The 72,089-nt window shown below is 38.5% G+C and overlaps 1 protein-coding gene across 1 annotated transcript; it reads left to right on the top strand.

Moving 5' to 3' along the window:
• The first annotated feature begins 39,278 nt into the window (after positions 1 to 39,278).
• LOC149221841 (putative pectinesterase 53) lies at positions 39,279 to 43,591 on the top strand. The gene is made up of 5 exons (XM_089385250.1): positions 39,279 to 40,082; positions 40,495 to 40,684; positions 40,891 to 41,097; positions 42,607 to 42,842; positions 43,076 to 43,591. Exons 1-5 carry the CDS (start codon positions 39,703 to 39,705, stop codon positions 43,221 to 43,223), a joined length of 1,161 nt encoding a protein of 386 aa, XP_089241376.1. The 5' UTR covers positions 39,279 to 39,702; the 3' UTR covers positions 43,224 to 43,591.
• Positions 43,592 to 72,089: the final 28,498 nt, after the last annotated feature.

Raw genomic sequence — 72,089 nt, forward strand, 5'->3', positions numbered from 1 at the left:
TAGAATCATACATGTGTTTATCCCTTTTCCTCTCTGAAGTGTCTGACAATCTTCCATCTCTAACTATATCATATCTATCTAATTGACGACCACCATGTGTTCTACTACCATATGCCCCATTAGTTTTATCTTCCTTCTCATGATTGATCCTTAGTGGTCCTTATCACTGCAAATCCAACAAGCTCTGAAGTATTACTGAATTCACCTCTACTAACTTTTCTTGTGACTGTATGATTCTATCATTATCTTCCTTAAAACTCCTTATCTCCTCATTTAGGCTTCTCAGTGTCACTTCCAAGTTGGAAGAGTTCCCAACATCATACTACTCTTCAGATTCGTAGGGAGAATCTCTGTAGTTAACCATCTTGCTAGCCATTTGATATTTCTTCCTGCGAGGCATTATATGTCAAATAAACCAAATCATAATAAACCAACGTACCTTAGTATAGCTTGGGGAGGATACCTTGTCTATAAGATCACCAAATTAGCATGATACATGTATAACATAATCATAACAACATATAGACACACACCAATAAATGTATCAACACATAAACATCACTCTAAATAGGATCCAGTCATCAATGCAAGGCCATATCAACAATGCATTCTATGACCTCATGCATGAAAACAACCATTACTCCATTGTACCCATTTCTACATGCAACCAACAATATACATAAGAAATTCCAAATCAACTACAACTATGCATAAACGCATGTAGACGAACATAAGCGATAAAAACTTGTAGTCAACCTACAAGACTAATACATGTAGTCCAATTATTCATGAATGCAGCCTAACATACAAGGATATAAGTAGGCACCATAAAATCAACATGTAAGTGACATACAATTCATACACAGTTAGTCATATACTTATGACAATGTATTTAGGTCCCACTATTGTTTTAGGTCCCTTGGGCCATAGTCTCTCTCATGCTATGGGCAAGGGAGTGACCAACAACCTAAAGTCGCTCTCACAGTCCTGTCTGTCAGTGACTGTGGACCAAAATTGTCAGTGTTTTTCCAGTGACTCTGGGATTTATCCACTTTTTCAAGCCTAGATCCTAGGTCACTACCCAGAACTTATCCATCTCTTCAAATAAATAAAGTAACATGGAAATGACAGTATTAAAGAAAATACTTTTTCAAGACCTTGACTGGACCCCTACTAGCCATGACAAGAATTTCATCAAACATATCATCGACATGTAATCTACAGGTGTGAATAACAGAGTTAAGTGTAGGGATCTCATACTTATCTAAGGATCGCTATGAACCATTTTTCCCTCGTGCCATTTGTTGCATTATCATATATTAGGTCATAGGCACATTATCCATTCACATGCAAATAAAAACATGATGAAAGCCATACATAATTGTTGTCATAAAATGTGCATATAACCAGCATAATAGGAATAGAAATACAATAAACATATCATCCATCAAATCCATAAATACATCAGTACATTTACACGTGAAAATCAAGGGAATGGATTTCTCATTAATGAATGCAATGAACCAACTGGATATGGGACTACCACGTTCCACCCGACCGTAGAATGGCTGAGCCAAATCTCTCTTCATCCATTCAACCTCATGCCATGTGGGATCTCATAAAACACATCAATCAAAACTCATCCAGGGTTTCCAGAGGTCATCCAACTCAAACCATCAAACAATGATTCCACATCACGGTCATACATCACCAAAACCATCATCAGATTTGTCTCCATCCAAGCCTCCCAAGGCATCCAGAGCATTTTTCCAGCCAAGGCTTCCAGAACTAGTAACTCAACCCATAGATTATACATGGCTTCCAGATTTTTTGTCCAACCAAGGATTCCAGGACTAGTAACTCAAAACACCAAGGGCTTCCAAATCCTTTGTCCAACCAGGGCTTCCAAGACTAGTAACTAACCCAAGTTGTTATAGGGCTTCCAAAGAGTTTTTTCAACAAAGGATTCCAGGACTGATAACTCAACCCAAGCTAAGGAAATGTGAGAACCAACCAAAACAAAACAATTAAAGTAAAGCCACAATCACCATGGCTATCCAGGAAATGACAAGGCTAGGAAATCCATTGTCGATAGTATAAATCCTCCATTCTAGTGAAAGATCACAACCAAGAAACCACATGCATATGATATGCATGCCAAAACTAGTGAAGAAATCATACATGCAACTTAGTACCTATAAGAAAATCTTATGTAGTTGTTGATGCCGATGCCTTCTTGCACTTTCTTGCTCTTCCTTTGCCTTCTTGCTCCAAGAATCCAAGTATGCCACACCCTCTAAGAGTGCTCCAATAAAATATCTAAGTATCCAAGAGTATGAGAGAGAGAGAGAGAGAGAATAATCAGAGAGCTCCAACACTAAACTGAAAAAAGGTTACCAATTGATACTCAGAAGCCTTTTTATGAATGAGGCCTCTATTTTCTTCATTTTCCATTATTTTCCTTGATTTTCCTCCTCACACCTATGACCTTTCACCTCCCTTTTCTCCTAATTTCCATTATTTTCATAAACAAGTGTGCCAAAAATGCCTTTTTTCCTTTTAATTCCTTATCCATTTCCTTTTCCAATTTCCTTAGCCATAAATAACCAAAGGAACACCCCCTAGGATGTCTTGCCCAACATTTAGCTTGGAATAACTATCCCATTCATCCATGGTTATTGTTCTTTACTGTATTACATGGAATTTTAACCAGGGTTGTTACATCATGATACCCTGATGGAAAATACGTTCCTTTCAGTGAGTCATGGTGACGTCACAACGCTTTCACTTTTAACGTAGTATCACCTACTCTAATCAGTTTTCTATTTTCAATTAACCCTTGTCAACTTATTCAAGTAGAGCAAGGTGAGGGGGAAAACCTTAATAAGTATTTCAGAGGTATATATAAACATCCTTCTATGAAGGGACAACCTCTTCTACTCTCAATAATTCGAGATCCCTCTTCCATCTCATGAAATAAATAAGTGCCTATGCATAGTTCTTTGAAAAATGAAACATGAAAAATACAATAAAGGTGAAAGAAGAGAAAGGCTTCCTGTGCAGGGGAGGTGAAGAAAGTAACTATTTCGGGGTACTATCCAAGCTCGCCGGCATCGAAGCAATGCTTATGTTCCTGAACTGAATCCACCGAGGTGTTGTCCAGGCCTGCTGGAAGAAAAGCAACACCAGAGATGAAACTAAAACTCTAACAATCTATATTAATTGTGCATCAATATACCCCTCATCCCCAATCGAAATAACTCAGTTGACTTGGCTTGGTATGTGTGATGACTGATCAAGAGAATGGTAGGGACTATATCTTTAACTCAAGCTAGTGAAAAATCCATGACGATCAAAGAAATGAACAATACTTCCAGAAGAGTTAGACTTGCTTTACACAAGACAATGTCCATATGGAGAGCTAGATTTATACCAGTGTGTCGCCAATGTTGTAGCGGCTACAACCACCCTCCAAAATTTTTCCTACGCTTCATTTTGGTGCCTCCCTCATAAAATCCCAGCTACTTATCTTGCACTAACCCATGTACTTATGCTTTCATTGAGTTTTATCTTTTGATTTATAACTTGTGTTTTCTTACTTGCTTTGTTGTTTAACCACAAGAAGACCTCTTGAATTGGTTGCAATCCAATTCTAGGCTTGCCTTAGTGAGCTAGGCAATCCTTGAGGGAAACCAACCTTTCTCTCAAGAAATGCGCAGTTCAAACCAACAGTGAGCTTCGGCTCCAGAATTGTGTAGACCCAGTTGGCAACCTGCCTTCAACTAGGAAACTACACAGAGCATGAGAGGCAGCCTGAGCCACTCAGCCAAGGATTTGTACAGAGGCATTCCCTCAGCAACTACCCGATGCATGTGCTAGTGAGATGCCTAATTCTCATCGGAACTGTGCAATCACATGCATGGTAGTATTTCCTAAAAATAAAAAAGAGAAAAAGAAAAAAAACATCCTTAAACAGTAGGGACCCATTTTTAGTAGTCAAAGTTACACTTGAGTTATATTTGGAAACTACCGCGAGATGTCACTTTTTCCCAGATTTTTGGCCTTCATGTCATAAATCCTAAATCAACCAAATTTATTTAATGGATGCCGCCATAGCTCATTTTCACATTTGATCTTGGAGCTCTGGCATTCTCGAGGAGATCTAGGAACCTTTGGCACAGTTGTCGCAACTTTTCAGGTTAAGTCTTGCTTTTCTAGTCTTTTGCTGCTTTTTATGTCGCTTTTGTTTCCTTGGGTTGTGAGAGTGTTGTTTTACCCATTTTATTGAATGAATGCTGGCGTTTTTATTTTTTTAGCTTGTAGAAGTGTTGTTTTAAGTTTTTCATTTCATTTCCCCCAAGTGTCGCATGCATAACCCAATTTTTTCATTAATGGTCGTCGTTGCAGTGACCCTCTCCATAAGCTTCATTGTTCTTCAGTTTGATCAATTACTGCACTTGTCTTGATTGCATGCATTATCATTCACTCAAATCTACACCAACCATCACTTACACTTTCAGATCTATTTGTTTTCATGTTTCCCTTGGGCAGACCTTGGGTTCCTTGGCCCGGATCTAGCTCTTCCCAGCATGCACTGCGCATTTCTAGATCTCAAGGCTCTGCCTTTGCTCCAGGAATTGCGCAGAGGTTCCAAGGGATTGGCTCCAACTACACACTACATAGTTCCATGAGCCAGTCTCGGAGACTTGGCCATTAGGATTGCACAATGCACAGTCCCAACTAGCACAAGCTAGACTGAACTGCTCATTGCGTAATTCCAGTCAACATCACCTCCACACTGGAAGATAGGACTACGCAATGTGCAATTCTAGCTGATAGTCACTCACCTCTAAGAGCCAAAATTGTGCAATCCTTCCTAGTTGTTGCCCATATTTTTTCTTGGTATGTCCTTGAAGTGCTTTTAATTTCGAGCTAAAATTTGCATGCCATGAGTGTCCTCTCTATCTCTAGGTGCAACAGTTGTTGAGCAGCTCTTTAGCAGTACACGTAAGATGGTTTCCAAGAGAGATGCATCAAATGATACTATTGAGAGAATCCATGGGGATGTACTTGAACATGTGTGAATGAACTTGCCAGTTTAGACACACAATTGTTCATAGAGAAGGACATGAAGATAACATGGCAGGAAATCAAGCATATCTTTGTAGGAAGATTCAAGGAAGATCTAGAAGATTGACAAGTCTATGTCAACATCCAAAATTCAGGCTTATATAAGGTTGCATGTATGTACCACACCTTCCCATGTGCAGACATCATTCACTGGATTGTCTCACATACCGATCCTGAGACAATGACATTAAGCAGTGCTAGTGGAACACAACCTGATACCTCCAAGATGGAAAACTATCATCAGATGTATCACTTACCAGAACCAGTGAACCACATGGATGCACTTTTCTATGCCCCCAACAATAATGTGAACACTAGATATATCATAAAATGTTGGGTAAAAGAGTCATTGGATTTCATATTGACACCCAATCATGTTTACAAGACTAAGTCACTCAAAAAGGCCTACCAACTCTTCATCATCTTTGCATGCCGATTGTATGGTCAAGAGAGCACGAAGACCTTTTCGTAGAATTGGGTGATTGTGTTGGACCAGTTGGCGAATGATGGAAGGCCATTCAACTGGTCAGATCTGTTGGCTCTTTAGCTAAAAGTTCATGTGACTAATGCCCAAAATCTACCCCAAGGATGAGCAAGCGAGATTCTATATGTTTGCGTACCTACTTGATGCAATTTTTGCCCAAAATCCATTTTCATTTAAAGACTGTTGTGAGCATTTATTGCAAGTTGTTTTCTGAGTGCAGCTACCAAGGAGTCATGGCAAGGCTATCTGATCATTTCATCATCCTGATTTACAAGTTGATCTTTGATCAGGATCCAACTTACATGTCCCAAGAAGCGATGGAGGCATTACTTAAAAATGCATATTGTTATGCCTCACCTAGTGGCACCTTGTTGGTATCCTAAATTACCCTATTTTCTACCCCATTTCCATCAAAATCAACCTCTATTTTATCTCAATAAAAGACCCTTCTTCCCTGCACTAGTACAAGATAGTTACCCATTCCTGCACATTCTCATATTTTATATTAGGATTTATTACAACACTTTATTAATATTTTTATAAAAATTTCATACCTATTTACGTACTTCTTGTAACTCATATTGATTTCCTAGAGTAATCGTGGAACTTAGTGTTAATGATGAATGAGTTTACTAGTGCAGGTAGATTCCTGCACTGCCACAAAGACTCTCTGAGATTTCCTAGAAGCTAAATATTCCACAAGAACGGGTCTCGATCCTCGACTCCGAGTCTAATTGCTGATGAACTGAGGCAAGATAATAGGTGGCATGCATTAAGGGATTATTCTCCAAAGTTATGTTATGGCCAAGCGAGGTTCATGTGTATTATAACTACTCGCCAAGTTTGTAATTTCAGTTTTCTAAGTCTGTTCGACCGAAAGGCCTGAACAAGAAATATCTGTAATTAGTGTAAACGGCCTAGAGCCGAAAGGATATATATGATATAGATAATAGGTAGGAAGCTAGCGAACCATCGACTGTCATTGTTTTATGTAATCTGGTTATTGCCTCATCTCTGGGGCTGGACTGCTCTATAATGTATATTTGCCAAATCGAATAATACAAGAGAACCACCATGATTTGCATACGCAGCATTTAGTTTATCTTTGATGTCCATTTGAAGTGTTGAGCTTTTTCATTCCTTAGAAGGGGAATGAGCTGGTTGGCTAGGGCCCAGCCAACCCAGCTCATTTACCCCTCTCGCTTTCGCTATTCAGTAAGACGGTGTGGTTATTTCTTTTTTAGTTGTGTGATGTTATAGTTTTAATCATTAATCTTTAACTTCTAAATTAAAATATCTTTTCTAGCTAATGTGTGAAACGGATCAGTGGTTTGAGAGTAGCTATGTTTATTTTGCTTATGAAATATCTTTCTCGCATTTCCTTTATTCTCATTCTCTGTTTTAATTCATTTTCAATCGGATCATGCAAGGAACTCTTTCCTGCACCAGTGCATGCTCTTGTGTGCACTTTGGTCTAGTCATTCATTGCAGCAAACAGTGAATCACTTGCCTGCATATTATTTTTAGTTATTTCGCAAGTGAATGAACCATTAATTGAGTAACTATCTTCAATATTAAAAGTTCATCTTTAAAAGATCTGGAAGCAGTTGTATCAAATTATCATATTATACTTGCAAAGAACATAAGAATTTTGGGTGAAGTACCAAAGTTGATTAACACATGCAAAATACTTAGGCTACTGTTTGATTCTTTTAAAGTGCTTTTATTTCATGAAGTTTATTTCCTTTGCAAATTTTAATGAATTGAAGCATTTCCTTTTTCATAGATAATTTACTTCAAAATTTCATTTACAGTTGCAATTCTTTTTCAGCACATCTTTCAGTTCTTTCGAAAGTAACTTGGAAACAAAGTGAAGGGAACTCTGCCTCGGTGCAAGAGTGAGTATCTTGTCATAGAAACAGAGTGCTCTAAGTGCTGAGGCTTAGAACACCTTCACTCAGACATAAGTCTTCAGTAAGGAAGGTCAAATATACTCTTACACTGAAATATTGTACCTTCACTAGTGCAAGCAAATTGCAACAGTGCAAGGATAGGTTGCTTGTGTGATAGGAATATCAGAAGGAAGACAGAATTCTGCAAGGGCCCACTTGTCAGACTATTTATCATCCATCTGAAGATGAACATAGCATTTCATTCTAGCATTTAAGATTGTTTCTATCGTGTGGAATTTCTTTACTTGATTTACTTGCAAATTTTCTTTTACATTCGAGCACTAGAGTTGCTTTGGTGTTAATTACCTTTGTAATTTTTTTCTGTCTAATTCTGCAAAGAATTTCCTTTAAGGAATAGGATTATAGATAGGAAAAGTTCATACCATTTCTAGCATTTCCTGTGCTTCGTCTCTAATTTTACAAACCCCTCGGGTTGACAATTAAGTGTTGAGGAGTTTGCTCAAGCGCAATTCCTGCACCCAACATTTTGGCATCGTTGTCTAGGAGGCAATTCGAAAATGTAAGAATTTTCCATTTTTTCGATAGGGGTAAGTCTACTATGATTTTTTTTGCAGTCTGCTTTTTGCAGTCTGCTTCTATTGTTTGAAGGAATTTATAGGTGCCGATTTATTTTTGGAAACTTGCAGTTTTTATTTGAATTTTGTTTTGTCATTTTTTTAAATGAATGCCTAAAAGAGGTAGGGGTTTGAAGCCCTCTAGGGGCCAAAGAAGCACTGACAAATCTGAAACCAAAACTCATATTGAGCCTTCTTTTGCAGGCATAAAGTCCAAACAAACTCAGACTCATCACGCGGTACAATCCACCTAGGCACTAGTAGCAATGGTTCAGGTGTGACACAACCCATAAAGGGGAAGAAGGGGACTGTTGGAATCCATAGTCAGCCTTCTCAGCCTATTAAGAGTGGTTTGGGTGGAAGAACAACAATGGCATATATGGAAGACCATGTAGAAGGAAGTGGTGAAAATCATGTAAATGAGGAACAATCCACTTTTGGATTCCCGATTGTGGATCCTGATACACAAGTACAAATGAAAAACATTTCACCATCAACTCTTCCTCATTTTTACGATAAGGTGCATGAAGACCCAAACTCTTTCTTATTTGAGTTTGATATTTTGCGTAGGAGTTATGATTATTCATTTGATGCCCATAAGTTAAAGTTGTTTCCTGTAGCCCTCAAGGACGCAGCACTCCGTTGGTTCATGGGACTAGGAGGAAACACTATATCTTCTTGGGAGCAAATGAAGAGAGTGTTCTTGTCAAAATATCAGGAATATTGTAAAACTAGAGATATTCAAGATGAAATCTTTACTATTGTGCAAAATAATGATGAGACTTTAGAGGACTACTTGGAGAGATTCTTGTATATCCTTCAAAGGTCAAAGCACAAATTTGATCTAAGTACCATTAGAACCTTGTACTTACGTGGGCTCACTGATGATGCTAGAAATAATTTAAATATATTAGGACAAGGGAATATTGCTCAAAAGACTTTTGATCAGATCTGTGACTTGTGTAGGAAATTCTCGAGGAATCAATATAGATTCGATAAAGGAATTCAAAATAAAAACAGAAAAACTGAATCTACTGATGCTATGATTATTGGATTAGAAAACAAAATGGACAATATGAAAATTGAAATAATGAATATTGTTAGTAAACAAATAGATTCTTTGAAGTTTCATCAGAAACTTGTAGAAGAGCAAGAAATATTGTCTATTTTCTGTCCTAAATGTAGAGGAAATCATCCTTTAAGAGAATGTCCTCTAGATATTAAAGAAACTAATAAATGTGCTATTTGTGCAAATAACCACGCTACAGATAAATGTCCCTCTATACTTGGGCTGAAAGTTGTATTGGAGGGGGGACAACCTAAAGCTGAATCATTGCATGCTATGGGAGAAAGAATGAATTGGCATCATGTAAGTGCAGGTATGGTTCCTGAACCTCCACCACATTTTTTTGGTTATAATGCACACTCATATTCCTATCCTAACACTAGTCACTCTCAGCATTGGAAACATGGGAATCACTATCAATATGGAAAACCCTCCCAATCTTGGCAACAAGGATGGGGAGGGCCAAACCATTCACATCATTCACATAATTCCTATCATGTACCTATGCAATCATACCCTCCTAAATATGCACCTTACCCAATGCCTCAACCATCACTTCCTCAACTAAGTCAACCTATGCCACCATTACCGTTACCTCCACTGTTTCGACCTTCTTAGCTGCCTGCTCAACCTTTACCCAACCCCAGTAATAAAGTGGTACAAATGATACATTTTATGACCCCCCTTTGTTCATCCAGATTTCAGACTATGCCAGTTGGATTCAATGATCTCCAATTGAGATCAGGGAAAGTGGTAACCTCAAAAAATAAAAAGTAGCCCATGGTGATTATCGATGAGAGAGGAGAGGAGGAAACTCCTGATCATTCTAAAAAAGATGACACCATTTAGCCTATCCCTATACATTCTGAGCCCCTGTCATCTTCTCCCAACTGACCTCCCTATCTAGAGAGGTTAGTTGTGGAGAAGAAAGACCCCATTCCTGAGTCTAGCCTGGCTTCTGAGCTTAGGAACCTTTTCATCAGGGTACCTTTTCTCCAAGCTATTAAAGAGATCCCCATCTATACAAAAATCATTAGGGAACTCTGTCTCAAGAAGCTAGGAAGGAGAATATTGGAACCCCAAACCATTCAATTTGTTGGTAGAGCAGTAGAGTTAATGACGGGATGTATGCACATGGAAAAATATACCGACCCTGGAAACCTTGTTGTCTTTGTTCAGATAGGTGATGTTCTTGTCTCCAATGTACTTATAGACCTAGGGGCAGCCATTAATGTTATGACCAAGCAAACCATGGATCAACTTGGATTGGTCCATATTCGTCCTACTCCCACTGTGCTTGAATTGGCAGATAGATCTAAAATCAAGTCAGAAGGAGTATTGGATGATGTGGTCATTTCCCTAGATTCTTGGGAATATCCCACAGATTTCATTATGCTTCAGCCAAAGAACACTATGGTAGGGTATCCCTTGATCTTGGGACAACCATGGCTTGCTACGGTCGATTCTTATATCGGATGTCATTCTAGTGATATGTATATTTCCCATGGAGATTCCAGAAAGAAAGTCACCCTATATCCACCTTTTAGATCTATTCAGGAGCTCCGAGACACTTTATGGTTAGCCTATAGTAGTGATGAGGAGACCCAGCCTATTTCCTTGATACATCAGAATGCTAAGTCCTCACAGGAGGGTGAAATTCAAGACTTCCTAAACAATCTAGACACCATGCCTAATTTCGAGTCATTGAGTCAGATTTTTAGTCTAGATTTTCAAGAAGGATATGACTCTCTACCTCCGTCATCACCATCTCTAGTGACACCTTTATGTACTCTTGAGCCTGACACTACTCTTGTTGAGATTAGTCTAGGTAAATCCTTGTATACCAGTTCAGACTTGGATCCCTCTCAACGAGAGCAACTTGCGAATTTGTTGTGGAACCATCTTGATGCCTTTGCATGGGAATATGAAGATATGAAATTCACCCCTCCTGAAACTTGTACACACCATATCTATATTCAGGATGGATCCCAGCCTATCTGACAACCTCAAAGGCAAATGAACCCAGCTCTAAGAGATGTTGTAAAGGAAGAATTGAAAAAGCTCTTAGATGTGGATTTTATCTATCCCATTTCTGATAGCTAGTGCGTCTCTCCATTAGTGTTAGTCCCAAATAAATATGGGAGATGGCACATTTGTATTGATTACAGAGAATTGAATAAAGCCACTCTCAAAGATTACTTCCCCCTTCCTTTCATCGACCAGGTACTTGATACCCTTGCTAGTAAGAAGTACTTTTCTTTTCTAGACGGCTTTAGCGGATATAACCAGATATAGATAGCACCCAAGGATTAAGAAAAAATCACTTTTACGTGTCCATGGGGTACATTTTCTTATCGAGTTCTTCCCTTTGGGCTATGCAATGCTCTGGCTACCTTTCAAAGGGCAGTCTTAGCTATTTTTGCTGACCTTGAATGCATAGAAATCTATATGGATGATTTCTCTGTGTTTGGTGATTCATTTCAGGAAGCCCTCAAGAATCTAGAAAAAGTGCTTCTTTGCTGCCAAGAAGCTCATCTCACCTTGAGTGGCAAGAAATGCATATTAATGTGCAAGGCGAGGGTAGTTATTGGCCATATTATTTCCGACAAAGGTATTGTTTCAGGTGAAAGCACCCTAGGGCTTTGGGTTATAACCCCAACAGAGCAAAAGCAAACTACAACAAGAAATACTCAACTAGCTCAGGCAAGATGCTTATATTATAAAACTACATAAGAGTGACCGTACCCAAATTTCCTTCGTTCAAGTAGGTCCTGCAGGGTTCAGATCCTCTGCAACTCCCGATGTTCTTCAAACTTGAAAATCGTTCAATTTGAACATTCATAGCAGTATAGAAGTAAAGCATATTCACAAAATTGACTTTATATCATATAAACAAATGATTGATCATACATCAAAACGACATTCATATATGAATTAAAACATAATTTTATGCATAGACATAGTTATTTTCAATAACAAGACATCATTTCTTTTATTGCATTAAGCTATGAATAACATGGAGAGAATTCACCTGAGTCTTTCTCTAGCTCCAAGCAGAACCATCCTCCAGATTCTTCCTATCCCGGCCTTCAACAATCTTCTTCCATCACCAACACCATGATATCTCAAGCAAAAGGAAGCATATCTATAATCAAGGAAACAAGGGTTTCCTGAATCTTGGGAAGTGCATGAGGCACAGGGATTCATCAGACTCAGTCAAGGATAATCTCAGTACAATAACTCTATCTCTTCTCCTCTCCTTTAAGGCCTTCCCATAGAGGTCTATTTATACCTGTCCCAATTAGTTTTTTAGTTGGGAAACAGTTGGGAAATAGTTGGGAAATAGTTGGGCCACGGGCAATAGGAGGTAATCAAAAGGTAAAACCCATGAACTCCACCCAAAATTAAGGAAATTTAATTTTTTAAGTGTTTTAATACATATACATGGGTTGGGTATCGACTGACCTGCGTGTACACGGTTTTAGCTCAGGGAAAAGTAGCATAAAGGGAATAAAACATTGTTTTTTATATATTTGGACCAAGTCTAGAAGGAGGGGTTGCCCTAGGCCATAAACAAAGCATCATATATACCAAGAGTTGTAAATGGTTCTATAACAGGTATCCAGGTTGACCCTGCAAAAATAGAAGTCATTTCGAGTCTTCCTATACCCAAAACTAAAAGGGAAGTGAGAGGTTTTCTAGGACATGTGGGCTACTATAGGAGATTCATTGAGAATTTCTCAAGTATAGCTACCCCACTTTTCTGACTTTTGGCTAAAGATAGTGAGTTTTCTTAGTCTGCAGCTTGCCAACAGTTCTTTGAGACATTGAAGGAAAAATTAGTTCAGGCACTAGTGTTGAGAGGACCAAACTAGTCGCTGCCATTTCATATTTCCTCTTATGCCTCAGATACTGTTATAGGCGCAGCTTTAGGACAAGAAGAAGACAAACAATCTTATGCTATTTATTTCATTAGTAAAAACTTGTCACCCACTGAACTCAATTATACAGTTACTGAGAAAGAGTTTTTAGCTGTAATTTTTTCCATTAATAAATTCAAACATTATATTACAGGATATGAAGTTTTTGTACATACTGACCATTCTGCTATAAGATATTTGATGAATAAACCATTAACTAGCAGTAGAGTGACTAGGTGGTTGCTATTATTACAGGAATTTAATATTACCATTGTTGATAGACCAAGAAAGTCAAATGTAGTTGCAGATTATCTTTCAAGATTAAATAATCCTGGTGAAGCAATTCCTGTTGATGATGATTTTCCTGATGAACATCTTTTTGTTGTGTCAACAAAATATCCATGGTTTGTTGACATAGCTAACTATTTAGTCACCGAAAAATTACCACCTCACTTATCCGCTCATGAAAAGTGGAATATCATTCAGAAAAATGTTGCATATCCCTGGATGCAAGGAGGCCTCTTTTACATCGGAGTAGATCTCATTATCCGTAGATGTGTAAGAGAGGAAGAAGTTTTTGATATCTTAAAATATGCCCATGATGAACCTTGTGGAGGTCACTGCGCCGATAAGTAGACTACATACAAAGTATTACGAGCTGGCTATTTTTGGCCTTCCTTGTTCAAGGATGCCAAACAGTATATTAAGTGTGTGATAGCTGTTAGCGAATTGGCTAGCCTAATCAAAACAATGAAATTCCTTTATGTCCTCAAGTTATGATTGAGCCTTTTGAAAAATGGGCCATTGATTTCGTAGGACCAATAAATCCTGCATCATCAAATAAAAATCATATTTTGGTTTGTACAGATTTTGTTACAAAATGGGTAGAAGCTAAAGTTGTTTCTTTTGCTACTAAAAGAGTTGTTGTTGATTTTCTTTTTACTAAAATATTTACTAGATTTGGTGTGCCTAGAGAAATTGTTTCTAACAATGGATTGCAATTTATTTCTAATCAGGTACAGAGTGTGATGGAGCAGTACAAAATATGGCATAGGAAATCTACACCGTATCATCCACAAGAAAATGGTTAGGTGGAGTCCACGAATAAGGTAATTGAGTCCATCCTCACAAAGACGGTAAACATGCACAAAAAGGATTGGGATGAAAAATTACTAGAATCATTATGGGCCTACCAAACCACTTGGAGAAACAACACTAGAGACACACCATATGAGCTGGTGTATGGGAAACAAGTCCTCTTGCCGATACAATTCCATATCAAGACTTTTATGATAGCAGTCCAATTGGGATTAGATCTCTCCAAAGCACAGTGGCAACACCTTCTACAATTAAATGAGTTAGATGAAATCCGAAGGGATGTTGTTCAGCAAAACAGCTTGGTTCAACAACAGCACAAGAAGTGGCATGACAATTCCATTCAGAAGAAGTAGTTCCAACCAGGTGATTGGGTACTCCTTTACGAATCAAGATTCAAAAATTTTAAAGGAAAATTCCATACATGCTAAATGGGACCCTATGACATGGTCAAAGTGTTCGAAAATAGAGTGGTAGAAATCAAAAATATTGATGGATGGAATTTTGTGTTCCTAGTAAACGGGCATAGACTGAAGGTATATTTTCAGCCCCTTACTAAAGGAGATTTTATGCAGTAATTCCAACAACCATTTGACAAGGAATTGATAGGTGGCAACACCAACCTGTTGAAGAATTGATTCCTTCTTGTCCTTATTAATTAAAAAAATAATCAAAGAAAATAAAAAGAAAAAAATGACAAAAATAAAAAGTATAAAAAGAAAAAAAATCCTATAATTATGAAAATTAGTTGACTGACATGATTGTAGAAGGATCGACCTGAAAACCAGCATGATGGCAGGAAGATCGAAATTATAATAAAAAGGGAATGTTACTTGATTTTTAGATATGCTGGCTGCCACCAAGAAGAAGCAGGTTCACGAAACCGAGCACTTACCCAAGTTTGGGGTAACTAGCATGGACATTTTTATCCAAGTAAACACTTACTTCCCACTGCAATTATTTTTCTTGCACTAGTGTAGGCAGATTTCAAGGTAAAAATATTGTCCTTCTTCTATTTCCCATTTCGAAATTTCCCACTAAGTTTCTTTTCTAAATTTCCCAATGAATTACCTTCCTCTTCTTCCAAGAAATTACCCTTACCCGATTTCGTAAAATCCCTCTTTTCCCTTAAATCTTTTCCCACATCCCATTTCGTTTATCCCTCTTGGTGATATTGTTTCTGAAATACCTGCTATAATATTCCTTCCCATTCTAAATTTTTTTTACCCCTTTCCCACTTCTTTATTCCCTCTTAAATTGATTGCAGAATTTGATGCAGTCAATCCAGAAGGCATGTTTGAGAAACACCAAAGGATGGCGAATAATTTTTTCTTGTATAATGAGGCAAAAAATTTTAAAGTCCAGCTATAGAAGTATGACCTATCAGATTCTCTGTTGGGTAAAAATCTCTAGTGCAAGCACAACGTAGTGCAAGCAGGTCTGGTGCAGAAATATAGTTTACTGTGAAAGAAAATTACACAGCCTTGAAATGGTTTATCAAGGGTTTATGGGCCTGCATTTTTCTACACATGTGCTGATATGTTCTCCCATTCCATGTTTTAATTAATACTTTGTTTCATTAATTACTAATCTAGGAACAAATCTTTAAAGTGCAAGATGTGTAAGGTTTGAAATCTAATCTTTTTTGATAAATTTTGAAATATGTTTGATTGAATTATGATGCTGACTATGGAAGGGTACTGTTGTCTAATAACCTTAACTCACCCTCCTTGCAATAATTCCACATTGCCTGGCCATAATTAACTTACACGTAACCCAATCATTGTAGTTGTTGCATCACCGTCGCCTATACCACCACTGCATCCAATTATTACGATTCACCTGTAACGAGCTGACACGAATCTACACCCGATATGGGGGGGTTGTTCCATCATAACCGAGTGAGTGGGTCTGAAAAGACGGAGGGCGAGGAACCTCTGGCATAAAACTCTTGGCGAATGTTGGAGTCACTCAGAAATTCCTTCGAGGGTGTGATCAGTGAAGTGGAGGAGGTTTGAAATGGCACCTGTGAGGAGTGAATCGTTGTCACTACAGGAGATTGAACAAACCGTTGAGTACAGGAACAATCTTGCACTATTGCAAGAATCTGGATTCCTGCCATTCATACAAAAGTTTGACGGGCTCAACATGGTTGTAGTGTTATAGTTTGTAAGGACGTTCAAAGAAGAATGAGTCAAGGTCAGGTCCTTAAAGTTCGAAATTACAGAAGAGTTCATTACATAAGCCACATGCCTGCCACTCATAGGGGAGCCATGGTTTAAAAAGGAACAGCTTGCAAAGAAGCATTGGCACCGGTTCGTGGTTGATAAGAAAATTAAAGTTGATTGGAGAAAGGGACTTCCATAGACCGCCATGGTCGGGAAGTGGCGACATTTACTGTTTATATTACAAAAGTTTGTCACAGGGGCATGATGCTATACCTTGGCGTTCATAAACCACCTTTGATCGTTGTTGCATTTCGAGGCAATAAAATTGATTAATTTTCCTCACTTCTTACTCAGAAGCCTTGAAAAGATGGTGAAAAACGTGCAGAGCGGAAGTGAAAGCCAGGTTGCAAACAAACTCTACCATCATGGACTCATTACGATGTTGGTCAAGAAGAAGTTAGAAAAAAAGGGAATAATGTGGGGGGAATTTCTGAAAGAATTCCGAGCAAGGGGTGTAGAAGAGTCTGCTAGCACCAGTACAGGTAAGAAGAGAAAGGTGGGGACATTGTCTCCTGCCAAGTGGCAAGGTAAGAGTTCACCAATGCAAGCAGAGAAGAGGGCTGTTGAGAACACTCCACCCGCAGCAAAGAAGAGGAAGACTAGAGCCTCGATGAGGAGGAAAATTGTCACCCAAGGGACGAACTAGTCGAGTTCTCCAATCGTAATCGATGAAACACCCCAAAGTTCCCTCATAGTTCATAATCTCTCGGTGATTGCAGATGCAGTGGCACACACTATGGAGGATGAGGAGAATGAAGAAGATGATGTCCTATTGTCAACATTTGTTAGCAGGCTAAAGAGCAGAAAGACGACGTCGACACTGCATACTGGTGAAGTGCAAGCAGAAGAGAATGAAGAGGAACATCATGTAGAGGGTCTTGATAATTTCAGCGAACCAGATGTGGAGACCCTCAATGATTTCGAGGAAAGGGGTATTGATGGCCCTGTGATTTCTAAAGATTAGGGCATTGAAGACCCTGTGATCTTAAAATGCCAGAGTATTGAAGACCCTGCGGTGTTATAAGGTCAGGGTATTGAAGTCCCTGTAGTGGTAGAAGAACGGGGAATCGAAACCCCTACTAATTTAGAAGGACAAGGTATTGAATTCCCCTGAAAATCCAGGAGAACAAGGTGTTAAGAGCCCCGGGGAATTGAGTGCACAAGGCATGGAGATTGGTGAGCGCATCAAAACCCTCAATAATGCGAAAACCCTGAGTATAGAAACCCTTGGCAATGTCATAAAGCAGGCTTTCGACAGCCTTGACCTTGATGATTATGGGACTTGTTTCGAGTCTGTGGCAGAAAAGACGTTCACACCCAAATATCTTAGCACAACACCCTCCACTCCTTTCCTCAATAGCAGAATAGTAGACCTGGAGCAACAAGTCCATGACCTAGAAGCTTTGAACTAGGTCATGATATAGCAAAGTTAGCAAATATAGAGTGAGGTGGAGTTACTAGCAGAAGTAAAGAGGCAGAAGCAGCAAGTAAATTTATGGAAATATTGGTCTTCCAGATGCTATAGACACCTCAAGAAGGTGACTAAGTAGATATGAAAAGCCCGAGACAAGAAGCCAAAGATAGTAAAGACAGGAATAAACATTGAAGTGTAGAACTGAGGAGTTGGCTATTCATTTTTGGAGGTCTTTTGCAGAGGTAAAACATTGTGTGAGGACACGCAACAACTTAGGGACGAGAGGATGTTGGTATCCTAAATTTCCCTATTTTCTACCCCATTTCCATCAATATCAACCTCTATTTTATCTCAATAAAAGACCCTTCTTTCCTGCACTAGTACAAGATAGTTACCCATTCCTACACATGCTCATATTTTATATTAAGATTTATTACAACACTTTATTAATCTTTTTATACAGATTTCATGCCTATTTACATACTTCTTGTAACTCATATTGATTTCCTAGAGTAATCGTGGAACTTAGTGTTAATGATGAATGAGTTGACTAGTGCAGGTAGATTCCTGCACCGCCACGAAGACTGTCTGAGATTTCTGAGAAGCTAAATCTTCCATGAGGACGGGTCTCGATCCTCGACTCTGAGTCTAACTGTTGATGAACTGAAGCAGGATAATAGGTGGCATGCATTCAGGGATTATTCTCCAAAGTTAGGTTACGGCCAAGCGAAGTTCATGTGTATTATAACTGCTGGCCAAGTTTGTAATTTCGGTTTTCTAAGTCTGTTCGGCCGAAAGGCCTGAACAAGAAATATTTGTAATTAGTGTAAACAACCTAGAGCCGAAAGGATATATATGATATAGATCATAGGTAGGAAGCTAACGAACCATCGATTGTCATTTTGTTTTATGTAATCTAGTTATTGCCTTAGCTCTGGGGTTGGACTGCTCTGTAATGTATATTTGCCAAATTGAGTAATACAAGAGAACCACCATGATTTGCATACACAACATTTAGTTTATCTTTTATGTCCATTTGAAGTGCTGAGCTTTTTCGTTCCTTGGAAGGGGAATGAGCTGGTTGGCTAGGGCCCAACCTACCCAGCTCATTTACCCCTCTCGCTTTCACTATTCAGTAAGATAGTGCGGTTATTTCTTTTGCAGCTATGTGATGTTATAGTTTTAATCATTAATATTTAAGTTTTGAATTAAAATACCTTTTGTAGCTAACGTGTGAAACAGATCCGTGGTTTGAGAGTAGTTGTGTTTATTTTGCTTATGAAATATCTTTCTCGCATTTCCTTTACTCCCATTCTCTGTTTTAATTCGTTTTCAATCGGATCGTGCAAGGAAATCTTTCCTGCACTAGTGCATGATGTTGCCTGCACTTCGGTGTAGTCATTTGTTGCAGCAAATAGTGAATCACTTACCTGCATATTATTTTCAATTATTTCACGAGTGAATGAACAATTAATTGAGTAAATGTCTTCAGTATTAAAAGTTCATCTTTAAAAGATCTGGAAGTAGTTGTATCAAATTATCATATTATACTTGCAAATACCATAAGAATTTTGGGTGAAGTACCAAAGTTGATTAACACATGCAAAATACTTAGCCTATTGTTTGATTCTTTTAAAGTGCTTTTATTTCATGAAGTTTATTTCCTTTTCAAAGTTTAATGAGTTGAATCATTTCCTTTTTCATAGATAATTTACTTCAGAATTTCATTTACAGTTGCAATTCTTTTTCAGCACATCTTTCAGTTCTTTCGAAAGTAACTTGGAAACTAAGTGAAGGGAACTCTGCCTCGGTGCAAGAGCTAGTCTCTTGTCATAGAATCAGAGTTCTCTAAGTCCTGAGGCTTAGAGTACCTTCACTCAGACATAAGTCTTCAGTAAGGAAGGTCAAATATACTCTTACACAGAAATATTTTACGTGCACTAGTGCAAGCAAATTGCAACAATGCAAGGACAGGGTATTTGTGTGAGAGGAAGACCAGAAGGAAGGCAGAATTCTGCAAGGGCCCACTTTTCAGACTGTTGACCATCCATCTGAAGATGAACATAACATTTCATTCCAGCATTTAAGATTGTTTCCATTGTGTGGAATTTATTTACTTGATTTACTTGCAAATTGTCTTTTACATTCCAGCACTAGAGTTGCTTTGGTGTTAATTACCTTTCCGATTTTTTTCTGTCTGATTCTGCAAAGAATTTACTTTAAGAAATAGGATTAGAGATAAGAAAAGTTCATACCATTTCTGGCATTTCTTATGCTTCATCTCTAAGTTTACGAAACCCTCGGGTTGAAAATTAAGTGTTGAGGAGTTTGCTCAAGCGCAATTCCTGCACCCAGCACACCTTCATCAGGATATTAGTAGAGAGAAGCCTCTACATGTGCTACCAATTTTTTCTATGGATAAGTTGGTCATGCAAGAGGTTGCATATCACATCTCCATAGGGTTATCAGCAGGGCTGCATAGGAGGAAGAAGGCACCATGGGCTACTCTTCCTTTGCAGATTGGATTGTACGAGATCAGAAGCTTGAAGGACGTGGATGCCGAGGTAGAGGACTTAGAAAAGTTTGAGTTTGACACCAAGGACTAGAATCTGTACGATCCCCACTGTATTTGCAAGAACCACTGTGGAAAGGTGTATTACCCATGGATCCACATGACATTTCATTGGGCAGAGGAAGATCCTTAGAGGTATTGTTACAACTCCTCTAAGCTCAATGAACCATGCAACATGGCTATAGAATGGAAAGTTACTCTGCAGGCAGCAACACCATAGGAAGCAACAACAACAACAACAATGAGCAGCAAACTGATGCAGGACAAAGGCAAGAGGAAGATTGTTGAGAACCCAGAGGTTGAGAAAAGCTACAAGTTCAAAGAAGATCCTCTCATTGAGAAAGTAGCTTTGGTAGTGGAGGCAAAGAGGCAACAACACATAAAGAGAGTAGAATAGAGGAAGAGAGAGAAGAAAAGGTTGGAGGAAGCAGAAAGGAAGTTACAGGAAATAGAGAAGAAGTTGAAAGAAGAGCAGGAACTAAGAAGGAGAGAGAGGGAAGAGAAGAATAACTAGGAACAAGAAGAAGGGTAAGGCGTGATCATAGAGAAAACTATGCCAATATAGGTTGAAGAATCATAACAGACAAAAGATGAAGAAGAGGGTGAGCAGTTGCATGATCAAGAAATTACTCAACAGATTGAGAAAATGGTTGAAGAGATGGACACGGAGTTGGCATAGGACCGCAGGACAAAGACACCAACCTCATGTCAAGAGCATCAGAGGTCACCCTGAAATCTCCACCAACTCCAGTATCAGAACCAGTCCTAACCGAGAAAGGAGAGATTTTTCTCCTTGATGATGATCTGGTGATGGATGTGTACAATCTATCATTTGATGAGTTGCAGTAGTGGATTGTACAAGCGCAGAGAAAGAATTTCCCAGATGATCACACGTCATCTACACATATGAAGGAAAGGGTGATTGTGTCAGATGTTACGAAACATCCAGCCGCCATGGTCAATGACTCTAAGGCTTATGCAGAAGCCAAAAGCTCAAATTTCAATTTCTTGTTAGTAGAGAATGATCAGATGGAAAAGGAATTGCAAGAGGCTAGGGAGAGGGCAAAACAATCCGCAGGATCCGCTATGGTAGAGATGAGGAAAGTGATACTTGTTGAAGTATAGACTCTTGAGACCACCATGCGGAAACTTTATGATAGATTTCCTTCATATGATTTTTATATATTTAGTAATTAGGGTGTTACAAAGTAAATTATTTTAAACAATTCCTTGTTAAACACAATCTGTTTCTTTTTAATAAATAAATTAACAAGATTTCATACATAAATGGTTTTTTCAATAGTTACCTTGGTTTTGTAACTCAAAAGTAACATTTCATGATATCAAGTTTGTTATGTTTTGATTTTTTTGTTAGGTAAAAGTAACTATTGTTGCAACTAGGCTCTACTACAATTCTATAACATGTTGATCTTGTACTTATGAAGATTTGGTAGCTTTTTGAGATACAAAGTTGAAATAACATTTCATATCATCACTTCCTAGTTTCTTTTCTATATTTTTTATCCCTATATCCATCAAGAGGATGGAGAGAAAAAAAATGAAAGATTATAGGAGACTATGTTTTCCTATTCATCCTAGTGAGAAATGGATGCAAATGATAAAAGATGTAAAAAAAAAGAAATAAGTTGGAATATCATCACCTTCTACTTTAAAATTATCCTCATTTATAATTGTGGAGAAACAAATTCATTTGGGATAAAAGGAGCCAATAGGGATAATAATTACCTATTCCTTATAACTAATAGAGTCACACAATTTTGGTATTCCAGGAAATTATTTGTAACATGTTTATCTAAAAATAAATTTTGGACTATATCTCTATTTAGGGTTCCCAATAGTCTTGAACGGAGTTTAGGCAACAATATGTAGTATTGATTCACATTTACTCCAAGAATACTTTTTTCCTGTCAACCAATATATAGTTCCAACAATACATAAATAAATTTATAAAAGACCATTTATACATCATGGTAAAGAACAAAAGTACACTTATTTATAGAAAGAGTAGTTAATGTGGAAAATGAATATATAGGAGTTGTTCACCATTCAACCATAGGTATTTGTTGAAGATACCACATTCAAGCTAGGCTATGAAACAACAAGTGTGAAGATTGCTATCAAATATCCACCTATCGTCAACCCACCACAACCCTGTAGAGATTCACTACAACTATACGTCTATTATTAATCATCCAATACATATACCAACATTATCTTTGCCACTTATCGACCTTCCTCTTAGCGCCTCTCAATCTTAGTGTTGGAAAATTCATTTTGGTTTTACAAGTCAAGAATTTCTTTTCATTTACTTGATGGACAACACATGAAATTTATAGGATGCATTATAAGGGTTGAAAATGATACCGAATAATGGTGTGATTCCTCGTAATTTTAATATCCAAGGAAAAACATCAATAATTGAGGTGTTTTGGGATCTTCCACATTTCAACATGGATACATTATAGCTTACTTATATTAGCTTAGCACTATATGTTAGTTAAGAAAGATAACATGAGGTATATGGGCATCACTAATTTAAGGATAAATGATGCGGAAGCATCAGGATTAGCCAGCAATATGAAAACTTGTTTAGATGTTGTGGCTAAACAGGTTGAAATTCATTGACTGTTGGGTCAAAACCAGTTTTTACTGAGAGGGTTGGATCTCTCAAGCAATTTGTTATAATTCATTATTGTAATAAGTTAGAGACTATCTTATTTTAGATTTAAAGATATAGTTGTTCGCATAGGTGTGAAGGAGAGCTAAGAAATAGAGGATTTGTTGTTAGATCTCTTGAGAATAGACAATCGCTGTTAGATATTGTTAGAGGAATTATTTGAGTGATAAAAGATAAGAAAATGTAATGAGTGAGATAGGAGAGAGGACTGCTGAGTGGAGTGAGAGCTCAGAGAGCGTGTGTGGATTGTATTTTGTGTAAACAGAGGTCATTTTCCTGTGTAATCTGGCCAAGGCCGAGATCCTGTGTTATTGTTGTGAATAAAATCCGTATTCTGTGTAGAATTCTTTAGTCGCCCCATGGAGGCCCTGTATGTTTGATTTTTCCTCTAAAACCTTATCACATTGATGATGGCCTGTGTTTTCATGTTTTTTTAATGGGATTGTTATGTTAAAATATCAGTTAGCGAGAGCCTTTCATTGTTCTGGTTTCGCAAGGAAAAAATACCCGAATATGCTAAGTATCAAGCTAAAACACAGTTTAAACAGAGATCCGGACTTCAACTGTCATAGGCGGAAGTTTTATTGATAGCGGGTCCATGGAACCCCATCGCGTCGGGCCTATTTGTATTTCCCATATCGCATCACCGAAAGCTATTACAACGGAAATTCCACTAAATACTTAGCGCAATTGAAGAAAGAGGACGTGAAAGATTATAAACGATGCTTTAAGGTGCTATCAAGTTCGGCGGATCACTTAAGGGAAGCAACACCCAACCATTGCAACTTGCGATCACGGATTGGCATCGCATCGAGCCATCAGAGTGAAATATATATATATATATATATATATATAAAAAGGGGGATAGTGATATCGCATCGGGACTATGGAATAGCGCGATAGTTGGAGCCATACACCGGTGATCGCAATTTAGTGATTCAATCTAAGCCAATGGATTGGCCGGATCCAGATATACGGTAAAAAACCCCATATATGTGTTTAAAGGCAGAAAAACACTGTTAAGCGTTTTCCAAAGTTTGTGGGTCCCAAGAAGGAATAAAGCCCAGCTTTAATATTTAAAGGGGTTGTAAAGATCCATTGTGGGTTTTTATTAAACCATTGTTTCCGCTGCATCAACTGTTGGTATCAAAGAAGAAGAGAGAGGTGTTTGCAGTGAAGATGCCACTAAGGAGAGGAATTGGTCAAGGAAGACCAGAACTAAATGCAATTCTGTTGGAAGAAGTGCGTAGTTTGCGTGAAAGAATGGAGACAGCCCAAAGAAGAGCACTTGATGATGGAGCTGAGAGCTCTTCAAAAGAATATGTTGCAGATGTGGGAGAAGTAGAAGAAGACAATGAAACTACCAAAGTCCTCAAGACACTGGAAAAAGTAGAAAGCAAACCCAAGATGGAGATTCCTATGTATGAAGGGAGTCTGAATGCAGAGGAGCTTATAGATTGGATCAGATCCATAGATCAGTCCTTTGACTATGAAGAGATTGAGGAGAATAAGATGGTGAAGTTTGCATTCACTATATTGAAGGGTCATGCAGCCATCTGGTGGGACGAGGTACAGACATCAAGAACAAGGAAAGGAAAATCCAAGATCAAGTAATGGGACAAAATGGTAAGCAAGCTGAAAGCCAAGTTTTTTCCTAAAGACTATCATTTGAATCTTTTTAAACAAGTGCAAAATTTGAAACAGAAAGGAATGTCTGTTAAGGAGTATACAGAAGAATTCTATAGATTAAGTATTAGAGTAGGGCATGTAGAAGATGATGTGGAAAAGATGGCTAGATATATAAATGGGTTAAGGTATGAGATACAATATGAGATTAGCTTGTTAAGTCTGAAAACTATTGAGGATGCCTATCAAGCAAGTCTGAAGGCAGAGGAAAAAATATTGAGGAAACATAATCAAAGGAATAAAGGAAAGAGCTCATTGAGAGGAAGAGGAGCTGCCAAATCCAGAGGAACACAACATCAGCATGAAGCAGGAAGCTCAAGTGGCAGATCACCATAGAAGGGTGAATCTAGTAGAGGAAGATTCGTGCCCAAAGGAAGAGGGCGAGGAAGAGATGTTAGGTGTTATACCTGTGGAGAATGGGGACACATGTCATGGTACTGTCCTCATAATAAATCAACAAGCCAGAGGGGTGCAAATGTGGCTGAGGCAAAGCCAGAACCACCTCGACTTTAGGAGAAAGAAGAACCCCCTGAAGAAGGTGAATCACTGCTATTTAGAAGAACTTTGCTTAGAGCATAGAAGGAAACTGGAGAACCTGTACAAAGGATGAACTTGTTCAGAACCACCTGTAAATCAAAAGGTAAGTGTTGTAAGGTAATCATAGACAGTGGAATCACTGATAACCTTGTGTCCACAGAGATGGTGGATAAGCTTGGGTTAGCAAGGACGTTACATCTGGCACCCTACAGAGTGTCTTGGTTATAGAAGGGCCATCAAGTAATGTGGAAATGTAGATCGGTACATACAAAGACGTGATTCTATGTGACATAATGCCCATGGATGTATGTCATATAATATTGGGGAGACCATGGTAATTTGACTAGAAATCGATTCATGACGAGAGAAGGAACACCTATACCATAGAGAAGGATGGAAACAACCACACATTATTGCCATTGAAGAATGATGTTGATAAAGGATTGCCTGAAAGCAGTATTATGTTGATAAGTGGTAAAGAATTGCTACAGGAGGTCGACAAAAGTGAGGAGTTTCAATTCGCTATTGTAAGGAGGCCCAAGGTAATCTTAACATCCATGAATTTAAATGATTTTCCTGAAGAAATTACCGAATGTATTACCACAGGTTAGAAGTGTTAGCCACCATATTGACTTAATACTAGGGGCAAGTCTACCCAATAAAGCTACATATAGACTAACTCCTCAGGAAAACGCAAAGGTTGCAAGGCAAGTACAGGAACTGATGGACAAGGGGCTGATCAGAGAGAGTCTGAGCCCATGTGCTATGCCAATAGTACTTAGTCCGAAGAAGGGAGGAGAATGGCGCATGTGCACAGATTCCAGAGCTATCAACAAGATAACGATCAGGTACAGATTTCCTTTGCCCATAATGGATGATTTAATGGACTGTTTAAGTGGATCCAGATACTTTACTAAGATAGATTTGAAGAGCGGGTATCATCAGATAAGGATTCGGGAAGGTGATGAATGGAAAACTGCCTTCAAAACAAATAGTGGACTGTATGAGTGGTTAGTGATGCCTTTTGGGCTCACTAATGCACCTAGCACATTCATGAGACTAATGAACGAGGTCTTGAAGGAGTATGCAAGTAAATTTGTCATTTTTTACCTTGATGATATTATGATTTTTAGCAAAAGTAAAGAGGAGCATTTAGAACATCTTAAGTCGGTCCTGAGAACTCTACAGAAGGAGAAACTACTAATCAATTTGAAGAAGTGTAGTTTCATGAAGGAGAAGCTGGTGTACTTAGGATTTGTAGTTTCCAAAGAGAGCTTGAATATGGATCTGGAGAAGGTACAAGCAATCCAGAACTGACCTACTCCTAGAAACATATTTGAGGTAAGAAGCTTCCATGGACTAACTAGTTTTTACAGAAAGTTTATAAGAGGGTTTAGTCAAGTTTGTGCACCAATCCTTGAGACAATCAAGGAGGTCAATCATCCATTTCGATGGATAGAAGCAGCGGACAGAAACTTTAATTTCTTCTTTTGAATGTGTGTGTATGACTAACATCCAAATGCCTTTAGGTATCCAACATATGTATTATTCCTAGTCCATGCCTCTTCTAGAAATGTATCCCCTTATATAGAAGAGGAAGTTTTATTTAGTAAGTAGTTGGTTTAATTGACTTTGCCCCAAATGCCTTGTTAATATTTGTATTAACTACCATGCTTGATGCTCTCTTTAAAATATTTTGATTCGACCTTTCAGTCATGACATTTTGTAGAGGCTCATATGGAGTTGTATTTTTCCTTGCAATTCCATGCATTGGGTAGCAATGGATTTATTTTGAACAACATTGACTTCCATTATCACTTCTTAGGGCCTTTATATTCTTTTTTATATTTCTTTCCATGAGGGCCATGAACCTCTTGATATCCTCTAATACATCATTCTATTTACTTGTGGCACATACTGAGGATTTCTTAGAGTGGCTATCAATAACATAAGTAAAACATTCCACACATCCCTAGCATGCCACCTCTAATGGCCAATATATATTAGAATGAATCAAATAAAAAACTGTTGTGACCATGTATAAATTTTCACAATCTTCTCATGATTCTCATGAAGATTACATCAAGCCTCACATCAATATTTTGGCCAAGTAAGATGATATTCCTCTTGAACATTCTAACAAACCTCACCTTTGGTAGAGTCTTTATTCATCCATCCCTAAAATTGACCATCATTGAGCTAGTACCTAGAACGTCGTAGCTAAAATTATCATCCTATAACACTTTACTGAGATCTCTTTTCGCAATCCATAAATCATTTTCTATGGAACGACACATGGAATGAGGGACTTGATTCCACAAAGTAATGTTATTCTTTAATAACAATATAACAACATGAAGAAGTCCAACAAACACTTGCAACTTCTTCTTCACCTTTTGTAATCATGACGATATACCCTTTTATTCTTGTTTGGAAGCTTTGCACAACATGCATTCCTTTTTAGCGTGTCACCTTTAATGGCACTTCCAACAAATGATATGCTTTTTCCATCCTCTATTGGTAAAACTTCCTTTTGAGTTGGATCTACCACTCCCACTTTATTTCTCATCTTTCTTCTCCTTAGAACAACCTCCTCTAAAGAACAAGGTTTAAATGACATGGGTAAATTAAATATTTCTTTGCATTGTCCCATCCTCCAAAAGTTGGATAGTTGAGTTGATTATCTTTTATTGAAAAATGTAACAAGAAATTCTCAATTTGATTTTGCCTTGATTAAATTGAGAAAAGTCGAATTTCCGCATCAGCAGACAACTTGGATGATGTTAACTTGTGTGACAATGGGCTTGTGTCACCCAGTTTACCTAGTAAATTCGAGTTAGAGGAGTTAGAGTTTAGTTTTGCATGTGTGATTGCTAATTTGTAGCAATCAAGGTGAGTTACCTCAAGTTGTTTTCAATTAAACTAGTTCCAACTTTTGGAGGAACTAGTGGAAGGCTAGTTAAGTAGTGGGACTTCATTCAAATTCAATAATTATCCAATTAACTACATAATCAACCTAAAATAGCTAGTGCATGTAGAGAATTCAAGTTACCTAATTGAGGAGGAGATTCCAAGGCAATGTAACATTAGTTGTAGACTAGTCTTGAGTGTATAGGTGTTGCATGCAGTGAGATGATCAACCTAAAGAAATTGCACAATTAAATTGACGGATTTTCCTAAATAATAGGGGATAATTCCTTAATGAACGACACAAGGAAATAGGATCTCAAGTTGAGGCAAAATTTGACTAAGTCCAGGTCAAAGGCCTTCAATGAGCAGAGAGATAGGGTGTGCACTTATAGGGTGAGCTCAATTGAGCAAAGTAATTGTAACACATCTCTATTCATTTGATTAATGCAAGCAGGGATTGGGGATTTTATTAGATTCCTTTCTCCAAATAAAAATATTTTTTGCATGTGTGTTATTTCTTCTTGCATATATGAGATTTTTGTTCTAAATTGTGAATTAATGTCCACAAAACAGTAGTGTAAGTTTGTGTCTTTTGATTTTGATTAAAAGTTCATGAGAAGTTGTAAATATACAACCTAATTTATACATGGTATTAGAGTTAGATTCACATTAGAGAAGGAAATTTGAAGTTGTTTCTTAGAGGTTCGAATTTGAAGATTAGTGTAGTAGGATTTCTTTAGAGATGAGAAGATGGCCTTCAATGGACTAAGGCTAGAGTATGCCTTGGAAGGCACCTCTAATTTTGTTGCATGGAAGGACCACATGGAAGTAGTATTTGATGAAAATGAATTGCTTTAATACATAAAGACAAATGTTGCAAAACTCAAGCATCTGGTGTCCAAAACCTTTCTCAATTGAAGAAAGATGTAGCCAAGGTGAGAAGACTCACCTTGGAGGGAGTACGGGATCATATTTTCTTGAATCTCCACATAAAAGAAAAAAATTTCACAATGTGGAAAGCATTGATAAAATTGTTCGAGAATAGTGGTGACCACAAGAAGTTGATGCTCAAAGATAAACTTCAAAGTATCAAGATGCAGAAGAATGACACATTTCCGCAATATCTGAGAAAGTTTACATAGTGTTGTGATGAAATTGGTGGGGTTGGTGTTAATGTCCATGAAAAGGCTTGGTAACCTTATCCCTTATGGGCCTTGTCAAGAGTTGGCATAGCTCTCAAGATTCGGGGAATGGGAGGGAAAAACTACCGAGTTGGGAGTGCTTATGATCTGATTTGGTATTGGAGGAAATAAGGTAGAATACCAGAGATGGGACTTCATCCAAGGGTGAGGATGAAGAAAACTTTGCATTGGATGGAAAGGAAAAGAAAGGAAGAAATCCCAATCCAAACCAAAATCCAGTCAAGGGGGAAAGAAGAAAGATTTGTCAAAAATTAAATGCTTCCATTGTCATGAATTCAAGCATGATGCCATGAAGTGTCCACACAATAAGGCAAGCAAGAAGACATCAGGAGGAGAAGCAGGTGAAGCTTTGGCTTCACAGTTCAAGATTGACTTTACCCTCATTGCATGCATGGCCATCACAGTGATGGGGAGCATGTGGTACTTGGACTCAGGTGCATAGTTGCATATGACGGGAAATAGAGATCTATTCAGTGACCTGAAGGAAAAATATTTGCAGATGCACAATAAGATGGGGGATGGAAGAAGGTATAGTACGACCAGGGTTGGTACAGTCACCTTTTAGAGGGAGTCAAGATCCCTGCTTAGGCTCAAGGATGTCATGTTCATTTCGGGCCTAAAGAAAAATCTCATCTCTATTGCAGTTTTGGAAGACCTTGGTTATGATGTGATATTTAGCAAAGGAATTCTTGAGACACATAGCCACAGGACATGTGAAGCAGATAAGGATTTGTGTGAAGAACCTGTACAAGCTAGATGTGGAAGATTGTGTTGCATTGAGCACAAAGTTGGAGAAGGTGTAGAGTCATGATGTCGATGAACTTTGGAATAGAAGACTTAGCCATTTACATCATGGCGTTTTGAAGATCATGCAACAGATAATCATAGGCCTCCCCAAAGGAGCACTTGAGCAGCATGATGTATGCAAAGGATGTACTTTGGGGAAGTATGAAAAATCCACATTCCATGATCGAGACAACAAAGCACATGCAGTCCTTGAAAGGATCCACTTTGATGTCTTTGGACCTTTCTTGACAACCTCCATTTCTAGGCATAATATTTTTTCATTTTTATTGATGATTTCTCAAGGAAGTGTTAGATATTCTTCATGCGGAAGAAGGATGAGACATTCTCCAAGTTTGTAGAATTCAAGGCACTGGTTGAGAAAGAAATGGGCAAGAAGGTGAAGGCTCTCAGGAGTGATAATGGAGATGAGTACGTGTCAAATTAATTTAAAAAATTATGTGCAAAAGAAGGCATTCGATGAGATTTTCCAGCACCCCACAACCCACAGAAAAATGGGGGTGGTTGAGAGGAAGAATCGTAGCATTAGGGGAGCAACGAGGGTGATGTTGCATGATCAAGGCCTACCTTTGAATTTGTGGGCTAAGGCATGAAACATAACAGTCTATTTGCAGAACCAGAGTCCTCATCGGATTTTGGGCATGACACCAAAGGAGTATTTCTTGGGGAGAAAGCTAGATGTGTCACACTTCAGGATTTTTGGAGCCTCTGTTTACTGCCATGTCTCCAAAGAATCAAGGAAGAAGCTAGAATTGACAACAAAATTGGGGTTATTTATGGGTTACATAGAAACTCCCCATAACTACCATGTGTATTTTCCATCCCTTAGAATGACTATTGTGCAAAGGGATGTAAAATTTGATGAATACAAAGCGATGAGGTGCTCCCTTGAGAGCGAGCTTCAGATCCCACTAGAAGAGGAGCATTTAGCTCCAAAGGAGGGACCTAAAGAATTTGTGGAGCAACCACAAGTTGAGGAGTTGAGAGTGGAGACAACCACTCAAGAAGAACCATCCAGAGAAGGCAAGAAAAGGACAAGGGAAGCTGAGAGACTAGTGCAGGATGTGAGGGAGAATGTGGGTGCTCCTTCAAATCAACGCAGGCAAAGAGGGTCACTAGATCGGTACACTAGCTACAATATGGATCTAATGACTTAGCTTGTAGAGACTGATCCACCCTCTTTTGAGGAAGTAGTAGATAAAATTGTGTGGGTTGATGCAACGGTGGAGGAATATGAATCCATTGTAAAGAACAGTGTTTGGGAAGTGGTCCCAAGACTAGCAGAAAAATCAGTTGTGGGTTCGAGATGGATCTTCAAGGTAGAGTATACAACAGATGGAAGCATATAAAAGTAAAAGGCCAAATTTGTGGCCAAGGGGTACAAAATTTGAGGGGATTGACTATGAGGAGACCTTTTCTCCTATAGCAAGGTACTCATCCATAAGATCAATTCTTGCTCTGGCTGCTCAAATAGGGTGGAAGATCCACCAGATGGATGTAAAAAAAAACATTCCTCAATGGAATTATTGAGGAGGAGGTGTATATCGGGCAACCAAAAGGCTTTGAGACTTTTGTTCGGGAGTCTCATGTGTGCAGACTCAAGCAAGCAATGTACGGTCTCAAGCAAGAACCATGTGCTTGCTACACTAGAATCGATAGTTATCTCACCGGTTTGGGCTTCACCAAAAGTGAAGCAGATGAAAACCTCTAACATATCTTGGTAGGTGGTAAATTGTTGATTATTTTCTTATATGTTGGTGACTTGATTTTAACTGGTGATGAGCACCTAATCAAATATTTCAAGGAGGACCTTGCAAGAGAGTTTGAAACGAAGGACATGGGTTTCATGCACTACTTCCTCAGATTGGAAGTATGGTAAGGTGATGGGGAACTGTTTATCTCTCAGGGCAAGTATGTCAACGATATACTTTTGAGGTTCTGCATGGACAATTTAAAACCCATGGAAACACCTCTAGTGACCAACTAGAGGAAAGAGGATACCACTTCAGGTGAGGAAGTGGATGTTATTGTTTACCGACAGTCGGTGTGTTCACTAATGTATCTTATGAACACACGATCAAATATGTGTTATGCAGTCAAACAGCTGAGCCAAGCTATGGTTAGGCCAACCAAGTTATTTTGGAGGGCAATTAAGCATGTTTTGCGATACCTCATAGGCACTACCTAGTTTGCACTATGGTACAGACGAACAGAGGGACTGAAGCTATATGACTTAACATATGCATATTATGCTGGGATTCCATCATATTGAAAGAGTACATTAGGTGGAATTTTCAGCGTTGGGTCCACAATTGTTTCCTACTACAACAGGAAGAAAATATCTATGGCACTCAGCTCGATAGAAGAAAAAAACATGGTTGTCAGTCAAGCAGAAGGTGAGGTGATTTAGATGAGAAAGATGCTTGTTGGATTGTTTGGTCAGATGATGGATCCAACTGTGATCTACTGTGATAGTCATAGTTGCATTAAGCTCTCTAAAAATCATATATTTCACGATCGATCCAAGCATATAGATATCTTGTATCACCATTTACGGGACTGTGTTAAGAGGGGGATAATGTTGTTGCTATATATTCTGAAGGAGGAACAAGATGTTGATATTTTAACAAATTCCTTGTCAAGGGGGAAGTTTGAGTTCCATAATTGTAGGATAGGGATGGCTGATAATCCCTTTCTTGCTGAGAGGAAGCGTTGAAAAATGCAGCAAGAAATTTTCAATTTGATTTTGTCTTGATTAAATTGAGAAAATTTGAATTTCCACATCAACAGACAACTTGGATGATCTTAACTTGTGTGACATGGCTTGTGTCACATATTTTATTCAGTAAATTCGAGTTGGAGGAGTTACAATTGCAACAAGAAATTCTCAATTTGATTTTGCCTTGATTAAATTGAGAAAAATCGAATTTCTACATCAAAAGACAACTTGGATGATGTTAACTTGTGTGGCATGGCTTGTGTCATCTATTTTACTCAATAAATTCGAGTAGGAGGAGTTACAATTCAATTTTTCATGTGTGATTTCTAATTTGTAGCAATCAAGGTTAGTTATCTCAAGTTGTTTTCAATTAAGCTAGTTCCAACTTTTGGACGAACTAGTGGAAGGTCAGTTAATCAATGAATTGATCAATCAACCCAAAATATCTAGTGCATGCAGAGAATTCGAGTTACCTAGTTGAGGTGGAGATTCCAAGGCAGTGTAACATCAGTTGTACACTAGTCTTAAGTGTACAAGTGTTGCATGCAGTCAGATGATCAACCTAAAGGAATTGCGTAATTTAATTGAGGGAATTTCCTAAATAATAGGGGATAATTTGTCAAGGAATAACACAAGGAAATAGGAGCTCAAGCCAAGGAAACAATTGACTAAGTCTAGGTCATAGACCTTCAGTGAGCAGAGAGATAGGTTATGCACTTGCAGGGTGAGCTTAGTTTATAAATGAAATTGTAATACATCTATATTAATTTGATTAATGCAAGCATGCATTGGAGTTTTTAGCAGATTGTTTTCCCTAGATAAAAATACTTGTTGCATGTGTGTTATTTCTTCTTGCATGTATGAGAATTTTGTTCCAAATTGTGAATTAATGTCCACATAGCAGTAGCATAGGCTTGTGTCTTGTGATTTTGATTAAAACTTCATGAGCAGTTGCAAATATAAAGTGTAATTTCTACAACTTTGACTGCCCAATATATCATATTTGTTATGATATTCTCCAATGAATTTATCAGACTATTGAACAAAATCATGCTTTTCTCCTCCTTAATCATTTACTTGCAAAAATGGATTCACATTAGCTTACAACTGACATGAATCTATTAATTTTTTCTTACATCTTAATAACTCCTTCGTCTTAAGCTTGTAAAGTTCCATTCTAAAAAATATCTCATTAATTAGAGATTTTGATGTGAATATAGATTACAACTTGCCCCATAAAGATTTTGTTTATTTTTCATCCTAAAACTTATGGGATTTGAATTGAGAAGACATATTTTTAGACCAACCTTATCCCTCATTGTCTAAACTTGTATATGGTATATCTTGTACTCCAAAGAAAAAGGAAAAAAATAGTGTCCTTAGTCACACTTTTCAACCACCCAACACCTATTTTCATGACCTAAATTACTTGTAGAATAGGGATCAACCAAGGTTTCATTTATAAACCCTGCTCTTTCATTTATAAACCCTGCTCTAATCATTAATCTTCAACTAATGTGTGTGCAAATTCTAAACACCTCCCCTTAGGCCACATGAACACGCTTAACTACCAACGTAGAGTTATACCAATTATTAACTTTAAAAGTTAAAACTTACGTCTTATAAAAAGAAAATAAAATATTCTTACGATTAACAAATAATATGTAAGTCACAATTAGATAACATAAAAATCTTCCTATAAAAAACAAGAAGTAACGAAACTATTCACCAAATAGGCATTTAAGAACTTTACATGTTATATAAAAGATCATAACAAAATTTATATTGCGCAATATATCAATAAAAAGTGTATCACATGTCAATATAATGCTTCTCTAAGTTGTCGTGTCTCTACTGAATATTCATACACATTGCACATCTAATGACATATATGTATATCAATAAAAAGTGTAACACAGGTCAATATAATGCTTCTCTAAGTTCTCATGTCTCTACTGAATATTCACACATTGCACATCTAATGACATATATGTTTCTCATATAGTTGTAATAACAAATGTTTTTTAACTATTTTTTGGATGGTGATGGGAATGGGTATGTAGATACTTGTTAATTTTTTTTTGAATATGATAGTGATGAGATTATTGTATAGATATTATTTAGGGAATGACGATGTGAATGTTTTATTACTTAATTTGATAATCAATATATATATATATATATATATATATATATATATTTTTTTGGAAAAATCACTCATTGAATTATTTTTATTTTTGGAAAAAACACTCATTGAATTATTATCTTGATATCTATTTTATTTTTATTTTTGGAAAAAACACTCACTGAATTTTTTACCTTGATTGTGGAGTCTCTTTCCAACTTTCAGGGGAGAGATCATGTGAACCATTGACCTCTATTATAAAGGCCCTCTCTAACTTTTAGGGGAGATATCTTATATTTGACTCATGATAATTTAGTTTAACCCTAAAAAAAACATGTGATAATTTCAACTACTTTAACACTGGGAAAAAACATATTGCTAAAGGCTTTGAATTCCCATTTGGATTACATACACTAAAATTCAAATTCAAATGTGAGATTAAAGTGAGAAAAGCAATGAAATTATACCTCAGAAAACTATAACAAACATGACCCAGCATAATACTTAAGAACATGTGATTTTCTTTAAGAAATCATCCAATTTAAAAAAAATAGAGTATAGATATCTCTATATTTTTTAATAATTAAATTATTGATTTTTGTCCCATAAAACTGAAAATCTTATATACTAATTTATTTAATATCTAACTTACATGTGAACTTCAAATTAAAATATTAATATTAAAAAAACAGTTGCAAAAGATATATTTTTATTAATTAACAACCACACCAGAATAAAGGGAATATGAATAGAATATAGTATATTGCTTATTGAAAACTTCATATAATAGTGATTACTTTACTATCATAATGGATGACAACTTAGGACAATGTAAATTTTTGAGGGAGTGATAAATGTGCACCTTATGGAGGTGTCAACTTCCCGTGAGAGCATCGATCAAAGTTATAATTTCGCAGTGATACAGTCATGTCAAACTGATCCAGGTCTCACCGAAACCAGGTGAGATGGTTGATATTGACTAATGTGAGGGTGTAGACAGCCTTGTACAGTAACAACCCCGTGAACCCACAAATAGTTGAGGGGTCTGGCGAAGCCATAATACAAAAGAAACAAAAAAAACCAGACACGACGCACATAGAAATAATGAAAACAAGGCTGGCATAACATGAAAAAACTCACGGTAAAGGACGTGGTGCGGCGGCCCCTACGCCTTCCGTGCTCACAAAGTCTCCTGAAAGGAGAATGAAAAAAGGGATCTGTTGAACACCATTGAAGAGTCCGTATGAATGTGTTCACGGGTGCAAAGATGACAATGGTCCCCCCTACCTCACCGGCCGTCATAGCTCATCCTCCCATGGTCCACCGACTCGACGGCCCACTCATAAGTCATCTCAGACATATATACACTCGAGTACAATATATATACAGTGGAATATATAATGTACTGACCTTCAGTAGCAAGATTCTGTCATATTGCTAATTGTTTTCAGCGTTATCCACGGAGGCCACAATTTCAAGTCATATAGTGATTTTTTTTTAAAGAAATTCAATCGCGTTAATGTTTTAATTATTTTTTATGGTGAAAATTTAGCCTTTTCAAGAACTTGAAGTTTAATCACTATAACCTCAGTATTTTTTTCCAAATCTTATTAAATCTGATTAGAGTTTGTAATAGGAAAACGGTCATGTCAAACTCCACCCGTTTTTGAATAATGTATGGCCAATTTATTTTGTGATATGTTTTTTTTATAATATAATTTGAAGTTTAATTGTGTTTCGAGGATGTCTAAAATTGTTTTTGTTTTCCTTTTTATGTGCGTTAAGGAAACAATGTAAAAGCCCAAACCTCAAATTTCGAGGAGTAAAGTAATTTTAGTGGGTGTGGTTTTTCTTAAATTATGGTGACGTGTGAGCTTACAAATAACACTTAATGCAGTTGTCTTTACTACTTGTTTGACAATTAAGTTATAGTAGGTTTTTTCACTAAAAAAGAAAAAGAAAGAAGATAAAATAAAAGATTAGACATAATATATAGTTCATAGTTCAATTGTTCCACATTTTGGAATTTTATGGGCATATTTTTGAGCTAATTTTACTCTAAATTTGCCCGCTATTTGTTATATTTAGGGGATATTTGGGTAGTGAATCCATTTTTGTTGTCCAAGACACATTTTGAACAACAACAAAAAAACAAAAAACCTAGAATAGTCAAAGGAGATCTGTTGTGGGGAAAAATGCCTATGCAGGACGATCCTATCCACCTAAGGTGTGACAGCGCCTTAGCAACAAACGAATACAGCTATTATGGTTTCTTCCTTTATGAAATGTGAAAGAGGGGAGATTGGTAGACTTACCGTTGTCTTCCGGTTGTCCCTCGATCTAGATCCTCTTCTCTTTGGGTGTCCACAGCTACTTGCCTCCTCGCTTGCTCAAGAGAACAGCTACTTGATTCCCGCGAGATCACAAGAGAACAGCTATCTGTGACAAGAGAACAGCTACTTGCGACAAGAGAAGAACACAACACAAAGGCAAATATACATATTCATAAATGATTCAGGATTAGAAGTAAATCAAATACACTAATGCAATCATATAAAATACACCAGCATATAGGAAAGAATCAAGATAGCTTTATTGATTGATAATAGGGTTCAGGAAGAGATACAACCCATAGGGCTCCAATCCAGCATCTCCTTCCCAGTATAATGGAATTCCTTCTTCAGCTCCCTTCAAAGCATTAAACACCCAATGTTTCCAGTCAAAAACCAACAACAATTCTTTGCAATAACAAAATTCCAGCCTCCAGATCCCATGGAGGAGAGATCCATATATAGATGTTTGGAGAGAGGATGAGTCAGCTTGAGATCTGACTAGTGTCCTCTCCCTCTCTTAGTTCTTGAGTCCACTTGGAGGTTCTTGCTTCCACTTGGAGATTTGGAACCTCTTACTCATCACCAGTCGAATTCCTTGATGCAAGTGTCATTTTGGAAGCTTCCTGGGCATTGACATCTTGAGGAATGACCCTGCCACTTGTCCAATTACGCTCAGCGCAGGTAGCCTTTGTTGGAGTTGACATTCAACGCAGGTAGACAGTGGAGCAATTGACATTCAGCGCAAATGCTCAGTGGAGCAGTTGACATGATCCAGAATTGGCTTGTTTTTGAGTGTTTTCAGGTGGAGAACTTCTGTGAATTGCTGTGGGTGGTTTGCTTTGTTCCTCTAGGGGTAGGAACAACATGTTTAGGGACTTTGGATCCCTTAGATTATGGACATTTCATGCTCCATGCTGTAAGGCACAAAAATGTCTATAACAAGATCTCTGTGTATATATACATTTTTTAAAATAGTGGGAAAACTTTTCATAACTCATAATTGCTATTCAAGGAAAACCACCACTGGTTGGTGGTCCTAAGGGCACAGAGTTTCACTCCTACAAGATGCCATAGGGCCTTGGGAGTTAACATGTGTCCACATATCTTTGCCAAACTGAAGTAGTTTTAAGGCATACTCGAGATCCACACTTACATATGAGGATTCAAAAACTTCAAAAGCCTTACCATAATTCTAAAACAACTACCCAATGTATTATAAAGGAATGTATTAAAACTTCAAGAGTGTTAAAGAGATCTCTAATAGAGGTGAGGATTCAGTCATGAGGACCTACTTATTTATTTATTTTTTCAACAAATTTCACAATGGGAGAGGTGAGGATTTTGCATTGAAGATTTCTTTTTTTTTTTTCAACAAATCTTATAGTGAAAGTGTTTAAATTGTTTTTTAATGGTGGAAATGTATTCAACATCATGAAGCACTCTGGGTACCCAAAATTTTGAAGTTTGACAACTATAATCAGAATTTCCAAATTTTTTTTCCAAATTTCATCAAAATTCTACTAGATTTTCCATTATTTTCCTAAAAAAGCTTTTCCTGTTTAGACTACTATTCTAAAACCACTGCGCAGAGGTCAAATTGTAAAGGAATGTATTATCCTTTTAGGAAATTGTACTTGGTACTTTGTATGATCTACAGCCTGACACGCATACATACGCAGTATGATATACAATGTATATACTATGTACCCGCTCAGTCAATTGCATCCAGACAAGGTCATCGTTGGAGACGGACATGTTCACGTGCCACAGAGTGAAGTATATATACACACACGAATATATACAATTGCATCTATTACCGAAGGTTACTTGGGGGGTTCTGGTGTTGCTTGTCTCGTTCTTCTGGTTGGATGTTTGTGTGGTCAATCTGGTTACTTTGTCTGCACCATTTGTCGTGGCTCTCTTAGACGAGTCCCCGTGACTCGCATGAATTTTGATGTTTCTGTGTGAAAAGGCAATTAGTAGAAACTGTGGCGTAATAGCCATATAATACGGGCTTTGTGCCAGCTTTGTCTCTTCACGAGAACGTAGCTGTACCATCGTTTTTATGCAGTCATTTGTCCACATTACTACATAGAGATCGGAGGCTTTCTGCAGTGATGACGCAGGGGTTTGCAGTTCCTCTTTTATTGTTTTTGTCTGCGTTTTTCAATTTCGCATGGACGTGACTCTGTTCATAGCCTGGGGGGTTTTTGAGCTTTCATCTAATCGATTGAACTTATGAGAACGCCTTTATGAACTGCACCTTGACATCGATCACAATGCAGACTTTTTGCATTCTAGTGGCCATCGCAGGGATGATGAATGTTGTGGACATGGCTGAGGGTCATGGGCATCATCATACCAGGAAGATTAGCCCTCCAATGCCATTTGCCATGAATGCCACTGAATCCCGTATGATCGAGCAGGCATTCATGAAATGGGTGAGGCAAATGGGCAGCCTGAAGCATTCCATATTCAGGACAGCCAAGAACAAGTTTCTTCCCACATTCTATGTTACAGTCGACCAGAAACCAGGCGTGGGGGATTACACGTCTGTGCAGAAAGCAGTCAATGCCTTGCCTCTCATCAACTTGCTCCGCGTTGTTATTATCATCAATCCGGGTGTATACACGTGAGTAATTTACTGCAACTTGAATCGTTATGGATCAATGTATATAAATGTAAGACTGTAGATTTTCATAGTTTGGAGAATTTAAAAAAAAAACATGTGTAAAGATTTTTTTATTCCCCTGTAATGTTTTGGGTGGACATTCATTAATCCGTCCAATGTTTTGGGTGAACACATCCAATGTTTTGGGTGAATACTCTTTTTTAGATGGATATTCCATTAATCCAATATTTTGGGTACACACTCCTTTCTGGTCTGGATGATGGGTAGAATATCCTCCCCAAACGTTGTACGAATTATAAATCTTTTACTCAATTGGTTCAGATTAAAAATCTTTACACAGTTTTCTTACAAAATTCTCCAAAATATATAAATGTATTCTCGTTTCTTCAACAGTATAACCTTGTGTCTGCAGGGAAAAAGTGGACATCCCACCAACTAAGGCGTTCATAACATTTCAGGGCGCAGGGGCAGACAAAACGGTGATCCAATGGGGAGACAATGCTGGGACTCCAGGATCCAATGGCCACCCCATGGGCACTTACTTTTCTGCAACGGTTGCAGTCAATTCTAATTATTTCATTGCCAAAAACTTAACTTTCAAGGTTCTAATCTCTCACATCTCTTATACATTTTAATCTTCTAGTTCTGCCATTTCTTTTTACTCTGTTCTGGGCCGCTACTGTGTTTTGTGTGGGTGCAACAATGGTGGAATATGCTTTCCTTGTTGCCTTGTGGTTATGGAATGGTTTTTACTATATAAAATCTTCGCCTATATGCTTTTAGATATATAATGTTTAGAGTATTGCAGAACACAACCCCTTCTCCTCCTTCTGGGGCATCTGGAAAGCAAGCTGTGGCATTCAGAATATCAGGAGATACGGCCTCGTTTCTGGGCTGCAAGTTTCTGGGTGCACAGGATACACTGTATGACCATATAGGACGACATTACTTCAAAGATTGTTACATCGAAGGCTCAATCGATTTCATTTTCGGCAATGGACTTTCACTTTATGAGGTTAGCTAGCTGTGAATTTCATTAATTCCTTCATTATAACTAAATCATTGGATTGCACACATATGAGCTAATCACTGAATCTCGAGAGACGATAACTAGGCAAAGTCACCGTATCAGATTTTGCTGGGAACTTGAAATAATGCAAAAGCAACCTCTTTACAAACTGGTCATTTTTCTATGATGGTTTTCAGGTGCAGAAATGCTCTGGCATTCTTCTTGCAATATCATTCCCCTTTTCTATATTAATTACTTCTTTGGTGTTTGCCTGGGTAGGCTTCGGTCATGATCAATTGTCAGACTTTTCTGCTGTAGCCGAAACTTTTTCTCTCGGTGTTTATTGTCCTACTTTGTTTACAATATTCTTGTGCTTTTTTTGCAATTGTTTATTTGTGGACTCTGGTCATATTTTCCAGTGAATTTTGTACACAGCGGTTTGTTGGAATATGTTCATTCAAAAACCCGTTTATCAAAAACCATTGTCAACTTTTTCAGCTATGGGAATGTTTATTGTCCTGCTTTGTTTACAATATTCTTATGTTTTTATTGGAATTGGTTTATCTGTTGATTTGGGTCAAATTTTTTAAGTTAATTTTAACAAAATTTTGATAGAGATTTGTTCGGATCTACATAACCGAAGGATTTTGGGTTCATTCAAAAATTTATCAAAAATTATAATATTAATAAAAAATAATTTAATTGTTATAAATTTTAGAGTTTTCGGGATATATTTTGTGATCAAATTTGCCAAAAATTTGATGAACCACAAAATTATATGTGAAAATCGTACACATTTTTTATAACACTAAATCCATTTTATTTATTAAAAAACAAATTTCAAACCACGACCAAAAAATCCAATCTAATAAAAAAAATTCAACCAAAAACTCAAGATAAAATAATTAAACAACACCATCTTTACAATGGCATTACCTTAGAATAAAAAAATTGCTTGGCCAAATTCTACCGAATACTCCATCTAAAATAAGTAAATAATACCATCTTAAAAATTGTATTGCCTCATTTATTGTATTACCTAATAATTAAATAACACCATCTTAAAAATGGTATGGCCTAATTCTAACAAAGGGTATGGTCTGATTCTAGCACAGGGAAAAAAAGCAAAGAGAAGAAAAAACCAAAAAGACAAAAGCCTTTAAGTGAAACTGCGCCCATTTATAGAATCATCCTTGCATTTCATTGATCAATGTTAATTTACGGTTTGCTGCATACATATATAAATATTTCAGAGAAAAGCAATGGTATCATTACTATTTCCTGGTTTGCTGCATACATGTACAAATATTTCAGAGAAAAGCAATGGTATCATTACTATTTCCTGGTTTGGTTTGCTGCATACATGTACAAATATTTCAGAGAAAAGCAATGATATCATTACTATTTACTGCTAGATTTCGATTTCGATTCAGAATCTACCAGTCAGCTCAGTCAGCTTGAGTAAATATCGCTTTCTAACCCAGCAATATTTCATTTGATTGACAACACTCTCAGGAATGTCACTTGCATGCCATATCAAGTACATATGGAGCTCTGACAGCGCAGAAGCGGGATAGCTTACTGGAGGCAACGGGGTTCTCTTTCGTGAAATGCAAAGTAACAGGATCGGGGGCGTTTTACCTTGGAAGGGCATGGGGGAGTTTTTCAAGGGTGGTGTTTGCATATACATATATGGACAAAATCATTGCTCCCAAGGGCTGGTACAACTGGGGCGACCGCACCAGAGAACTGTATTTATTCAACAACCCACCCACTATGCAACTTTCCTTTTTCCTTTTTTTCTGCTGCTTTCCTGGAATATAATATTTCTGCAAAATTGCATGCGCATGAAAGCATAACGCCAAATCCCTGTTTTATCTCATTTATCCATTTGCACGCGCACACAACAACTTCACTTTTTTCACAAAAAGTATAGGTAATGCTGGTCTTTTCTGAGGAGTTTGAATAATATTATGGATGTCAGGACTGTGTTCTACGGCCAATACAAGTGCACTGGACCTGGTGCGAACTTTGCAGGGCGAGTTTCATGGTCCAGGGAGCTCACAGACCAGGAAGCCAAGCCCTTCATTGATCTCAGCTTTGTAGATGGAGATGAGTGGATAAGCTTCTGATCAACGTTGCAGGCTCTCTCATGGCTGCTTTTTTAATTTAAATTAATATTCATGCCAATTCTTCCCCTTCACAGAAACAATAACACACAGCCCTGCAGCTTGCAGGTGCTACAGTAGCGATTGGTGTTCTATATCCTCTGTGTTTGCAGAATCGTGCACTTCTCCATTCAAATAATTTCAAGATTTGACTCCTCGCGTCAGTGTGCTCCAGGGATTTGATTTATCTTGTAGTGTCAGGATTTCTTTGCGTTGGTTTTCTCCTACCGAGATATATTGTATTGTACAGATTGTTTGGTTACTACAAAGTTTGACCATTGTAATCTGGATTTCTTAATTTTTTTGGATTTTAACAAAAATTTTAAATCTCATGTGTTTGTAAAATCTTGTATTTTTCCATTTAAATAATTTCAAGATTTGACTCCTCTAGGCAATCTGCTCCAGGGATTTGATTTATCTTATAGTGTCGGGGTTTCTTTGGGTTGGTTTTCCTACGGAGATACATTGTATTGTATGTGTTTGTAAAATCTTGTATTTTTCCATTTAAATAATTTCAAGATTTGACTCCTCTAGTCAATCTGCTCCAGGGATTGGGATTTGATTTATCTTATAGTGTCAGGGTTTCTTTGGGTTGGTTTTCCTACGGAGATATATTGTATTGTACGGATTGTTGGGCTCTCACAAATTTTGATGGTTGTAATTTGGATTTTCCATGAGATTTTAATAAAATTTTATTAAAATTTTCATTATTTTCTAAGAATTTTTTGCATCTTAACAAAATTTTTATTATTTTTAAGAACAAATTATCTTATTTTCTTACGACATTTTAACACAATCCAATATTTCCATCATTTTTAAAACAAATTATGTGATTTTCTTTGATATAAAAATTAAAAATCTGTTTGGCCGATTCCCAGGCCTCTGTTTCACATTGCTAACGTAATGCATGTGATTTTGTGCACCCAGAGAAGTAAGTAGGGTTAGGGTTAAAAATTAATTAATGGGTGTGGCCAGGATGTGGGGCGAAGTGAAAGATGCGTTTGAATGTTTTCATTCATTGGGTTACTGTGTAATTCAAATCATGGAGGAATCATGAACAGTGACTAGGGGCAGGTCCAGTGCAAAATGGTACCATCGCTTTTTGTTATTTCGAGGTGTTTTTTTTGGGAATTGTGAATGATTCGAGGCTGAGATTCGATTTAATGTCTCATCGTTCACTAATTAACAATAGATTTGAATGCTCGTACAATAAATTAAATATAATGTGAGCATTTTCTTTATGTCATTGTTTTAACTTTTTCGATTGCTGTCGAAAGGCTGTGTGCCGAACAACGCAGCGCAAATCTTTTATGTTTTTGCACTCATTTTATGTTTGGATGTTAAGATTAACCATACATTAACAGTTCAAATTCAAATATTTCAATACACATGACCACATAAAAAGAAAATAAAGCATTGCCGTTATATATATAATTTAGATGGTTATATATATATATAAAATATAATATAGTTTTAAGAGTTAATTTAGTTGATCAAAATGAGTGCTTCACGGATCCAAGGGTCACAGGGTCCAGGTTCCATTCTCCCAGAAACCTTTAAAATTAAACTTAACTAATAAACCCCAAAATTAAATACAACCTAAAAAATATAACATTGAAAAAATTATCGCCAAATTTTAATATACATGCAATATAGAATACATAAACCTTTCAACTCTACACACTATCCATATCTCCCAAAGTATCCATAAGACTGGTAAGATTTAATCCATTAGAAAATCATACTTGTTTTATTAAAAATAAAAAGAAACGGTATAAACATACACCAAGTACTTGACACCATTGAATGCATATTTGAAGTTGTATTTAAACGTTATGAACTTTAAATTAAAAAGGGGATTATTTTTCTTATTGTTTAAGATTTTCTCATAATGAACTTGATCATGACCAGAAAGGGGCTTAGGGGCTTTACTATATAGAAAATAACGAACTTGATCATAATAATAAAGGGTTTGATTATATAAAAAGTTAATAAGAAAGGGGCTTCATTATGTAGAAAATAATGAACTTAAATTTATCATAATAAAGGGTTTTATTATATAAAAAGTTTTATCATTAAATGATATGATTAAAAGGTAAGCTTTTTAATATAGCAAGCAGTTTTTATTTTTCTCTTCTAATTTAAAAATTAAGTTTTTTTTTTAATTAGTAAAATGGGATTTAATTAATATTTATTAATTAATTGGTATGAAGTTTAATTTTTATTTAATAATTTTTAAATATATAATTTATTAGATTAAAAATATTTAGATATTTTTATTTTCTTATTAAGTTTAATGTAATTTTTTGAAAGCTATAATTTTCTGTGTTTAAATATTATCGATTTTTAAAATAAATTATAATTATTTTGATTTTTAATTTTATATATATATATATATATATATATATATATATATATTATCACTTAAATTTGCAAAGTGATCCATAGTAGATTGAAAATCAATGGAAAGAAAACAATATTATAGACATAACACAATATATAATACTCAAAACATAGTATTATATTAATAATGAACTTGCATATTAATGAATCAAGTGGTGAAACTTGTATATAGAAATACAATGTAGCTAGGATGTGGTAGCTTATCTCTATGAAGATATGTAATGACTATGCTTATTGAGAGAATTCCATAACAAGAGGCTCGAGATATATTTTATCATGGTACTGAAAACTCTAAAATCCAAAAACCTTAATTATATGAGCTAAGTTGCAAAAAACAATAAGAGCCTAGGTAACCTTGTTGCCACATCATCTTCTTGGGGCCTTACATTTTGCATATGAACTCTATGTGTTTGGAAAGCTTGGCCATAGCTATCAAAATCACAAAAATTGAATGTGAAGGGCCTAATGCACTAAAGTACAAGACCTATAACTATTGTAAATCTTATAGGTTTAAGATCATTTTGAGAAGATGACAGACCCGAATGTCAACTTAGATCAATAATTTCCCCTTGGTTGGAAATATCCTCACCACATCAAGTTCCTATGTTAGTTGGAGAAACTTCTATTGAGTCCACTTCTTTGTAAACTACTTTCACTAGTGAAGAAGCTTCCCTACTTTGACAACCTTACAATGTTGTATGTTTTATTTGTGAGAGATCTTCATCTTGTTTTCAATGATTTAGTCCATTGTAGGTTTCTCATTGTAGTCAAGATTGAGGTCTACAAAGACCAAGTGCCCTGCTACTTTTGAGTTGTCCAGTTTAGGTGGAATATATGGCCACAACAAATACATCTTAAAGACATAATTTAGGTTAATGAAGGGTGGGGGATTCAATTCAAACCATTCACTTATAGATTTCTCCATGGTGTAAGGCTTATATCATTGTGATATGATTTTCTTGTTAGGACTTGCAAGTTGTGTTTTCTACAAGTGTAATCATGCCTTGTCATCATAATGTAACTTGTGTGGAACACGATGCTCATTTTGTTTTTGTTTGAACTTGGTGTTAATTTATTGCCACTCATTGTTGGATATGCAAGACCTATTAAACAAAATATGTTTCTTTGTTAGCCTCATTCTCATCACAGGAGGACTCTTCTTGTATTTATTGGATGGGCATAGTTACATCAATTGGGTATAATGGTTGTGTTGTAGCGGCTGCAACACCCTCCAAAATTTTGGCTTGCATCCAATTTCGAAGCCTTCCTTGGTTTTTCCTTGATGGCCGCAAACACTCAAGCTCATCCCATGAGCTCTTGTGGAGTCTTTACACCCTCTTTGCTTGACCGATCACTGATATTCTTTTAGCATGTTGGTTGCAATTTCATGCTTGTGGTCCTATTCTAGCTATGTTGAAGGTATGTGTTTGTGTGTATGAGTTGTGTTTGCTATGTAAGCATCTATCGCACTCACACACGAAGTTGTAGACAATGTTGCGCAATTTTTGTCACGGTTGTTCAATGATCTATCTCAAGTGCCACACTTGTTGCTCTTACCCTTTAGTTAGTCACACTGAGCATATGTTGTCTTATGGTTTGGGGTGTCTTGTCGTCGCGTCATGTTGAGTGTGTGTTCGCAAGCTCATGTATACATGAGTTCACTCGCTTAGACACTTAACCATTTTTCTAAAGATTTGTTGACCGGACCACCCTCCATCAGTCGGACCTCCACTAGGCTGCACTGCGCAGTCTCAACCCTCAGTGACCAAGCACTGTTGCCCAGAACTGCGCAGAGCTTGAGCCTACCCTCCAAGTAGTATGCACTACGCAATTCTGGAATCAACCCAGCTGACTGTTACCCATAACAACGCAGAAGTTTCCCAAGAAGCCATCTCAGTCTACTCTTGGCACAAGCCTATCCATCAAGCCTCCCACTAGTCAACCGAAGAATTTGACTTGAGTAGTGACCCAGGGCTGCACTCATCTCCAAAATTGAGCAGTAGTTATCCAGCCTACTTGCCTGCACCGCCTAAAGAAACTACGCAGAAATGAGGGATAGGAACTCACTACCTATCACTGCACTGTCCCGGGAACTTACATAATTTTTCTAACTTAGTCCCCCTGCTGGCCTGCTCTCCACTCCTCCCGAAGACTGCGCAATTTTCATTGACAGTCCACCTGCTGCCCAACACCCCACTTAGCCTGGAAACTGTGCAGTCATGTCCTACTTGACTGCCTCCTAGAATTGTGAAGTTCTAACCAGTAGGCTTTCGCAGCCCAATCCCGACCTCCTCTGGAAAACTGTGCAATTTTCACTGCCAGTGCCTCTTGCTGCCTGCGATGCCTTCCCTGGAAAAATTGCACAATTCTGCCTCCCAGCTGAGTCATATCCTGAAGATTACACTGCTGTCTGAGACTGCTCAACCTAGCCTCCCAGTGACCTCTGTGCAATTTTTCCCGACAGTGCCCCGGAGGCTCGCATCCCGACTTGAAATTTGCTCTGCGCAGTTTTAGAGCCTTGTCCTCTCTTCCAGACACCTTCACCCAAAAATGAAAGATGATGTATCCTGGTAGACTAGGGGATTTCTGGATTTGATCTCATCTCGTCCTGAGTGATTGCAGAAACAGGTACATGAATGAGACATGGCGCGATGACGAACGGGATGAACAAGGAGCGCATGCTAGGAGACTTGTTCATGGACGGATGAACACATGAAGCATACCAAGTACCAGCGAAGGGGACACATGCACATGCAACATCAAGTGAACACCAAGACCATTGAAGACTCCGCACACCTTGTCATGTAGAGGTGAAGCTATGATACACCAAGAGCACACTCATTACTCAGCAACACAACAACTCGACATGGACACCACCATCAGCATGTACATACCAACAGTGTCATGTTGAGTCATGTCATGAGTCGTCTTGGCCACATCACTACTATGGGCCATACTGTTGTAATTAATGTAATGTAACGTGGAAGTCCAAGAGACCCACATATGAAGTTGAATAGCCATGTAAGTCAAATAGTCATGAGGGAAGTCCAAGAGTCACAAGGGTCAAGTTCACCCTTGGCTATATACCCCTCATTTGTACATGTAAAAGAATTTTCACCTTGGCTCTGTTAGCTTCGCTGACAAAACCCCCAAAATTGGATCCAAATATGCTCCAAAGCACTCCCTAAGTCTTCAAAAGTGCTCAAAGATCATCCATCGATCGAAACAAGCAAGGGAGAAAAAGCCCTTGGAAGGGCAAAAATGCACTATCGGGAGGCTAAAACACTTCAAAATCAGTCAAAAACCCTTATCGTAGGCTTAAAACCCAAGAATGCAGAGCTGTCATTAGATCTGGCCGATCAACGGCCTAGATCTAAGTGGAAAATCGCAAATCGACGGTCCCAAGCAGTGGCAATCGGAGCCGGACACCGTCGATCAGTGATCGCCGATGATCGCTATCAGCGGGTCGCATCGGTGGAACTATCGGTGGAGTATCAGTGCAGGTTATATGGAGGGTGCGACTACGATCAACGATTAAACGTGGACCGTTGATCGTGTGCGCGAATTGATGGACCATGTTATATCGCCAGATCGCTATCGATGGAAACCATGGGGCAGGGCCTTTGCATATATATAAGGGTGATGCAATAACGCCGGACCCGACGACATTATTAGTGATATTCTATAAGATTTCAAGTCCGCGCCCAAGTTATTTTTAATGTATTTGATATATTTTCGTTATATAACGAAAAATACAAAGGAAGCTTGGCAGTGCCGATAGCGATGAAGCCTAGACCCGTGAGGATCTGGGAAGTGGAATATATGAAATTTGAAGTCCGCCCAAAGCATTTTTCATGCATTTTTTAGTGTTTTCATTGTATAAACGAAATACACAGGAACAGGGCCAAACACAACTTGCGATGGTGACAAGGGTGGACCCGAGAGATTGATAAGCCATATCTAATGATTTTTTAAGTCCGAAAAGGACATAAATGGGCAGGATTTTCACAAGGTTGGGTTGCTTTTCTATGTCTAACAGAAAGAACAGTCATTCTAAATATCTAAAGGGAGAATAGAGGCTCGGTAGCTCTCCCTTCGCAGCATAGCTCGCCCTAACAGAAACAATCATGGAGCACGCGCAGCTAGCCCTAAACAGAATCGATCAGGTGGCATAGACAATGCGACACAGCCAAATCAAACAAACATCATGGAGCATCTCTGGCTCAGGAGAACTCCCAGATAGCGCAACAAGCTACCAAAATATCTTAAAGCAGTTACTCTACTGTCAGAAGCAAAAAAATTTGATCCCATGCTTGCTTAGAGGGCATCAAATCAGTTAACGATGCATATCAGGCAGACTAAGACTTCGAGCCTCTTAGAGCTCAGGAGCATTGTAAACAAGCTATAAATAGCTGAAAACAAGATGTAATACGGGTTCAACTTCTGGAGATTATTCCTCCTCTGTTCCTTCAAGTTTTTCATCTTTATTCTAGAAATACAAGCTTCTTTTGCCATCATATGTTCAACATCCATTCTCTTTACAGTTCTATGCTTGCACTTGAACAGTTTGTTCATGTTTCCTTTGTGTCTAAGCCCAGACAACTGTTATCTTATCTATGCTTTGATAACTTAGATTTGCAAGCTTATTTGCTGCCTGTAGCTAACCATTCATATGTGGTCATATATGCATCTGCCAGTCCAATCAATATTCTCTTTTGTTGCCTGTAGCTAGCCATTCATTTATGTTTATATATGCCATCTGCTGATACAATTAGTATTCTCCATCTATCCATTAAATCTATAAACTATTGAGCATTAGTGGTTTAAAGCCTTGTGTTGTTGAGAGTGTTCATGCATGCCTTGAGTGGCAATAGAGCTGAAATGGTCATCTAACTTGATCCAAACCATCATCCATTCCAATAGTTCTAAGAATAATATTGAAAGATTATATGTTACTAGGCATCACCAAGCTACAACCTAGGAGAGTTTCCTAGAGTGCTAACATAATTGGCGCCGCTGCCGTGGAGAGGAAACTAAAGCTCAGCTTCCCTGGGAAACGACACAGATCCAACTTTGATGATAGACAAATTCTGGGCAATTTTTTGGTTGTAATCATCTATCTGGTGACTCTACTGGAGGCCGAACCTCTTAGCGACTCCACTTCATAGTTTTGGCTTAGTTTGTGAGGCATACTCGGAGAAATCCTCAAAAGCTACAAGCTGACCTAGTACCTGAACCTGAAAAAATCATCAAAGAAAGAAAGGTATTGTAGAAAGGAGCATTAGGTTCAAGTAAACCTAAACAATCTTCTATATCTCTTCAAGAAAGACTTGTAATAGAACAAATATATGTTGAGAGTATAGTCTAATACCAGCAACGAAGAAAAACTCTTAGAGATTCATAAAGCTCCTTATTCTTTAGGTTCTCCTTTTGTTGTAAATCCAAAGAAAAACTCACCTCCTATCCATCATACTCCTTTAGTCCTATCAATTACTCCTCAGCCCTCTGTCATTTAGACTTCCAGTACCCATATAGCCACAACAGCTATGGTAGGACCACAAGCACCCACTAAAATGGAAAGAATCATAGCTGCTAGGTATGGACCTCTAATACTATCCACTCCTTTGAATGCCATGCCTACTGAAGAATATGAGAAGTATATGCCTAAGTTCAATGGGACTCGTTAGTGCCCAAACCTACCTCAGGCTGAAGGAAGGCAGGTCTAGGGTAACATCAAACCACCCTTAATTTGGTAGCTAGACCTACCAGGTTGGGAGAGGGCTCTCTCAAAGAATATGGCAACTAAGGCTTTGAGATGACTGAAAATTAATGCTGATTTTAGGCTAGGTATATTTGCTCAGAGGATTTTGATTGATTTTAATGGTTGGTTGCTGGATCAGATGAGGAAGGCAGCTTTGGGTCTGGGAAATCAACTAAGATTTGTAGAGGTTTCTGTGGGGCGAGGTAGGCAAGTGTTTTAGCACTTTGAAATGAATGTGATGGTGAGTCTAAAGACTGGTGAGGAGTTGTAGAGGGCATGCAAGGTTCATGAGTCCTCTTCAAACAACAAAAAACATTAAAAACTAAATGTATCCTCTAGGCAGGGCACCGAATATCAATGGATTCTACCTAATTCTCTGGATTCATTTAGTTATGAATAAAGAAATAGATGATGGAACATAAAAAAATAAGAGAAACTAAATCATAGAGGAAAAAACAATGCCAAGACACATTACCACAAGAATCCCTCAAAATGCTGCAAAACCCTGGTTCATTTCCTTGCCAAACTACAAAAGTGATTTACAATAATGCTCAATGCATCCAAAAGAGTCCAACCTTGACAAATGACTAAGAAAGTACAAGATATATGCATCAAAACACCTATTCTAACCATCAAGGGTCGAATCCATGAGTCAAGGAGCCGTTTCAACAACATCTAAACTAGGAACTACAAAATAGGCAGTGGAATAGCTTGCCTCTAAAATTATGGAAACTAATTCATTCAACCTCAAACTACCTTTAACTGATGTATCTACCTTCGCAAGTAATTTTTCATCAAATTTACATCATCTTACATGATTTACCATTACCAATTTACCAATGAGAGAAGAAAAAGTTAACTGATATTCAAACTGGGCGAAATTCTGGACAAACAAGAAAAACTGGCAAATTTTCCTCCTATGCACAACGCCACTGATCCTATGCCCGACGCTTTTTCAAGGCCACTTTTGGAGGGCCTCTCGAAGTCCAAATCAGGTTCAGAATAGCTCATTGGAAAGCTTGGTGAGTCTACTTTCTAGAACAACTTGAATTTCTGAATTTGGAGTGGCAGAGAGGGCACTTTTTGAGTGTTTTTTGCCCTTTTGGAGACTCATAACTTGTCCAAAATTCTCAGCCATTTTTGAGCATGCATATTTTGTCATGTTGATTCCAAAAATGCAAACCTTTTTGCAAATGGATGCCCCCAACAAAAGCGCAATGCTACCTGCTGAAAAAACTTGTTTTTTGCTCCAAAAATTTCGAAAATGACAAAAAATGCTCCAAATTTCCTAAAATTTGGCATGAGTGATCCTTTTTATGTGCTTTGCTGGGCCAATGATGCTTTAGCCAAGATCTTGAGCTTATCTTGCTCTTTTTTGCTTCTCAAAATTCTTTTTAGCTTAGCCTTTAACCTCTTCACCCTTGTTTTGCAAATTTTGTTCCGGGTTAGGTAATGATAGGCCATATGGTGTAACATTTTCTTCTCTTTGTTGGCTTTCTCAAGCAATTTCTCCAAGTGAATGTTTGCCCTCTCTAACCATGATTCCTGGTCAGCCTCAATTTCTTGCTCAAGGTATGTCATTTTGATTTTCCTTCTTTTTTCCACTTGCCTATTTTGTCTAATTGTTTGCAGTGCCATAACAGCTTGCTTGTCTTCAAGTTGCTTGCTCTCTTGCTCAAGAAAACTGCTAATCCATTTGGCCCTCTCAAGATCAAGAGATATGGCTTGTATTTCAGCCTCCTTCTCTTTGATAATCATGTCTTTGAGTTTTGAGCTTTGAGAACCCAAATCAGTGATATCCTCCTCAACCAAAACAAAATCCCTATCTTGTCCTTCAGTAGGGCCCTCCTCATGCATCTGTTGCTTTCCTTTGTCTCTACCCTGTACCTGGTCAGCTGGAGAAGAAGGCAAAGCCCCTTTCACCCCTAGTGAAGATAGCATTTGCCCGTGGTCTGGTGAAGAAAGCAAGACCCCTTCCACCTCTAGTGGAGACAGTACTCGTCTGGCAGCAACAAAAAGCCTCCTGGTGCCTCTCTCATAGGTGACAAACATTGGCACACCTGTAGTTTCAGTCTCATGAACATCTGGCTGTCTTGAACGCCCTCCTTCCTCTTGAAGCACTGATGGAATAACCTGAGGGCCTTTGAAAATCTCATGTGCAATGAAGGTATCCCATGGTATGTTCAGCAAGCTTAGCTAATGCAAGACAATGGTTTTGATCAGTGAGAAGTGGTAAATGTTGTTGAACTGCTGAGGAAAAGGTTTCCTTTGCACATATAGAGCCATCTTCTCAATATTCCTACATATAAAGTATGGGAGGTTCATCATCCTCACTCTTGTGAAATGCATCAACAATCTGACACGATATGTATATAGACGGGAAAACCTCCCTTCACAGGTAAAATACTTGAAGATGAGTTTCATGAGAGGAGCATAAGTGTTCTGCAAGTATTTGAAAGGAAAAACCCTGCTGATTTGTCTGTGATAACCAGCCTTAATGTAAGGCTCATAATGCTCTCTGCCCACATGCTGCCCCTTATTCCACTGTTCACCTACATTAGGGATGCCTGCTACTGCTGCAATGGTTTTAGGTATCAAGGTGAAAGAGACACTAGCAAGGTTCACCTGGCCATTGTGAGGATGAAGAATAAACAACCTAGCAAGATCATGATGATATTTCAACCTTTCTACCATTTCACAAAACTAATAACAAGATTGGTGTTTAAAGCAAGTTATAGCAAGAGGGAAAGCAAGTAATTCTATAAGAGTGGTGGTCTCCTCCTAGATGATTTTCCCTCCTTTATGTGGTTTTCTTGGTACATGAGCTTCTCGGGAAGAAGCACTGAAAGTTTCCTCTTCCCTCTCATAGTCTGAGTCTGTTTCCATGCTTATGAATTTGGAGTGAAAACTGATGAGTATGAAGAGATTTTAAAATATGATTAAAATATGAGGGTGAATAATGTATCTAGGAAGTGAGTGTTGGTTTCCTTTGGGGAATTAGGGAAATGACTAGTATTATGAATGTAGATGAGGGTTTTGATAATGAAATGGATATGGTGAAGGAATAGGGTTTGGGAATAGAGTATAGGGTTAGGGTTTGGTAAATGAGAATGGGGTTTGGGAAATGAGTGTTAATGATTTTTGGAAAGGGAAAGGGAAAGGGATTTAGGGAAATTTAGTTTAAGGGAATGGGGTATAGGAAAATAATCTAGGGGAATAGAAACAACAGAACACTTTGCAAATCTTATAAGACAATTTGGAGGTAGTTAGGGTTTAGTGTTTTAGACATACAAGTCACTAAACCCTAAACCCTAAAGGTGAGAAGCTTCACTTACTTGTTGAGAGGTGAATTGAGGAGTTTGAAGCAAAGGAAGGTGATGGAAATTGTTTTGATGCTCGACAGACAGGTGCGTAGCGCTGCCTCTCAGGTGCACAACGCACTTTGTATGCACAATGCCCGAACAAATTGCAATGTAAAACCTGTGCCAGGTATGCAGTGCCAAGTAGGTGCGCAACGCCAAAGCCCAGGTGCACAACGCCAGTAAAATTTCGGGTTTTTTGCTCAGTTTTGCCTCTTTCCTCCAAAAACATGATTTCTTGCCTTTAGCTCATTCACTTGCAACAATAAAGATTTCAAACACATAGATGACTTTTATATCCCCTTGCTTTTAATTTTTTCATTTACCAAACCCACTTTTCTAATGTTGTGCTAGCTTTTTCACAAATGCCCTATTTCACTTTATTTCTGACTTTTGTCTTTTTGCAGGTGGACTTTTACATTGATTTCTTCAGGTGGACTCTTGCATGGCAGGAGTGGATCTTGTCACCAGGTCACTAAGAACAACTTTTGAATACATATTACATATAGAAACATTGAAATTACATGAAATTTGTACATGAAATGGAAAAAACCCTATTTTCACCTCAAAACAGAGATTTGAGGTGAAACAAATTTATTGAGCCTAGCAGAAGTAGAATTTATGACTCTATGAGTTTATTTATCCTCCTCATGTGCCTGCTAAACTTATATTCAGTTTTGGATGACTATGATGACAAACCCTACACCTGGTGAGATAAAAACCCTAAAACTAGTTTTTATGAATGAAATGAAAATGGATGACAGTAAATGATCTAAAAAATGTGACAACACGTCAACAGATGAATGTCATGAGGGAAATTGACATGAAACCACTACCATCAGTTGATCCATGACCTAATGGAATGCAGCTGATCAGATGGGACACCTAACATGCATGCAAAAAGAGAAATTTGATCACTGATGGAGGGATGAAGATACCGACACTAACATTGGCTCCAATGGGGATGGTAGCTCCTGGGAGGTGCCAAGAACCATAGATCTCTGGAAAAGTAGATAAGTGCCTTCATCCATTGGGAAATATGGAGTCAATAACTTTAGAACACCAAACAAATACCTCGACTCAAAACTGACTCAACTATGACTCAAACAACTGACACTAAATAACCAAAGACTGAAGCCAAACATTCAACTTTATAGCCTTCACTTCGGGCCCCAAACTGAATGAATGATGACAGTGCAAACTTTGCAATGAAAGAAATAAAATGGTATGTACAATGACAAAATGTGATAGCAGAAAACTTCTCAGAGATAGTACCATTTTAGAAGCCGACCATTTACCGGCCCTCCTGGACAATCTTCCCCATTCATTTCTTTGAGTAGAAAAGCATTTTGACCTCGATATGCAGCAATTCTATATGGTCCCTTCCACAGGTTCTCGAACTTTCCGTGCTTGCCTTTATCCTCATTTCTAGCATCCCACTTTAGCACTATGTCTTCAATCTGAAATTTGTCCACCTTTTCCTTCTGATCATAAATCCTTTTAATTCTCTCTTGTAGCCTGAAGGTATTCTGAAAAACTTCCTCTCTCATCTGCTGTAAATGGATCATTTGGCTTATTCTCTGCTGAAAATGATCTTCCTCACTGCCAGCTTCCTGTAGAATTTTAACAACCGGGACTACGAGAGATGTCGGGAACACCGTGTCGATACCATATACAATCTCGAATGGAGACATGCCAATTTAATTCTTTTGACTTACTCTATCCGCCCATAGTGCATTAACCAATTTTTTATGCCAGCTCTTCTTATTGGTTTCCAACAACTTTTTAATGATGTTGACCAATGATTTGTTTGAAGATTCAACCAATCCGTTACCTTGTGGATAATATGCAGTAGAATGTCCCAAGGTAATTTTGTATTTGCTACAAAAGTCAATCATCTTTTTGGACTTGAAAGCGGCTGCGTTATCTGTAATCAGTTTGTTAGGATAGCCAAAACGTGACAAAATATTATTTTCAAGAAACTGAATTATTACCGAGTCTATAGCCTGCTGAGTGGGGATCGCCTCAATCCACTTTGTGAAATAATCTGTCACTGTTAAGATCCACTTGTGCTGAGCTGAAGATGTGGGATGAATCTCTCCAATAAAATCTAGGCCCCATTGCTGAAATGGTGCACTAACTTCGACTGGCTTGAGAGGTAGAGGCTGCAACTTTCTCCTTCCCTAAAAAATCAGGCATTCATGACAGCTTATGACAGTTTTATAAACATCAGCAAACAAAGTAGGCCAATAGTACCCTGCTCTCAAAATTTTGTTAGCCTTCATCTTCCAAAATAGATGACTTCCACAGTCTCCCTTATGAAAATCACTCATGACCTGTTTTTCTTCCTCTTCAGTCAGACAATTCAAGAAAATGCCTCTGGGATCTTTCCAATAAAGTGCATTGTTCAAAATACAAAACCTAGCAGACTTTAGCTTTATAGTTCTACCTTTATTTTTAGCCATCCCCGGTGGTGGTGAAAGGTGCTGGAGCACGTATACAATATCTGAATACCAAGGGGAATGGAGAAAAATTTCAGATACCTGAATCAGCGAACTATCTTCATCTTCTTCAGACATGGCTGCAATTAGGTTTATGTCCAATGCATGTAAATTAGACTCCGCCATCAACTTTGCTAGACCCTGCCCCTTGATTAGCTTTGTTGGCTTTATCTCCAAGTCATATTCTAGCAATGCTGTGATCCATTTGCCTCTCCTCCCTTCCGGATCTGTTTGTACCAAAACATCTTTGACTGCTGCATTAGGGACATAAGCAAGAATATGAGAGTGCAGAATATATACCCGGAAATCTTTCAAAGCTTTCACCAAGGTGAGAGCTTGCTTCTCAATAATGTTATATTTCAAGGCTGCATCTCTTATTGTCCTACTAAAAAAGGCAATCGGCTTTTCAAGCTGATCTCTTTTCTGCATTAGAACTGTTGCCATAGTATGTTCAGAAGTGAATGAAAATAATATAAAATCCTGTGAATAATCTGGACTAATCAATATCGGGGCTGAAGAAAGGCACAACTTTACCAGGTTAAAAGACTTCATGGCTTCTTCGGTCCACTTGACCACACTGTCCTTTTTCAACATATTTGTAATTTCCCTCAAGTGTTCAGCTAGATTAGGCACAAAAGGATGTAAGAAGTTCATCTTACCATTAAATGCTTGGATCTCTTTCTTATTACAAGGAAAATCTATTTTCTGAATGGCTTCAACTCTAGTAGGATCGATGTGGATTCCTTCTTTTGATATTATGTGACCGAGAAGCTTTCCCTCATCCATGGAAAACAAGCTCTTTTTGGGATTGAGTGATATTCCATATTTTCTACAACGCTGAAAAACAATTTTCAGATGGTAAAGATGCTCCTCATCTGAATTTGAAAAAACAGTCAAATCATCAAGATACACTACTAAAAACACATCTTTTTCATTTGTGAAGGCAATGTCCATGGCACGCTGGAATGTTGCTCCATGGAAAACAAGCTCTTTTTGGGATTGAGTGATATTCCATATTTTCTACAACGCTGAAAAACAATTTTCAAATGGTAAAGATGCTCCTCATCTGAATTTGAAAAAACAGTCAAATCATCAAGATACACTACTAAAAACACATCTTTTTCATTTGTGAAGGCAATGTCCATGGCACGCTCGAATGTTGCTCCAGCATTCTTTAAACCGAACGACATCTTGGCATAGTGGAATGTTCCCCAAGGAGTGGTGAATGCTATCTTGTCCTTGTCATCTTCATGAACCAAAATTTGATTGTAGCCTGAATACCCATCGAGCAACGACATACGATATGCTCCAACTACTCTTTGGAGTATGTGGTCCATTCTCGGCAACAGGTAGTTATCTTTCAATGACACTTTATTCAAATTTCTGAAATCTATGCATAATCCAATCTCACCTGTCTTCTTCCTCACGGGGATCAAATTGGAGATCCAATCTGAAAATCTGATTGGAACGATTATACCAGCCTTGTACAATCGATTCACCTCTTTTTCTATTGATGTCAGCAACTTCAGATTTATCCTTCTCAGCTTTTGGCGAAATGGCTTCTGATTTGGATTTATTGGAATGATATGCTGAATTATACTTTTGTCATACTCCTTTATATCTGTATAGTCCCATGCAAATACATCAGAAAATGAAGACAATAAACTAATGTATTTATCTTTTACCACCGGAGGTAATGCCTTTGACAACTTCACCATCTTTGGATTTTCTGCTGTTCCGATATTTACATCTTCAACACCCTTCTCGGTTGGCACTAAGCTTGGTTTCTGGGCTACATCATCTTGATCAAATAATTCCTCTAAAGGTATAAGGCCTTTAGGGATGACATTATCTTTCAACTGTAAGACTTCCATCTGATTTACCTCTATTTCTGGTTCACCATCATCTTGCTCGCCATCTATAGAAGTGTCTTTATATTTGCCTTCATTTTGCAGAAAATCTTCAATCTCTTTGTCATATTGAAACACCTACCAATATCTCAGATTATCAGGGATAGCTGGGTGATGCTTCACATGAATTTCAAACTTATTGTTTGAATTCATTGGGATCTTTAAGTTACTTGCAGCTGTAGCAAGAGAATCTGCAATAACATTTTGTGTACGAGGGACACATGTCAAAGTATGATCTGGAAACAACCTCAAAATGTCTACAACTGCATTATGGTAAGCCCTCATTCATGGATGTTTGGCTTGGCATTCACCCTTGACTTGTTTGATTACTAATTCGGAGTCGCCATAAACTGAAATTCTCTTTGCATTCAACTTCTTGAGGATTTTCAAGCCTGCAATCAGTGCCTCATACTCGGCTTCGTCATTTGAACAATCAAAAGTGAATTTATATGAACAAAATCTTACATTACTTGGGACTTTATTTGGGAGGAAAATAGGGTTTCATATCCAAATCCCAATTCCTGCACCATCCTTACCTACTGCTCCATCAAAATCCATACTCCATAAACCGGCTTCTTCCTCAAAGTGTTGGAATTCTGCCTGCTCTTCTACCTTTGGCTGCTATCCATCAATTTTCTGCTACTGGCAGAATGTAGACTGTTCAGTGGTACTTTCAAGCCTTTGTCTCTCTTGATCAAGTACTGCCCTAAAATTTTCTGTTATCTCTGGAATATCTTCCACTTCAACTAGTTGACTATTTACATCATTAAAGCCACTGTCAGAATAAAGAACAAAAGATTCTAAATCTTTATGTACATAACTAATTGGATGATTTAAGGGTTTCTCCTTGCTTGTGATCATATACTTCATCTTTTTTTCCCTATATAATTTTCTCAGCTGACCAAACACGGGAATGGTGGCATAGGAGAAATCTAACTGCAATGTCCCTTTGAGTTTTTCACCCCACAACCTAGACAAAAGTATGCCAAATCTAGGGGGAATGTCAGCCACAACTACATCCATGAGAACATTCTTTGCTGGAATTTGATCTAAAGTCACAACCAAATCCTTAATGAGACCAATACATCTGACCCTACCAGAATCAAAGGAATAAAGATCATGATACTTGCGAGTGATGTCCAAACCCAATTTTTCCATAATTGCCTTTGGCATCAGGTTGTGAGATTCTCTTGAATCAAACATGGCGTTGTGTAAGACAAAATCATGCAATCTAAGGCTGATGTAAAATGGGGCTACTTCACTATCCTCAGATTGGCCTTCTAATGCCAGACCAAAAATAAGCTCGGGTTGGTCATCTTCCACATTAACCATATCAAACTGGGGATCTAAATTCAAAATCTTTGACACTTGACTCTTACAACTGCTATTCTTCATTAATTCAGTCAGAGGTATCAATACTTTTAACTTCGCAATATCATTCTCTAAGCTAAAGGCTATAGTTTTATCTACCTCTTTAACCAAAGCATCCTTCTTTTCATAGTTTTCCTTTGCTGCACTTGGCTGATTTGACTTTTCATTTGCAGATTGTACTTTGTTGGAAGTAGGATCTGCTGGCTCCTTTCCTTTTTTCTGAACATTTGGAGAATCATTCTTTGGTTGTGCTGCTTCCTTCCGCTTTTGAATTGGATTGATTGGTACATCCTTGCTCCTGAGTGAATATTATCTTTGTTGCGCTGTGAGTGCATTCATATATCCCCTCTGATATTCATTTGATTCTTCCTCCAAAATTGTTTCATTGGCTAGTATAAAATCCTCATCTTTCTGTACAGCCAGGCTTTCTGAATATTCCTCATCCTCCATGATGTAGATAGGCAAACCATCTGCTGTAAAAAAGTGATTCTCCTCTCCTATTGGATTCTCATCATCCTCTGACTCCGGGCCATGCACATAGTTCTGCTGTAGAGGTGTCTTGACTTGCTGCTGTGTTGATTGATCTTGCGCTCTTTGCTCCCGCTGTTTAATCCTGAATTGTGGCTGCTACTGACCATGGAAATTTGGATTTCTGATTGGTGTCTTGGACTTATCTAAAATTGTGAGCATATCAAACATATTTTCAATTTTACGAAGCAAATGATATGAGGAAGATGCTTCTTCCTTTATGGTCACCTTCTTCTCAGTCTTTGTCCTAGCTCTCTTAGCTAGCAGATTTGCCTCCACACTCACTGCAATTTTCTGCATATCCTCCAATGTAGGAGGATCTCTTTCTCTCAATTGGTATGCCATGTCGGGATCAAAGCCATTGAGAAATTTTATGAAAGCCAGCCCCATCAGTGGCTTGATATCAACTGGAATAGAATTATAGACAATATTGAATCTTACACAGTAATCCTGAACACTTTCACCAACATTCCTCTTTATGTTTTCATACTCGGAAAGAATTTGGAGTGGATTTTTCTTTACCTCCTAACGATCTAGAAATTGTCTATGAAGAACTGCCAATGTATTGATAGTCCCTGCAGGAAGTGCTCTGAACCACTTTCTCACCTCGACTCAAAAACTTTGCACAAATAATCGCATGGTCACATTTTCTTCATCTATCTCATGAAGATCAAAGAATTCTTTCATCCTATCAACATGCTGCCACGCTGTGATACCTTGGGTAGCATCAAACAATGGTATTTTACTTTGGTAATCAATAGACATAACATCCAAGTTCTGTGGCAAAACGAGAGGTGCATATCTGGTAGCCATTGCTCAAGGTGGATTGGAAACTAGCCTTGGAGAAACAGGAGGATTTATAACAACACTGGTAGTCAATGTTGTTATCACTCAGGTTGTCCTTAAGCTCCGGAAAAGGATACGGCCGAGGTAACCACAGACCAGCTTTGCACTGCAGGTTCTAGCCAACCTGCAATCAGAGAGGGCTCTCTCTTTTAGATTTAGCTTTGTTTTTTTTTTTAAAAGGATTTTAGGCTAGGTCTCGAGTTCAAAGTGTTTTTTGTTTTGTTTTTTGGTGGGAAAATTGACGTTTTTAGATAGAGAGGCAAGGCATAGTCTGAAAGTTTCAAACCATTGGGCGTGGAGTCAAGGAGTCGGACTGCTGGTGCGTTTTCTTGGTCACAAGAGAAATAAGGAGCAAGGTAGCTGCTCATGAAACAACACTTAAAGCTTAAAAGGATGGAATGAGGGATAAGGAATGAGAGGCAACAAAGAATCTCTCACTATGCTTAAAGGGGGAAAGTGAATGAGCTCTATCTAGGAGCAGTTAAGAATTCCTAGACAACTGTCAAAGATGAATGGATTAGGGGAAATATGAGCCGAAAGGAATTCATATTCATGACTGATCCAGAAGAAAACATAAATAAACAGAAGAAATTGAGCATAGAGAGTATTTAAACTAATTCTAAGCTATTTTTTCTTCCTGCTATTTAGACGGTATATCAATGGAAAAAACAGAGATAGGAAAACTTATTGAGTCATGTTGCAGCACATGAATTCCAAATTCACTTCTTGAAACCATTAAACACAGAGCAGACAGTCTTTCCTCCAAGCTTTTCAGCAGTCTTTGATTACAGAAAACATATCAGGTATACAGTGCGAGTCTCCACTGAAAAACTATCAACCAACCAACCCTTTAAACAATACAGAGGGTGGTATATATAGGGAAGATTTATCCAAAATTATCTATTACAGCCGACCTAACAGGTCTGACAGAAAATTGATTACTTTAACCTAATCTTATCCAGAAATAAATGCCAAAAAATATCTTTGAGCTTTGCTGGGGGCAGCTGTATCAAAATGAGTTAATATCTGTCCTGGTGGCTCTGTGCTCTTCATCTGTCATAACTGTGCATTGGTCTTTGCACCCTTGCTGTTCGGCGGTTTTTAAATGCCTCTGACTATGATTTGAGAGCTAGGATGGGCTTACTCCTCTTGATTTGACTTTCTGGGGGGCTCATCAATGTTTAAGTGCTTCGAGCCCCTTAAAAAATCTTCGACTGATACTCTTTGGCTCTCCTTCTTCCTCTGATACCCTTTGGCAATAAATTGATGCTGTTCTGAGGTGCTGTGGGTCTTATTCACAAATAAATGGCCGTTGTTCGGCCTCTGTTTCTTTCGAAACTGCTTTCTTCCCCTTCCGGCAAGCTTTGCGAGGAAAAATGGGTCATTCGGCGTCTTTCGAGCTTGCTGGGGGCCGCAGAATGAAAAGATTCCCTGAAGATTCCCCATTCAGGCCCAAAAAATCTAGCGATGAGCGATTTGCACAAATCGCTCATCAAAAACTGCCTCAGAATCGGATTCCGGGGCTCTGAAGTGCGATTTTCGCGCCTTTGCGCCCAAAAAGTGCTGATGACGTCAGCATGACATCAGCATGATGTGACATTGTACGGTGGGTGACATCAGCAGGACGAGTTCTCATCATGTACGGATGGTGACATGGCAGGTACAGTGGCAGGGATACGTGGCAGTGACGTGGCAGGAGGCCACACAGGCAGGTGACTCGATATAGTGACTGGGCAGGGGGGTGACGTCACTAGGCAGGTGGGTGACGCAGGCAGGGGCGGTTTCCGGTTTTGGGCGCACCGCTTATGGTCAATGGTGGTTTCGGGGGAGAGGGCTCCGCCACAGCCCAACGCTTGACGCGTGGCGGGAGGTACGGCGGTAATACCGCCCATCTCCCGGACGTTAAACGTCGGGCAGGTCGGGGATGGGACGGCCCGCCCACCGTTGATCTGTGGGGCGGGCGATCCAACGACTGGCGAGGAGTGTGATATGACGGAGGGATAAGGGGCGGCATATGCACAGGAATATTCCTTTAATTTTTGCGCGGGCGGGTTTAAACTTAAGAAATGGGGTTTTTATGTGTTAAAAAGGCGCGGGTTGATATATTTACATTCGGACTTAGGGAGAAGGGTGCAATATGGGCTTTTTTAAGGTTTTTAATGGGTTTTTGGGCTAGGGAAGAGGTTACTCACTGACCAGATGTCAAACTAGCTCCTTAATGACTCGGATGGGCTAAAGACAACCCCAGATGGACTGTGATTTCCCGGACTCAGTAGAATTATGGCTATAATGCCCGGGAGGGAGCATTTTACATAAGGGAGTTTTATATACATGATTTTAATAGGGGAAGGGAAAAACTGATAGGGAGTTATATAATAAAGTTAGTAGTTAACATGGAGATGAACAGAGGGCGGTAAAGTATGAGACCTTAGGCTTTGTTGGGGAAAGAAGGCTCACAGAAGATGAGTGAACAATCCTTGGGTGAAGCAGATCCTCACCAAGGCGAATGTCATGGAAATGATGAAACTGAGAGGCTCAAGCAGATCTTGACCTCTTGGGGAAGTTAGTAAGTGGCTTTGGGGAGTTTAGAAGAAAGGGGAGTTAGTGATGTTCACCTTTGAGCCTTTTGCATAAATTTGCCTGCACTGTGATCTGAAAAGATGAAATACTTTGTACCACAAAACTGATCACAAATTATCATTCTGCAACCACACAACTACCTACCCAGCCTACGTTTCTAACATTTTTTCTTCTTTTTTCATGGGTGGGTGCATTTAGACTTGCAGACCCGGCTTTACAATTTTTCTTTTTTCAATTTTTCCTATCTAAATCTACACTTATTTCTGCCAGGGCCCAGATTAAACAGTTGGGTCCCTTTGATTCTCTACTTATCTACAAATCTGCCAAGATTTAGCTGTTTGGACAGATACATTCTCTATATTCTACAACAGGAAATTGAAATCTAGGGAGACCAAGATTTAGCTGTTTGGCCTTCCCTTAACCGAAAAACTTATCATAAATGGAATACAGCAGTGGCATTTGGACCAGCACACTTTCATTGTTTCTTTGTGGAAATATGGAACACTGCAGCTTGCAGAGTATGACATATTTGGCATGTAAAAATGTCAATCATGAAAAATGAATACCTGCTGCAGTAGGAGGATAACAATGGCTCCACTTGGGGATGGCTTTTCCTTGTGAAAAGCCAAGAACAGCAGGTCAGACTGCCTTGTTTTCAATTGCTGCTGTATTCTGCAAAATTTTCTTGGCCGGTTGCCTTATTAATCCTACCTACCTACCCTAACCAGTACTTACTTTGCCGTTAGGTGAAATGAAACAACCAATGCAACTACTTAAGCATTATAAATATGAATGGCCCCTGCTGCTTGTGCTTGCTGTTACCTGAAATGGAGATCTTGCAATCTGATATGGCTTTATTAATCTTTGAGAAGATCAGGAAGCTGCTGACCTTCTTTGCTGAAACAAGAAACTGTACAAAAGGGTCCTGTAGCATATATACATTATTGCTGGAGTGAACTAAAGAAATGTACAAAAGTTTGGGAGAGCTATCATGCTTTAGAATTGAGGGATCATCAACCACTTGATACCGTGGTTCGCAGCCTACTAGCGGAGAAGAGTAGTGTTTTACCTCATCACGCAATTTACCATCAGATGAATTATGCAAAACATGGGATGGTAGCTGTAATTCTTTGAAAGCTGGCTCAGATGGCACTTGACAAATCTGTGCTGACTGCTCCTTTTCTTCTTCAAATATCTGAGATGGTTGCAAACCCGATGGCAGGGAATCTAGTTGGATTTTTTGGTCACATGCTGCCGCTTCTGAGTCTTCCTCAATCTGACATTCACTGGCACTTTGGGGCTGCAAATCTAGTGTTAATGCTTTAGGAGCAGGGCCTGGACTTTCCTCTAGCTGATCAGTACCAGAACATGGTGATACTTGATTATTAATAGCATGATAATTTTCCCTAATAAACTGAAAAGACATGAAACAAAATGGTAAAGTTCCTTCGCTGAGATCAATACATTCTGCGCTTTCTTCCTTTTCTTCATGGCTGAGATGGGCATTCTGATCATTGGGCTCAGGCTATTGGACCTGAACTGAGCTTTCTGCCAGAATAATGTCTGACTCCTCTGTAAGGCTGATTTGGTCGTTAGGCTACAGTCATCATCATACCGATCATATTTGGGCAGACTGTTGAAAGAAGAGAAGCTATTATATTCATACATTATATCAGCAGACTGCTCCATTAAGTATGGAGGTATGAATATGTCATCTGTTTTGTGGCAGGTTTGTGCATGTATATCATTACTTTCCTTTCGCAAAACAGATCTGTTCTGGTGCTCTAAATGTTCAACTTCTGTTGTGCACATCTGCTTTAATTCCTCTGCTTTCTTTACAAAGATATCAAGTCCATCCCCTTTTTCTGCTTTCAACTTCTCCTCCCTAACTTTCAGATTAACCTCTACATCTACTGCCATGTTCTGCATCTGTTGCATAGTAGAGGGGCTCCTTTCTCTCAGATGGAATTCTATTTCTGGATCAAAAGCTGCCGGATAATGTAATAGGGCCAAATCAGGGGGAGGTCTTATATTCAATGGTATAGAATTATAAACTTGATTGAATCGGTCAGAAAATTGTTGAACAGATTCATTTGGAATCCTTTTTAACTGATTATATTCTTCTATGAGCGCGAGGAAATTGACTTTGATCATCCATCTATCAAGGAAGAGTTTGAATAACTGCTGGAGATTTGAGATGCTTGCCTCAGGCAATGCTTTAAACCAAGTCCTAACTTCACTTTGAAAAGAAAGGGCAAACAGCCTAAGAGTAACATCCTTATCTTCTACTTCAAAAATGTTTAAATAATCGTCAAAAGCCTGGATATGCTTTTGGGCAGTAACTCCATTCTCTCCATCAAATCTTGGGAGATACGTGGGATGATTTTTGGGCAAAGGATTAAGCACAGGAGGCAAAATGAGTGGCTTATATCTATCAGGAACCTTACGAGGCAGGGGATTGTGTACAGGGCCTAAATGATTGGGTTCGGTGTGAACAGGGATAGGATGATTTGATTTGACAGTAGTGTCCCCCTTGACTATAAGGTGAGCATCAACAACATTTAGAGGCTGTTGTTCTAATGTGCAAGGAGGGCTTTCCTCAACATTTTCTACGGGAAAAACATAAAATTCAAGTTCAAACAATATGTACAACAAAATTTTATGGAGGAGAAAGTGTTGGAAATAATACTGAGAGGGGGGGTGAATCAGTATTATCAAGTTCTTTTAACAAATTTTCCTTATTTATACTTTGAATTATTTTTGCATATCAGTACCATAAAATAATGAGCATGAACAAGAAAAACAGATAGTCACACCAAAGAACACCAGATATAAGGTGGAAACCCAATGTGGGTGAAAACCACCTGTTGCAATATGTCTCTATCTTCTTTCAAATTAGAAACTCCTTTTACAATGATTTTGTACTGGTGCAGTCCTTTTACCAGTACGTAGGATGCAACCTACAGAGAGCTACAACTCTCTCTCGTTTTCTAGTCTTTCCTGGAAGGGAGCTACAACCCCCTACTTCTTTTCTTACAAGGACCACTTTTCATAAATTTTCAAACTGGATCCATAAGCATCAAATGATCGTCAAATATATGTAAATTACACAGTCAACTGCAGTAACCAGATCAAAAATAACAGAACTAACCCAGAACACCTTATCAACAGAAAAATTCAGTCAACAGAAGATCTTAAGACAGATACGCAGTTTTTCTTTCTCTGGCCTGCGTCGCTACACACTTCACCTTCTGCTTCCCTACGTATACCTGCAGAGAGCCTTTTGCTGCACCGCGTACCCACACACTGCTTAGTCAATCGCGCTACGTACTGTTACTGTAGGTACGCACCCAGAGACACTATCGTGCCGCGTACTGTTACTGAAGCCACGCACTCAAAGATACTATTGCGCCGCGTACTTTTACTGTGCGTATGCACCTGAACCTTTGTCGCGCTGCGTACCCACGCAGTTCTCCTTCTTCTGCTCTGCGTACCCACGCAATGCCCCTTCTTCTGCTCTGTGTACCCACGCAGCTCTCTTGTTTCTGCTCTGCGTACCCACGCACCTGTACCGTTAATCACCTGCATACTTCTGATTAGGGCCGAATTGGCAGTCCACCAGTGTGCCACAGTTAGTCAGATGCCCAGATCTGATCATGCGCTCGAGAGATCACCCTTCACAGATTCACTTTCAACTTTACTTTCATATAGATCAAGCTTTTAAAACAATAACCCAATATTTCAGATCTTAAGATATTCAATTGCCAAAGATACTTAGCCAAGTGATCTCCTTTGCTTTATATAGGCAAGATCCTCCTAAAGTCATGGATCAATACCATAGATAACCAATACCAGGGGCCCAAAAACATGGGGCTCAATAATAATAATAATATAAAACAATACCACGGGCCAAAACCATAGAATCAAGAGCGGCGGGCTAAATACCACGGGCCAAACATAGGAAACCCCACGTGAACGCGCTTCTTTGCCTTGAAGTAAGTGAAACTGGGGGTACGCACCTCCTGAACGGGTGACCTGCGTGTCTGGACGCGGTCCCTTCACGGTGTACCTGCGTGTACGCATCTTCTGAACTGTTCTCCTGCGTACTTCTTAATTTTCAAGATTTTGAGAGCCTGATCAGAGCATTGCCACGGGTGTTGCCATCAAGTACAACATCTATAACATAGAGCCATACCAAAATCATAATGCCAACAGAAAGAACATGACCTCTTGGATAATAATCCAGGTCAAAAGCCTGATCTGCTCAAAAATTTCTTTTGGGTTCATTTCTCCAGTGGAGTCTTTATTATGAGGATGATGTGGAGTCGCCAGGTGGATACATTAACTTTGAGTGCCTGATCTCTGTCCACCATCAAAGATCAGAACTAGACTTGAAAAATGGTTGTGAAGGTTTGGTTCCTCATAGTGGAGCTTTCCAACTTTCTTTGTGACACTTTGTGAAATTATCTGAGGAAGGTCCCCAGTGGAGTCGCCATTATGTTATCACTCAGGTTGTCCTTAAGCTCCGGAAAAGGATACGGCCGAGGTAACCACAGAACAACTTTGGACTGCAGGTTCTAGCCAACCTGCAATCAGAGAGGGCTCTCTCTTTTAGATTTAGCTTTGTTTTTTTTTTTTTTAAAGGATTTTAGGCTAGGCCTCGAGTTCAAAGGGTTTTTTGTTTTGTATTTTGGTGGGAAAATTGACGTTTTTAGACAGAGAGGCAAGGCATAGTCTGGAAGTTTCAAACCATTGGGCGTGGAGTGAAGGAGTCGGACTGCTGGTGTGTTTTCTTGGTCATAAGAGAAATAAGGAGCAAGGTAGCTACTCATGAAACAACACTTAAAGCTTAAAAGGATGGAATGAGGGATAAGGAATGAGAGGCAACAAAGAATCTCTCACTATGCTTAAAGGGGGAAAGTGAATGAGCTCTATCTAGGAGCAGTTAAGAATTCCTAGACAACTGTCAAAGATGAATGGATTAGGGGAAATATGAGCCGAAGGGAATTCATATTCATGACTGATCCATAGGAAAACATAAAGAAACAATAGAAATTGAGCATAGAGAGTATTTAAACTAATTCTAAGCTATTCTTTCTTCCTGCTATTTAGACGGTATATCAATGGAAAAAACAGAGATAAGAAACCTTATTGAGTCATGTTGCAGCACATGAATTCCAAATTCACTTCTTGAAACCATTAAACACATAGTAGACAGTCTTTCCTCCAAGCTTTTCAGTAGTCTTTGATTACAGAAAACATATCAGGTATACAGTGCAAGTCTCCACTGAAAAACTATCAACCAACCAACCCTTTAAACAATACAGAGGGTGGTATATATAGGGAAGATTTATCCAAAATTATCTATTACAACCGACCTAACAGGTCTGACAGAAAATTGATTACTTTAACCTAATCCTATCCAGAAATAAATGCCAAAAAATATCTTTGAGCTTTGCTGGGGGCAGCTGTATCAAAATGAGTTAATATATGTCCTGGTGGCTCTGTGCTCTTCATCTGTCATAACTGTGCATTGGTCTTTGCACCCTTGATGTTCGGTGGTTTTTAAATGCCTCTGACTGTGATTTGAGAGCTAGGATGGGCTTACTCCTCTTGATTTGACTTTCGGGGGGGGCTCATCAATGTTTAAGTGCTTCGAGCCCCTTAAAAAATCTTCGACTGATACTCTTTGGCTCTCCTTCTTCCTTTGATACCCTTTGGCAATAAATTGATGCTGTTCTGAGGTGCTGTGGGTCTTATTCACAAATAAATGGCCGCTGTTCGGCCTCTGTTTCTTTCGAAACTGCTTTCTACCCCTTCCGGCAAGCTTTGCGAGGAAAAATGGGTCATTCGGCGTCTTTCGGGCTTGCTGGGGGCCGTAGAATGAAAAGATTCCCATGACGTCAGCATGATGTGACATTGTACGACGGGTGACGTCAGCAGGACGATGTGGCAGGATGATGTCAGCATGACGTTATCATGTACAGATGGTGACATGGCAGGTACGGTGGCAGGGATACGTGGCAGTGACGTGGCAGGAGGCCACGCAGGTAGGTGATTCGACATAGTGACTGGGCAGGGGGGTGACGTCACTGGGCAGGCGGGTGACGCAGGCAGGGGCGGTTTCCGGTTTTGGGCGCACCGCTTATGGTCAACGGTGGTTTCGGGGGAGAGGGCTCCGCCACAACCCAACGCTTAACGCATGGCGGGAGGTACGGCGGTAGTACCGCCCATCTCCCGTACGCTAAACGTCGGGCAGGTCGGGGATGGGACGGCCCGCCCACCGTTGATCTGTGGGGCGTGCGATCCAACGGCTGGCGGGGAGTGCGATATGACGGAGGGATAAGGGGCAGCATATGCGCAGGAATATTCCTTTAATTTTTGCGCGGGTGGGTTTAAACTTAAGAAATGGGGTTTTTATGTGTTAAAAAGGCGCGGGTTGATATATTTACATTCGGACTTAGGGAGAAGGGTGGAATATGGGCTTTTTTAAGGTTTTTAATGGGTTTTTGGGCTAGGGAAGAGGTTACTCGTTGACCAGATGTCAAACTAGCTGCTTAATGACTCGGATGGGCTAAAGACAGCCCCAGATGGACTGTGATTTCCCGGACTCAGTAGAATTATGGCTATAATGCCCGGGAGGGAGTATTTTACATAAGGGAGTTTTATATACATGATTTTAATAGGGGAAGGGAAAAACTAATAGGGAGTTATATAATAAAGTTAGTAGTTAATATGGAGATGAACAGAGGGCAGTAAGGTATGAGACCTTAGGCTTTGTTGGGGAAAGAAGGCTCACAGAAGATGAGTGAGCAATCCTTGGGTGAAGCAGATCCTCACCAAGGCGAATGTCATGGAAGTGATGAAACTGAGAGGCTCAAGCAGATCTTGACCTCTTGGGGAAGTTAGTAAGTGGATTTGGGGAGTTTAGAAGAAAGGGGAGTTAGTGATGTTCACCTTTGAGCCCTTTTGCATAAATTTGCCTGCACTGTGATCTGAAAAGATGAAATACTTTGTACCACAAAACTGATCACAAATTACCATTTTGCAACCACACAGCTACCTACCCAGCCTACGTTTCTAACATTTTTTCTTCTTTTTTCATGGGTGGGTGCATTTAGACTTGCAGACCCAGCTTTACAATTTTTCTTTTTTCAATTTTTCCTATCTAAATCTACACTTATTTCTGCCAGGGCCCAGATTAAACAGTCGGGTCCCTTTGATTCTCTACTTATCTACAAATCTGCGAAGATTTAGCTGTTTGGAGAGATACATTCTCTATATTCTACAACAGGAAATTGAAATCTAGGGAGACCAAGATTTAGCTGTTTGGCCTTCCCTTAACCAAAAAACTTATCATAAATGGAATATAGCAGTGGCATTTGGACCAGCACACTTTCATTGTTTCTTTGTGGAAATATGGAACACTGCAGCTTGCAGAGTATGACATATTTGGCATGTAAAAATGTCAATCATGAAAAATGAATACCTTCCGCAGCAGGAGGCTAACAGATGTAATGGGTGTATGAGTGTTGAGATTTTCTGTTTTAGACGAAATAGGCAAAAATCCC

This window comes from Pinus tabuliformis, chromosome Q (assembly GCF_031772625.1).
Source record: "Pinus tabuliformis cultivar Carrire ecotype Pingquan chromosome Q, CPIR1, whole genome shotgun sequence".
NCBI lineage: Eukaryota > Viridiplantae > Streptophyta > Pinopsida > Pinales > Pinaceae > Pinus > Pinus tabuliformis.

Excerpts from the sequence above, each read along its gene's own strand:
- LOC149221841 (XM_089385250.1), top strand. The coding sequence starts at position 39,703 with ATGAACTGCACCTTGACATCGATCACAATGCAGACTTTTTGCATTCTA. Across the intron at positions 40,083-40,494 it reads ATCAATCCGGGTGTATACAC|GGAAAAAGTGGACATCCCAC; the intron begins GTGAGTAATTTA and ends TTGTGTCTGCAG. Across the intron at positions 42,843-43,075 it reads GGCGACCGCACCAGAGAACT|GACTGTGTTCTACGGCCAAT; the intron begins GTATTTATTCAA and ends TATGGATGTCAG.